The sequence below is a fragment of the Ovis canadensis genome, chromosome 7 (assembly GCF_042477335.2).
Source record: "Ovis canadensis isolate MfBH-ARS-UI-01 breed Bighorn chromosome 7, ARS-UI_OviCan_v2, whole genome shotgun sequence".
NCBI lineage: Eukaryota > Metazoa > Chordata > Mammalia > Artiodactyla > Bovidae > Ovis > Ovis canadensis.
Window position 1 is genome coordinate 37,980,228 of NC_091251.1, and position 60,948 is coordinate 38,041,175.

A 60,948-nucleotide genomic window follows, 5' to 3' on the forward strand; every position below is an offset into this window, starting at 1 on the left:
CTTTTGAATATGCTGTCTAGGTTTGTCATAACTTTCTTTCCAAGGACTAAGTGTCTTTTAATTTCATGACTGCAATCACCATCTGCAGTGATTTTGGAGCCGAGAAAAATAAAGTCAGCCACTGTTTCCACTGTTTCCCCATCTATTTCCCATGAAGTGATGGGACCAGATGCCATGATCTTCATTTTCTGAGTGTTGAGCTTTAAGCCAACTTTTTCACTCTCATCTTTCACTTTCATCAAGAAGCTCTTTAGTTCCTCTTCACTTTCTGCCATAAGAGTGGTGTTATCTTCATATCTGAGGTTATTGATATTTCTCCCGGAAATCTTGATTCCAGCTTGTGCTTCCTCCAGCCCAGCATTTCTCATGAGGTACTCTGCATGTAAGTTAAATAAGCAGGGTCACAATATACAGCCTTGATGTACTCCTTTTCCTATTTGGAACCAGTCTGTTGCCCCTGTCTAGTTCTAACTATTGCTTCCTGACCTGCATACAGGTTTCTCAAGAGGCAGGTCAGGTGGTCTGGCATTCCCATCTCTTTCAGAATTTTCCACAGTTTATTGTGACCCACACTGTCAAAGGCTTTGGCATAGTCAATAAAGCAGAAATAGACGTTTTTCTGGAATTCTCTTGCCTTTTCCATGATCCAACAGATGTTGGAAATTTGATCTCTGGTTCCTCTGCCTTTTCTAAAACCAGCTTGAACATCAGGGAGTTCATGGTTCACATATTGCTGAAGCCTGGCATGGAGAATTTTGAGCATTACTTTACTAGCACGTGAGATGAGTGCAATTGTGCAGTAGTTTGAGCATTCTTTGGCATTGCCTTTCTTTGGGATTGGAATGAAAACTGACTTTTTACAGTCCTGTGGCCACTGCTGAGTTTTCCAAATTTGCTGGCATATTGTGTGCAGCACTTTCACAGCATCATCTTTCAGGATTTGAAATAGTTCAACAGGAATTCCATCACCTCCACTAGTTTTGCTCATAGTGATGCTTTCTAAGGCCCACTTGACTTCACATGTCTGGCTCTAGGTGAGTGATCACACCATCTTGATTATCTGGGTCGTGAATATCTTTTTTGTACAGTTCTTCTGTGTATTCTTGCCACCTCTTCTTAATATCTTCTGCTTCCATTAGGTCCCTACTATGTCTGTCCTTTATTGAGCCCATCTTTGAATAAGTGTTCCCTTGGTGTCTCTAATTTTCTTGAAGAGATCTCTAGTTTTTCCCATTCTCTTGTTTTCCTCTATTTCTTTGCATTGATCTCTGAGGAAGGCTTTCTTATCTCTCCTTGCTTTTCTTTGGAACTCTGGATTGAAGGAAAATTTGAATATTCCAGGAAACTAATTATGAGTATTCAAAATAGTATGAAAAGTATGAAGAAAACTGTTTAGCAAGAACAGAGAAGAGCAAGTTTCCAAATACTAAACATAGCCAAAAATATAAATTCAAATAGGGGTATTAATACATTTATAAGTAGATTCAATTGGACTGCAGTAGGTCATTAATTATCTCACAGTGAAATATATTTTAGTATAAGCAGCTGTACAGTACTAGAAAACTATAATTTACAAACACCAAATTTTAACATGAATAAAAGTTAAAAATGTATAATGTTTGCATTTTATTGAATATAATTCACATAGTATACATTTACCCTTTTTAAGTACACATGTAAGTGATTATTATTACACTCATATATTTGTGTACCTATCACCACAATCTGATTTAAGTCATTATCATCAGCAGTGCTCACTGGCATTCACCTCCCAACTCAAGGGGACTACTGATATAATTTCTGTCTTTATGGATTTTTGATTTTAAATATTTCACATAAATGAAATTATATAACGTGGTCTTTTGTGTTAGGTCTCTTTTACTTAGTTTTTGAGGTTTGTCTAGGATAAGCGTGCATAGGTTTTAAAAAGTATAAAATCCATCAATACTGAAATTATGTTTGTTTTCTTAAAATGTCTATATGAAAGGGAAAGAAAAGATTTACTTGTTACCTTAAGTAATGTGTATTGTATACACATGAGCAAGAGTGGAAATGTTCATATCTGATAACTTAATAAAATAAGCCTTGTTTTATTACTTTTCTAACAGGGATTTATGTAAATTATTCTCAGACTTTAATCTTGGATTTACATGAATAACTGACTCAATATATGCCTTCTCGGTGCTCATTCTGTGCCAAACCAGGAGCTTATACATATGCTATCTGATCTAATACTCACTACACATTCTTGGGAGTGGTCTTGCCTTTAGGACTCAGGGAAATCATTTACTAAATAAGATTTGGAGAAAAAATGATTAGAAAGTTCTATCCTAGTGCTAATGTATATTTTTCTACCTTCAATTTTCTCCAAAGTGGATAATAAATTGAGTGAAAGCAATAAAATCTAATTGGCAATTAATTATTCAAGAGGAATAAAAGTTTCTTTACCAATACATTTTGTTGTCTAAGCTATAAAATAATTTCTTTCCTTTCATTTAAATTGCCTTTGAATTCATAATAGAAGAACAGGTCTATTAAGTGCAGAAATAAATATTTTGAGAAGACTTGGTCAGGAAAAAGAATAAGAGACACAAGCGCTGGGAAAGTCATCAACTTAAATGAATGCCATCTTTCCCTCTGAAATAAAGTAAAAGGCCAAAATAAGTCTTTTTAATCAATTTCTGCTTAATTGAATTAATTTCATATTCAGATTTTTCTTTTGTTAATTGTATCATGGGTTGTAAAATTCCATGTACCATAGGAACTATGTGAAAAGTATAGTCCCTTTCTCATTAACAGGAGCATTTACAATAGAAACTTATCTTTATGTTTAGTTTTAAAAAATAAGAAAATATAATTCTGGAAGTAAAAACAAATAAATCCATGTGACAAAGGCAATGGTCCCCAAATTATAGTTGGTTTTCATGTTAATAGTTGTCAAGCTTTGTCGTTTCTCCATAGTGCATGTAATTATTGCATTTACTGTCACAAAAGTGTCAACAGTAATATTTCTGCTGATTTACATGTTATTCGTGTAGCACAGCTCTTCATAGAAGGCTAAGTGTGGTTCTGTCCTCTGTGTACTCCCAGGTCCACTGTCAACATTTTAGTATACACTCTGTACACTTCTGAAGGCTAACCTACAGGAACAACATTCTTTTCATTTTATTTTCTCTAATTTGTAGGCACTAATCATTTCTTGAAAATATCCGAGATAAGAAAGAACTTCTGGAACTTTTTTTGAGTTGAGTAAATGGATCTGAAAAATGGATCTGAAGTGACTGAGTTTATTTTACAAGGATTTTCTGCAGGATGGGGACTTCAGATTGTCTTCTTTGTGACATTCCCCTTGATCTGTGGGGCTACTGTGCTGGGAAACGCTCTCATTATGGTCACAGTGACATGCAGTTCCACCCTTCATTCTCCCATGTACTTCCTCCTTGGAAACCTGTCCTTTTTGGACATGTGTCTCTCCACGGTCACCACACCCAAGATGATCAGAGACTTGCTCACTGAACACAAGACCATCTCTGTATGGGGATGCATGGCCCAGATGTTCTTTATGCACTTGTTTGGAGGTGCTGAGATGACTCTGCTGGTAGCCATGGCTTTTGACAGATATGTGGCCGTATGTAAACCCCTGCACTACAGGAAAATCATGAACCACAGGTTGTTGAACGGGTTTGTTATACTCTCATGGACAATTGGTTTTACACACACCATGAGTCAGATGGTATTAATGATACACCTGCCTTTCTGTGGCCCCCGCATCATAGACAGTATGTTCTGTGACCTTCCCCTTGTGATTAAGCTTGTGTGTGTGGAGACACAGGCCCTGGAACTGTGTGTCACTGCTAACAGCGGGCTGTTGTCCCTCACGTGTTTCCTCCTCCTGCTTGTCTCCTACACGGTCATCCTGGCCACTGTGCAACGAAGGTCATCTGGAGGCCTCTCCAAAGCTCTGTCCACACTGTCTGCCCACATCACTGTGGTCAGTCTGTTCTTTGGGCCGTGTATCTTCATCTATGCCTGGCCTTTCAAGAGTTTTGCCAGAAATAAAGTGCTTGCTGTATTTTACACTGTTATCACACCCTTATTGAACCCTATTATTTACACCTTGGGAAGTAAGAAAATGCAAGAGGCCATGAAAAAAATAAGGTTCCAAAATGTTAGCTCCACATAGAACTTTTAGACTTTAGAATTGTATAAGTAATCCAGCTTTCAAATATAAGGCTAACATAATTTGAATATATTATATGTAATACATGGTTTTAGTCTTTTATTTTAGAATCATAACTGGGTGCAGAAAAAATTAATGATAAATTGCTTTAAATTCACCGTTAATGCTGTTATAACACATAATGATAGTTATCTACAGCAAAACAGACATATAATGTCATTAAATACTTTATGATAAAGTCAATATTTATTTATTAGTGAAGAGATAATTATAAAAATATGTAGTGGTACTATCGGAGATTATTTTAATATAGATTGCTAATGATTATCACTAATTTATACTACCATAAATGTGCTACCCTGAATAAATCATTATTTAAAGAATGCCAACAGCAAAGGCAAAAATTTAATTCCAACCTCTTGAACCAATGAGAGAAATAAATTTGATAGTATAGTTAATATAAGATGACAGAAGGAATATAAGATACTAGAAAGGAAAAAGAAATAATGGAAGGACAATTTCAATAGAACTACAAAGAGCAGCCTTGAAACCACATGCTCATAAGTGTGAAGAGTTGACTTTCAAACGTAAATGAAAAAAAAAGAAGTACACTGTTTGATTTTATGTTATATATCATAATTTAAGAATATTTGACATAAGAATTATATTCAACTCTATTTCTACATAGTAAACAAAAATATCTCAGCCCTACAATATAGCACATCTGATATTAAAGGAATCCTAATTGCAAGGTAAAGTATACATTCAGTGGTAGATGGAATTGTATGTCATTTGATAAAATATTATGTAAGACTTTTGTGTCTATCAGTAAAACTCGCTCAAGCTTTTCAGTCCCTCGGCTGACAAAACATTTAGAATTGTCAAAATCATTTAAAATATTTTTAAAATTAATGATTTTAAAAAGAAATTTTAAGAAATCACACCTGAACTTTAGTTTGAACTTTCAATGGCATTCCAGAAAAATACACCACCATGGAACCATTGCCTACTTTGAGAACATCTATAGAATACCACTGCCTAGAGCCTGCTAGTAAAACTGAATTTGGGAGAGCACTGTGGACTAGACTTTGAGCCTGAACAGGGATGGCTCAGACTTCACCTGAATGAGAGCTCAGAGTCTGGGAAAAAAAAAAAAGAGAAAAAATCAGAAGAAAGCTTGCCCAGCAGAAGCAGGCAGCAAGAAAAAAAAAAAAAAGTCTCTCAAACTTGATTTTTAGTGGAGATGAAAATAAGTGCTTCCCTAACAAGGGTTTGGCTTGTCATCAAATTCTTTGTATGTCCTGAAACATCAAGGTGATAATTTTCTTTTAACTTGCAGCTTCAAAGTGATAGGCTTGAGTATTTGGTAGAAGAAAACACACGTTCACTGAAAATACTGTGGTTTGAAACACCTGTTAAAATACAAAATTCAACTGAGTAAATTTGCAGATCTAATTGGCTTATTAAACAATTCATGTCAGGTAGAAAAGCTCATCTGCCAGAAAGATACTATGAGTGAGATGAACATGAAGCTGGATGTGGAGAAAAGGGAACCCTCTTACACTGTTCGTGGGAATGCAAACTAGTACAGCCACTATGGAGAACAGTGTGGAGATTCCTTAAAAAACTGAAAATAGAACTGCCTTATGACCCAGCAATCCCACTGCTGGGCATACACATCAAGGAAACCAGAATTGAAAGAGACACGTGTACCCCAATGTTCATCGCAACACTGTTTATAATAGCCAGGACATGGAAACAACCTAGATGTCCATCAGCAGATGAATGTTTAAGAAAGCTGTGGTACATCTACACAATGGAGTATTACTCAGCCATTAAAAAGAATACATTTGAATCAGTTCTAATGAGGTGGATGAAACTGGAGCCAATTATACAGAGTGAAGTAAGCCAGAAAGAAAAACACCAATACAGTATACTAACGCATATATATGGAATTTAGAAAGATGGTAATGATAACCCTGTATGCAAGATAGCAAAAGAGACACAGATGTGTAGAAGAGTCTTCTGGACTCTGTGGGAGAGGGAGAGGGTGGGATGATTTGGGAGAATGACATTGAAACATGTATAATATCATGCAAGAAACGAATCACCAGTCCAGGTTTGTTGCATGATACTGGATGCTTGGGGCTGGTGCACTGAGATGACCCAGAGGGATGGTACGGGGAGGGAGGAGGGAGGGGGGTTCAGGATGGGGAACACGTGTATACCTGTGTCAGATTCATGTTGATGCATGGCAAAACCAATACAATATTGTAAAGTAATTAACCTCCAATTAAAATAAATAAATTTATATATTTTTTTAAAAAGAATACTACTTGGTGATTAAAAACCTTAGCTCTCATTTCTCCCTGGGGAGGGAAAGAATCAATACATGCACCTAACACCTCAACTTCTCAGAGGCTTCTCAAAGAAATAGAATCTATCTTATCAATCACTACTGAAAACTGAAATCCCTGAGGAATCTGTAATTATACAGAAAAAACAATAAAACCCAAAAATCACAACAAAAGGCACTGCATTTCCAGGGATATTTCCTCTCTCTTGACACTCTCTCCTCTCTCTTTGTCCTCTCCTCCTTTTCTTGTATCTGCATACATGACTTTGTGGCACAGGCATCTCTGTGGGCATGGTTTTGTCTCTACATCTTTTCTTCTTTTTTTTTTCCATTATGTCTTTCCATTTTTTCCCCTCTTTTCTCCTGTAGTTTCCAATTACATTTCAATCTGTCTTTCTGGAAATTTATATTGTTATATTAATTTTATCCAAGCAAAATGACATATATTCAAAGTTATTTATTTGCAGCACAGATTATAATAGGAAAAAATAAATAACATTATTTTCATCTCTTTACCTCTTTCTCCAACTTTTTATCTCCTACTGCGTCTCTGGCTGAATTGGATATAAATTTGAATGAAAGTACACTTGATCATATATTGTTTTCCTTTTGAAAAAGATGTTTGTTATTTTAATTTTAATGTGATAGATTTATTTCACTTCTTAAACAAAAAGTCAAATTAATTTCTTACAATTAAGTATTTTTTCTTCCATATAACATTAATTTAGAAACTAAAAATTCTTCATTTTGCTACAGCTGAACACACATTCAAAAAAGTGAATAACTATAGATACAAAAATCACAGTATAATAATTCTCTTATTTGAGACAGCATATCCCTAGAGAGACTATTCTACAAGACATCATGAAGTTCTCTTATTTAAGGAGAATTATTCTTGAAAAACATTTTGAGCATAATATATTCTCTATCAAACTCTTCTATACAAAGAAATAAAGGTAGTAACATATTTACCATTGATTTATTTTCACTATTTAACTTCTTATTAAACAACCATGCATTTTCATCACTTGTATGAATTGTATAATAAGATCTAAAATAATCTCCCTAGACTTTCTACTTTCATTATACTTAATAAACATATGTGCCATTCCATTATCACTGTCACTGATAAACTGTCAAATTCTATATCTTAACAAGACCTGTGTGGCCCTAGCTGGTACATTTTTTGAACAATTAATCCTTAAAGTATTCTCATCTTTTCCTCTAGTTCTAGATGACATTCTAATATTCCCACTGAAAGTACTCTGTAGGCTTAAAGTAGCTATAATACCCCCATACACCCCTTATTGCATTATAAGTTGTAGAACAGATTTAGAATTCATCATGTTTCACCATGAGAATATATATTTAAGGAAAAATTCTGGAATGATCAGTTAATCCCCTTTTTATCAGGAGGAAGATAATGGCCATTTGTTTGAGAGTCACACTGAACACCTGGTGAGGTGAAATTTTTGCTCAGTCTTCATATTTGAAAGAAATTGAAAGGAAGAAGAAAATAGAAAACAAGTCACATTGTAACTGTCCGAGACATTTGCTGCCTGAAAATGCATGCTAATAGGATAATGTTGCAGCAACAGAGAAAAGGTGAGATCTACATTTGTCTAATTACTGGATGTTTTAGTTCAGCCTAAGTAGATGTGAATTGGCTACTGATCATCTCATTTGACCCCAAAAGGATGGGATATATTATTTCTCCTTTTTAGATTGAAAAAACACTAAATAACTCGTCCAAGGTTATACAGTTACCAAACTATAGAAATAGTCACTTATATTAAATAAAATATCTTCAAATAATATTCCTGATACTATATAAAATCTTGGAGTATTAAAGGAAAATACAAATTTATATGATCTAATTTAACTATTTCACTTAATTTATAAGATATTGTATGGGTGAAGATTTGTGCAATTGAATAAAATTTTACATAATCCTCATATCAATAACCTCAGATATGCGGATGATACCATCCTTATGGCAGAAAGTGAAGAGGAACTAAAAAGCCTCTTGATGAAAGTGAAAGTGGAGAGTGAAAAATTTGGCTTAAAGTTCAACGTTCAGAAAACGAAAATCATGGCATCTGGTCCCGTCACTTCATGGGAAATAGATGGGGAAACAGTGGAAACAGTGTCAGACTTTATTTGGGGGGGCTCCAAAATCACTGCAGATGGTGATTGCAGCCATGAAGTTAAAAGATGCTTACTCCTTGGAAGAAAAGTTATGACCAACCTAGATAGCATATTCAAAAGCAGAGACATTACTTTGCTGACTAAGGTCCGTCTAGTCAAGGTTATGGTTTTTCCAGTGGTCATGTATGGATGTGAGAGCTGGACTGTGAAGAAGGCTGAGCACCGAAGAATTGATGCTTTTGAACTGTGGTGTTGGAGAAGACTCTTGAGAGTCCCTTGGACTGCAAGGAGATCCAACCGGTCCATTCTGAAGGAGATCAGCCCTGGGATTTCTTTGGAAGGAATGATGCTGAAGTTGAAACTCCAGTACTTTGGCCACCTCATGAGAAGAGTTGACTCATTGAAAAAGACTCTGATGCTGGGAGGGATTGGGGGCAGGAGAAGGGGACGACTGAGGATGAGATGGCTGGGTGGCATCACTGACTTGATGGACATGAGTCTGAGTGAACTTTGGGAGTTGGTGATGGACAGGGAGGCCTGGTGTGCTGCGATTCATGGGGTCTCAAAGAGTCAGACATGACTGAGCGACTGAACTGAACTGAACTGAACAACTCTACTATCAATTAAATATTCTTATTCTTCTGCCTGATCCACATTTTTTAAATCTTGTAGTAATAGTAACAATATATTGTAATAAAATATAGAAATCAATACATTATCAGAAACCACATTGTCATATTTGAACTTTCATCTTTGTAAGGGTGGTATCAAGGAGATTAGTTTTAGAGCACAAAGTCATTTCATATATATCAGAATGAGTTAAAAGCAGACAAAATATGTGAGAGAATGTGCGACTGAGTGACTAATATGTGAGACTGAGTAAATTTCAGAGGATAGTATTCAGGAGAAAAGGCGTAGTGCCGAAGACCAAGTTAAGAATTTTCAGTCTGTAGAAAATCCACTCTAAGTGAACATTTAGGAAGCACCTACCATGCTCCCTCTACCATGGAATGAGAAAAACAATCTACTACCTCAGAATTAATGGAAAGACAGGCATGGAACACGATGAAATAGAATACATATAGAGAAGGAGGTGAGAAAGATTTAACACTGAAAGAATTTGGGCAAAAAGAAGGAAAAGAAAGAGAATGATAAGAAAGGAAGCAAGGAGGATGTGAAAGCAAGAGATATAATAAGGAAGAGAAATTGCAAGAAAAAATAAAAGAATAAAATTGAAAATAAAGGAAGCTAAATAAAATATAAATATAAAAAGAATAATTGAGAAAATGAATGTATTAAGGTAGGATTAACAGGAAGAAAATGGGAAATTATAAAAAACAAGAACAGGAAATAAATGGGGAAAGATTAAAGAGTGAGACGCCAGGATGGTAATCAGGTCCCCAGAGGGGAGCTGATCTAATAGCAGCTGGAAACTAGGCACGCTCGATATTGCTTGTGGAGGGGTGTTGCGGGTCTGCACTTGCAGAAAGAAGGAAAAGAAATAGACATCTCTACCCATGCATCTTCAGTTCCAGGTGTGTTTTTGTACCAGTTGAAATAACAAGGAATATTAGCGATGAGAGCATTCAGATCTACATCTTAGCCTACACTGACAGCTACTTCTTTGCTTTATAGGATTAGGACAAAAGCTTGTCCATCTAAGATCCATTGTTTGGGGCCTTTTTTTTTTTTTTCAGAATTCATTCTTTTCTTTTTTTTTTTTTTTTCACAGAGAAATAATCATCCAAGGCACGTCTGTCCTTTATCTCTATGAAGAGCAGAATTTGAGAATCACTGGAATAGAAGGTATGTACATGGGAATGGGAGAAGAGTAGTGAATTTAAAGTATTAAGTGGTATAGATTTTCATTTGTTAATAACAAATAGGGAGTAGAGGTGGATGATAGAAAATAAAAGCAAAGGTAGAGTGGAAGAGCCTGTAACTCATAGTGATCCCTCTGTCCTGGAACCCAAAGAAATAACCTTGAGCACCTGAAATGCACAAAACTTAAGAACAGATAGAGGTAGCTGTTGACTTACTTTCCTAAGAGTAGGTTTCTACAGGCAGAATGAGGAATGAATGTGGAGACAAATCAGTGTTTAAGTGGATAAAAGAAAGAAAGAAGCTCCTAAACTAATTTGAAAGTCACCAAAGACTTTTTTTTTTCCTATTTCAATTTTCTTAGACTCACAATGTGTGAATATGTATTTTTATGCACAAACATGTGCCCATGAGTTATGGTATGGTTGGTTTAGTTCCTAAGTCGTGTCCGACTCTTGCGACCCACAGACTGTAGCCTGCCAGGGCTCCTCTGTCCATAGGATTCTCCAGGCAAGAATATGGGAGTGGGTTGCCATTTCCTTCTCTGGGGATCTTCCTGACCCAGGAATCGAACCCAGGTCTCCTGCATTAGCAGGCAGATTCTTTATCGATTGAGCTATGAGGAAAGCCCACCCATGAGTTATAAACAACTTCTTTGTCACATTTGTCTGCTCCTTACAGATGTTGCTAATCACACGGAACACATGTTCTGATGTTTCCTAATAAGTATGCCTAAGATACTGGTGGATTGTGTGAATTTCCCTTGAGTTCCCTATACAGACTTGTTAAGGGTGGTCTTCCTTTACTCTTTCCTTTTCTCTCTTCCTCTTTCCAGGGAGGCTAGTAATAATTATGTCAAATTTCAATTAGAATTTTTTTCCTCTTTACTCTTGTCTGCTACATTAAATAATAGTTAAAGAAATTTGGAGAAGGAAATGGCAACCCACTCCAGTATTCTTGCCGGGAAAATCCCATGCACAGAGGAGCCTGGCAGGCTACAGTCCACGAGGTCACAAAGAGTCAGACACAACTAGAGCGATTGAGCACAGTGCAAATAATATTTATTGAGATATAAAAAACATATTATAAAATTGACCATTTAGACCATATTATTCAGTGCTAAGTGTATTTAATGAGCTATGCAAGCATAAACATGATATAATTTTAAAACATTCTGTCACTCCCCAAGAAATCTCATACTCATTAACAGTCACTCCTATCCCATTCCTATTCCTTGGCAACCACTCTTTTACTTTCTATATCTACAGATTTGCCTTGTCTGGACATTTTGCATAAATTGAATTATAAAATATGTGGTCCTTTGTGACTGGCTCCTTTTATATAGCATAATGGTTTTGAGTTATATCCATGTTGTAACATATATCAGTAATCCATTCCTTTTCATTGCTAAATTGCATTCCACTGTATGCATAGCATTTTTGAAAATCAACATTGTGTATAATTAAAAATCAAGGGAAATATTGCTATATGTCACATTATAATATTTTGTTATAGTCAACAACCTTCTTTTACATCATTCATCTCAACAAATATGCCCAAATATCACATATATGAATGTTTATTTATAGGATACTTCTACAATTATGCTAATGTAACACTTAGAAAGCAATCACAAATACTTTTAAAAATTCAAAGCGTGATTTAAAATAATAAAAGGAGAAGTTCCATTGTTTTTATGCACCCTAATGGATTATCTTGTTTATCCACTGAGATGAGCATACTCCATTTTGGAGACCACTATATAGACTAAACCTTAATTCTGGATGTCATGAACAGAATTCTTCTTTAGATCAGATTATAGCCCACAAGGCCGAAGTATTTACATAAGCAGATAGCAATTATTTAAGCGCCTAAATAAAATCATACAAGTTGATGGAGTACTAATTAGTAACTTTATCACATAGAAAGTCCCAGAGACAGAGGAGCCTGGTGGGCTACAGTCCATGGGGTTGCAAAGAATCAGACACAGCTGAACACACAGACACAATCTGTTTAAACAGAGGAACACATACCTTTTCGCCCCTATCACTTACTAATTAGAATTAAAAAGAAAAGTCATTGCAAATTTAAGAATCTTAACTGAAATTACTCTATTTTTCTCATCTGCTGAATGATATATTAGACTACATGTTCTATATGGTCATTTCCAGATCTAGCTTTGATTTTATTAGTTGAGATAGTCAAAATATTTTATATATTCTAATAAGTTTTATATTACAAGAAAATATTTGTGGGAATAGCATTTGGCTATCATCCTGGATCTGAGGGAAAAGTAGACTGTAGATATATCTGGTGAGCAAGTAAGACTGGACTAGTATCAATTAGGATTTCAGGACAGGGTGTGGAACACATGCAGGCTTGGGGACCAATCAGAGGTGTAAATAGGGGAATGTGTGCTTAGTTGCTCAGTCATGTCTGACTCTTTGTGACCCGGTAGATTGTAGCTCCTCTGTCCATGGAATTATCCAGGCAAGAAAGCTGGAGTGGGTTGCCATTACCTCCTCCAGGGGATCTTTTTGATCCAGGGATTGAATTTGCATCTCCAGTATTTCCTGCATTGGCAGATGAATTCGTTACCACTGAGTCACCTGAGTCACAGTTAGATGTAATGTAGTGTACTCGCTGAGATCCAGGTGACTAAATAGAGTAAGGTTGCACAAGGGCACCAAAGCAAAACACTGTGATGGAACTAAGGCGGCACAAATTCTGAAAACAAGGCTGCTGCTGCTAAGTCGCTTCAGTCGTGTCTGACACTGTGAGACCCCTTAGACGGCAGCCCACCAGGCTTCCCGTCCCTGGGATTCTCCAGGCAAGAACACTGGAGTGGGTTGCCATTTCCTTCTCCAATGCATGAAGGTAAAAAGAGAAAGTGAAGCACATAGCTGCAAATCAGGAACTGGGAATTCTACAGGAACTGGAGGAAAGAAGCATCTGCAAAATATCTTTGCTCTGTGGAGATGAAGAAGGGACCAAAACTCAGCAACTAATCTAAGCATTAGAGACAGTGCACCACCGACAACAACAAGAGCCACAACAACCTGACAACCTTAATAATGACTAGTTTTGCTTTAATCAGGAATTTTCTAGTATACTTCAAGCAAAATAGCTTAGGAACACAATTATATAGAAACACATGCTTAAATAGGAATGCAAGTGGTGTGGCCATAAGATCAGTGTCTTGGAGAAGCAGGAAAATGAAAGGTAGGAAGTTTAACTGAAAACACAGGAGAGCTATGATTTGTAAAGTGCCTTCAGCTGGCAAAGTGCTAGATGTGGAAAATATTATTTTTATTTGGAGAAGAGCTAGGGGATAGATGAAAAGGTGGTTATAACAGATGGTATTCTCCTCTTTGTTGTTCCACAGACTGAGGAATGATGGAGAGGGAGAACAGCACTGAGGTGACAGAATTCATCCTACTTGGTCTGACCCAGTCTCAAGATGTTCAGCTCCTGGTCTTCACACTAGTCTTAATTTTCTACCTCATCATCCTCCCTGGAAATTTCCTCATCATCCTCACCATCAGGTCAGACCCCGGCCTCACAGCCCCCCTCTACTTCTTCCTGGGCAACCTGGCCTTCCTGGATGCATCCTACTCCTTCATTGTGGCTCCCAGGATGCTGGTGGACTTCCTCTCTGACAAGAAGGTGATCTCCTATAGAGGCTGCATCACTCAGCTCTTCTTCTTGCACTTTCTGGGGGCAGGGGAGATGTTCCTTCTTGTCGTGATGGCCTTTGACCGCTACATTGCCATCTGTCGTCCTTTACACTATTCGACTGTCATGAACCCTAGAGCCTGCTATGCCTTGCTGTTGGCTCTGTGGCTTGGGGGATTTACTCATTCCATTGTTCAAGTGGCTCTCATTATCCACTTGCCCTTCTGTGGTCCAAACCGACTGGACAACTTCTTCTGCGACGTGCCACAGGTCATCAAGCTGGCCTGCACGGACACCTTTGTGGTGGAGCTCCTGATGGTGTCCAACAGTGGCCTGCTCACCCTGCTGTGCTTTCTGGGCCTCCTGGCCTCCTATGCAGTCATCCTCTGCCGTGTAAAGGGGCACTCCTCTGAGGGGAAGAGCAAGGCGCTGTCCACATGCACCACACACATTATCATCGTGTTTCTCATGTTTGGACCTGCCATCTTCATCTACACCCGCCCCTTCAGAGCCTTCCCAGCTGACAAAGTGGTTTCTCTCTTTCACACCGTAATCTTTCCTTTGATGAACCCTGTGATTTATACCCTTCGCAATCAGGAAGTAAAGGCTTCCATGAGGAAGTTGTTGAGTCATCACATGGTTTGCTGAATGCAATGGAAAGACTGGAAAACCAAGGAGGGGAGTAAGTTCATTTGAAATTAAATAAGTTATTTATTCATTAATGCACAGAATCAATCAATCATTTAGCAAATAATGTATTTATTAGACACTTTCAGGTTTCAGGCTTTATTGTAAGTATATGAACAGGACAGGTAAGATTCCAGATCTGCTGGGACTATATTTGAGTGGATAAAGATAGGTTATACTATTAAACTGGAAAAAAAAAAAAACCCACAATGTCTGAATACTCTGAAGCTAATTAAAAATAATGTCATGTTAGAGTTTGACTGAGAGATGATAGTTACTTTATTTTTGGTTGTTAAGCAAGATATTGAGTGTTATTTAGCTGATATCCAGATGATTTGAAAGAAACAACCATGCAATAACCATGGGGATTAAATATTTTAGGCAGAGAGGATGACTAATACAAGGACACAAAGATCTTATAAGTCTGATACATTTGAAAATTATAAAGAAAAATAGACCAGCTGTAGCATAGTTAGTGTGAAAGTGGCAGAAATTGAAGCTAGAGAGATTGGTACAAGAAAATCACATATTTTAAGTGATAAAAAGATCTTCAATCTATTCAAATTTCAAAGAGAGGCCAAAAAATGTATTAAGTAAAAAAGTGACTGTTTCCTATTTGATTTAAAGCAGGATTCTCGAGATTCTATAGAGGGTTTTGTGTAGTAAAATATCATTAAGTACAAAGTGTCATGCTGTTACATGATTTTAATGGACACTTAAAGATGTAGTTTTTGTTCCTAATTTGGTGGAGTGAAGTAACGAAAGCTGTTATATCCTATGGAAAATGGTCATAAAACAGTTTAACTTCATATTTCAAAGTTTTGGAAAGTTTTGTGGTTATTCATAATGGTTTTTTTTTAATCTTAGAAAGGAATTTGAGTTCATGCAAAATCTTTTCACTTAATGCAATAATGATAGGTATTTGGTGTATAAGTCATTATTTGGTTACAGATAGTTAACTTTTCTGGTTATATTTTAAATAAGGTAATATAAGGCATTAGGTGCTTACAAATCATGGAAAGTGCTGTAAAGGTATATTTTGGTATGGTACTCAGCGATAATCCCAAAACATTGCCAACAAACTGCTGTATAAAACAAGATACTGTGCTCATAACAATCATAAAGCTGGGGGATATAGAAGCAGATTGTCAACTATGTTGATACATGTTAAAATAAGTACACACTAAAAACTGACTGTATAAAAAATAGTAGCTATCTCATGGGACATATATACACGACATATGTATATACATGTATAAATGCAGTACAATAGTGAAAAATGAAAGATCACTTATATTTAATGATATTATTATTGATATGGTTAGATTAAAATTTGTTTTCCTGCCAGATGTTTTTTTTTTGTTGTTGTTGTTTTTGCTCTATTTTTTTCTGCTTTCTTTTGGTTTAATTGAAAAAAGCAAAGAAATGAGGGCTTCCCTGGTAGCTCAGATGGTAAAGAATCTGCCTGCAATGTGGGAGAATGCATTCAACCCCTGGGTGGGGAAGATAGATCCTTTGGAGAAAGGAATTGTAACCCACTCCAGTATTATGACTGGAGAATTCCATGGACAGAGAGGCTGAGGCCTGGAGGGCTACTGTCCTTGGGTTGCAAAGAGTCAGACTGAGTTACTAACACACACACACACACACACACACACACACACACACACACAAGGAAATGAATTCTCTCCTATATCTTACAGAAAGAAATGCAACTCTGCCAACCCTATGAATTTAACCCAGTGAAACTGCATCAGATTTCTGACCTAAAAATTGTAAGATAATAAATTATGGCTATTTTAAGTTGCTAAGTCCGTGGTAATTTTTTATAGCAGCAGAAGTAAAGCAACACATCACAGTTTAATTAAACAATAACATATTAGTATATTTTCTTTTTCTGTCCTTTTACTTTTAATCTATGTATCTTTATTTTAATGATGGCTTCTTGTCTGTAACATATATTTTATCCAATATGACAATCTCTGTGTTTAATTGAGTTATTAAGCCATTTGTTGAACTGTGAAGAAAGCTGAGCCCCAAAGACTTGATGCTTTTGCACTGTGGTGTTGGAGAAGACTCTTGAGAGTCCCTTGGACTGCAGGGATATCCAACCAGTCCATTCTGGAGATCAGTCCTGGGTGTTCTTTGGAAGGAATGATGTTAAAGCTGAAACTCCCGTACTTTGGCCACCTCATGTAAAGTGTTGACTCATTGGAAAAGACTGATGCTGGGAGGGATTGGGGGCAGGAGGAGAAGGGGACGACCGAGGATCAGATGGCTGGATGGCATCACCGACTTGATGGATGTGAGTTTGAGTGAACTCCAGGAGCTGGTGATGGACAGGGAGGCCTTGCGTGCTGCAACTCATGGGGTCGCAAAGAGTCGGACACGACTGAGCCACTGAACTGAACTGAACTGAACTGAAGCCATTTATATATATTATGATTATAGGTGCAGTTTGGTTAAAACTGACAAAACATTCTATTTTATATTTGTTTCACCCATTTTTTTCTGATTTTGTTTTTTCTGTTTTGGGGGAAATATTTAAGTATTTTCTATTATTAACATATTTATTCATACTAATAATGTTGACTTAGTTATCTTTTTCCTGTGGTTTTTAGGGTTATAAATATATACTGTACATCTTATAATTGTCTAATTTGGAAATTATATATTTCTGTGTGTCATATGAGAAAGCTACAGCAGCATACTTCCATTTACCTCCTCACTGCTTTTATAATTGTGTTGTATATTCAATGTCTACTATTTTCTTACTGAGCTAATACATTCAACAACACATTATTATTACTTTTTCTTTGCAAAATTATTTACTTTTTAAAGAGACATATAATAAAAATTATCTTTTATTCTCTCCATGTTATAGTTCTATTGGTAATTTCAAGTGCACTAATCTTTTTTCTGAAATGTCATCTCTGTCATTAATACCATTCAATGCATTTTCATCTCACAAACAGAATAGTTCAATCCCATGTTTCAATTTGGACTTTTTTAATATCCTCAATGGCTCAACCATTTATACTGTAGTACTACTGCTTCTCTTGATGACCAAGGTAAATTACTCTTTATAAGGCTGTGGCACCTTTCCTTGCCTTTGAGTCTTTGGGAAAGGAAAATGTAGTTACTGAGTGGCAGCAATAAGTTGAAGTTAAGAGAAATCTTAATGCATCTTCTGGTGAAAGCATGTCCCAGAGCTTCCAGAACTACAGAGTCTAAAGTTGTGGGGGGAAAAAATACAAATTCTACAGATTCTTCCTATAGGGGAACTTAGGACAAAATAACATAATAATCACTGGTAGAGTGTATGTTAGAGAATGCTATCCCAAGACAGCAGGATGCAATATAAAAATGGATGGTTCAAATGTGATAGCAAAAAAAAAAAAGTGATAGCGAATGATTACTCTAATGCTCTACCAGCCAGCACAGTACCTTCTCTGTTATGCAGTAAATGATAAGGCCAGTAGATATCTGCTCATTAGTCAACTCTTGAATCTCTTGCTGAAAACTAAGCTTAACTAACTAACATATCATAATAAAACTCGTCTTATTTTGAACATTTCATATGTCCTCAAGAGTAATGATGGTCAAAGGCTTGTATCATCTCAGTCATTGTGCCACTTGAGTAATCAAATTAATTCTGCTTAAAATATTTATTAACATTATTTGACTATAAATATTCACAGTGTTTCAGATTAGCTTTAAGACAAACACTTTTCCAAATTAGACCTGAGAAAACAGGGTTTAATTCAGTTCATTTGCTCAGTCATTTCCGACTCTCTGCCATCCCATGAACCTCAGCAAGCCAGGCCTCTCTGTCCATCAACAACTCACGGAGTTTACCCAAACTCATGTCCATTCAGTTGGTGATGCAATCCAACCATCTCATCCTCTGTCACCCCTTTTCCTCCTGCCCTCAGTCTTTCCCAGCATCAGGGTCTTTTCAAATGAGTCAGTTCTTTGCATCAGGTGGCCAAAGTATTGCTTTCAGCTTCAACATCAGTCTTTCCAATGAACACCCAGGACTGATCTCCTTTAGGATAGACTGGTTGGATCTCTTTGCAGTCCAAGGGGCTCTCAAGAGTCTTCTCCAACATCACAGTTCAAAAGCATCAATTCTTTGGCGCTTAACTTTCTTCATAGTACAACTCTCACATCCATATACGACTACTGGAAAAACCATAGGCTTGACTAGATGGACCTTTGTTGACAAAGTAATGTCTCTGCTTTTGAATATGCTATCTAGGTTGGTCATAACTTTCCTTCCAAGGAGTAAGCGTCTTTTAATTTCATGGCTGCAGTCACCATCTGAAGTGATTTTGGAGCCCCCCAAAATAAAGTCTGACACTGTTTCCACTGTTTTCTAATCTATTTGCCATGAAATAATGGGACTGGATGCTATGATCTTAGTTATCTGAATGTTGAGTTTTAAGCCAACTGTTTCACTCTCCTCTTTCACTTTCATCAAGAAGCTCTTTAGTTTTTCCTCACTTTCTATGATAAGGGCGGTGTTATCTGCATATGAGGTTATTGATATTTCCCTGGCAATCTTGATTCCAGTTTGTGCTTCTTCCAGCCCAGTGTTTCTCATGATGTACTCTGCATATAAGTTAAATGAGCAGGGTGACAATATACAGCCTTGACGTACTCCTTTTCCTATTTGGAAACCAGTCTGTTTTTCCATGTCCAGTTCTAACTATTGCTTCCTGACCTGCATACAGGTTTCTCAAGAGGCAGGTCAGGTGATCTAGTACTCCCATCTCTTTCAGAATTTTCCACAGTTTATTGTGATCCACACAGTCAAAGGCTTTGGCATAGTCAATAAAGCAAAAACAGATGTTTTTCTGGAATTCTCTTTCTTTTTCCATGATCCAGCGGATGTTGGCAATTTGATCTCTGGTTCCTCTGCCTTTTCTAAAACCAGCTTGAACATCTGGAAGTTCATGGTTCACATATTGCTGAAGCCTGGCTTGGAGAATTTTGAGCATTACTTTACTAGCATGTGAGATGACTGCAATTGTGTGGTAGTTTGAGCATTCTTTGGCATTGCCTTTCTTTGCGATTAGAATGAAAACTGACCTTTCCCAGTCCTGTGGACACTGCTGAGTTTTCCAAATTTGCTGGCATATTGAGTGCAGCACTTTCACAGCATCATCTTCCAGAATTTGAAATAACTCAAGTGGAATTCCATCACCTCCACTAGTTTTGTTCATAGTGATGCTTCCTAAGGCCCACTTGACTTCACATTCCAGGATGTCTGGCTCTAGGTGAGTGATCACACCATCATGATTATCTGGGTCATGAAGATCTTTTTTGTACGGTTCTTCTGTGTATTCTTGCCACCTCTTCTTAATATCTTCTGCTTCTGTTAGGTCCATACCATTTCTGTCCTTTATCGAGCCCATCTTTGCATGAAATGTTCCCTTGGTATCTCTAATTTTCTCGAAGAGATCTCTAGTCTTTCCCATTCTATTGTTTTCCTCTATTTCTTTGCATTGATCACTGAAGAATGCTTTCTTATCTCTCCTTGCTATTCTTTGGAACTCTGCATTCAAATGGGTATATCTTTCCTTTTCCCCTTTACTTTTTGCTTCTCTTCTTTTCACAGCAATTTGTAAGACCTCCTCAGACAGTCATTTTGCTTTTTTGCTTTCTTTTTCTTGGGGATGGTCTTGATCTCTGTCTCCTGTACAGTGTCAAGAACCTCCATCTAAAGTTCATCAAGCACTCTGTCCCTTAAATATATTTCTCTCTTCCACTGTATAATCATAAGGGATTTGATTTAGGTCATACCTGAATGGTCTAGTGGTTTTCCCCACTTTCTTCAATTTAAGTCTGAATTCGGCAATAAGGAGTTCATGATCTGAGCCACAGTCAGCTTCTGCTCTTGTTTTTGCTGACTGTATAGAGCTTCTCCATCTTTGGCTGCAAAGAATATAATCTGTCTGATTTTGGTGTTGGCCATCTGGTGATGTCCACGTGTAGAGTCTTCTCTTGTGTTGTTGGAAGAGGGTGTTTGCTATGACTAGTGTGTTCTCTTGGCAAAACTCTATTAGCCTTTGCCCTGCTTATTCTGTACTTCAAGGCCAAATTTGCCTGTTACTCCAGGTGTTTCTTGACTTCCTACTTTTGTATTCCAGTAATGGAATGGACATCTTTTGGGGGTGTTAATTCTAGAAGGTCTTGTAATCTTCATAGAACCATTCAACTCCAGCTTATTCAGCATTACTGTTCGGGTCATAGACTTGGATTATATAGGGTTAGCAAGAGGCAAAGAGCATAACTTTTTGATGAGTCAGCCCTTATAGGGAATTTCAACCAAGTAGCCACATGATAATATTGTTTTATTTCATGCTATTTACCAATTCTAATTACAAGGGAGGCTGTACAATGTCTGTAAATGAATTGAGGTATCTGTTATAAATGAAGAACAGGAGAAGGCCACACAGCAGATAATAGCAGTCTCTGCTACATGGTCTACAGTCATGGCTAAACTAGATACTGGTGAGGAGAATAGTCGAGTTGGGATTGACCTTGGTTAGTGAGATGCAGCTTTTTATAGAGTTTGAGGCTTCATGGAGTACATAGGCAACTAATCCCAAGAAAATGAGGTGTCATTATCAAGAAAAAAGAAAGTCATGGTTGGGAAGCTAACAAGTTTTGCCCATAGCAGTTATTGTCACTGTTACTCAGTATTGCTAGAAAATTTTAGTTAACAAGATAAGTAATAGAAAAAATATTAATATTTGGAGATCATTTTATCATTAACCTGATACAAAGAAGAGAAAGTAGTAGAAAAACTATTAGAAATAAGATGTCAGCAATGATACCATTTACCACCTATGTATGTAAAATAAAAACAGTCACAGTAAGATCAATCATGTTAGGGCAAAACCCAATATTAAGTGTAGCACTTAAGTACAAAATATGCACAATTAGATTTAACAGAAATGTGTTACCAAAAAATGTGTTGAAATAACAAATATGACAAAATTTTGCTGTGTCATGATAATAAATATTTAAAGGGATGTAAGAATTTCCTAGAATACTCAATTTTGTAATTCTCTTAATTTTTTCTACATTTTATGTTTAATATTGTGATATCAAAATGACTAGTAAAACTTGTTTTAATTTTAGAAAATAAATCAACTTAATTTAGAATAAAAAGATATAAAAACATACAAGAACTCTTTGAATGAATAAAGCAATGAGAAAGGACATGCTCTTTCTAACAAACACTAAAATATACCATCAAACATAATGAGTAAAAATAAAGTGCATAGGACTTCCTCAAAAGTTAACAGCCAAGACAAGGAATAAAATGAGCAGACCCAAAAAAGAACCTGATCCATCTACAAATTTGTATATGCATAACAAATTGTTAGTGGAGTACTATTTTGTTGGAATGATGGAAAACTTCCTTATATCATTTCTCAATAAATTTCAACAGATTTGAGTTTAAATGTGACATTCTCAACCTTAATAATTTTCAACAGTTAAAGTCACCTAGAATATACATATTTGCCTAAATATAACATTTCTTAATGCTTATTTTAGACATTAAAGTACAAACAACAACAACAACAAAAAAAACTATACAAAAATTCCACAATTCACAACTAGTGACAGCTTCCAAAACCCCCTTGATTATCTATTGCAGCCTTTAAAATATTGTCAATTTGAGAATTGAAAAATGGTGTCTCAATTTATGTAACGGCAAAAGTCTCTTTTAACAATCCCAGTTACTTTTTACTGCCAGTCTCTGAGGACTCTGAAACAATCAAGGGAGTTTTCTCCTTTATACCTCCTATTAAGGGATACATTTATATATTGAGCAGTTTGAAGTCCAGAGCAGAAAATAGAATCACTGGATAATAACCGAGCATTCAGGATTTCATAGTGACGTTACTTCTAAAGTACAAGTGCAACTGGTAGGTTACGTAATCCTGATGTGTTACTCTACTTATACAACACACCTATCACGCTAGTTCATTTATGATATAAATGTGTCAGTAAATGACAAAGTTAAATGCCAAGATAATAACAGGTGAGGGTTGAAGAGTGAAACTGCACTGGAACAAATCTTATCTTTATATAAGTGGAAAAAATATAAAAATCACTCTAACCATATTTACTGGGAATTAAGGCAGCGATCAGAGAAGGCAATGCCAACCCACTCCAGTACTCTTGCCTGGAGAATCCCAGGGAGGGCGGAGCCTGGTGGGCTGCCATCTATGGGGTCTCACAGAGTCGGACACGACTGAAGTGACTTAGCAGCAGCAGCAGCAAGGCAGCAATCAGAGAAGGCAATGGCAACCCACTTCAATACTCTTGCCTGGAAAATCCCATGGATGGAGGAGCCTGGTGGGCTGCAGTCCATGGGGTCGCTAAGAGTCGGGCACGACTTTCACTTTTCACTTTCATGCATTGGAGAAGGAAATGGCAACCCACTCCAGTATTCTTTCTTGCCTAGAGAATCCCAGGGACAGAGGAGCCTAGTGGGCTGCCGTCTATGGGGTTGCACAGAGTCTGACATGACTGAAGCAACTTAGCAGCAGCAGCAAGGCAGCAATCCAGGCCAAAGAAATTATTCTTAGAGAGTAATATTCTTAGAAATATTCTTAGAATATTATTCTCAGAGAACAACTTCTTAGAGAACAATTATTCTTTTTTATGTTTTCAAGATATTTTAATTGTTTGGCTACCCTGATCAGATTAAATGATTTTATTGTTTGAGCTACTACATAATATAGAGGAATTTGAATACTTGTTTTTAGGGATGCAGTTATTTTTTAAGGGAGATAGGTAACAAAACTGCAAGAATAAAATGCCTGATTCATGGCTTGGACAGTCATAGAGTTTCAACACATACAAAATATTGATGCTTTCATTACACCTGTTTAGAATTATGGAGAGGAACTTATGACAAACTATCCAGTGACAGCAGTCTGAACATGACCATGTGTTTAAACAAACGTAGTTTTTCCAGTGGTCACGAATGGGTATGAGAGCTGGACTATAAAGAAAGCTGAGCACCAAAGAATTGATTCTTTTGATCTGTGGTGTTGGAGAAGACTCTTGAGAGTCCATTGGACTGCAAGGAGATCCAACCAGTCCATCCTAAAGGAGATCAGTCCTGGGTGTTCATTGGGAGGACTGATGGTGAAGCTGAAACTCCAATACTTTGGCCACCTGATGAGAAGAGCTGACTCATTGGAAAAGACCCTGATGTTGGGAAAGATTGAGGGCAGGGGGAGAAGGGGTCGACAGAGGATGAGATGATTGGATCGCATCACTGACTCAATGGACATGAGTTTGGGTAAACTCCGGGAGTTGGTGATGGACAGGGACGCCTGGCATGCTGAGGTTCATGGAGTCACAAAGAGTCTCACGCGACTGAGTGACTGAACTGAACTGAACTGAACTGAGTTTGTAAAAAACGAAAAAGAGAGAGAGAAGAATCATCCTGTCTAGGATGTGATGTTTGCCAAGTCAATGAGCACCTTCAAATCTACTTATTTGCATACTTCAGAAAAACACAGAAGATCCAGCGGCTGTAGCTTAGATAAAATCATTGTCTTGCATTAAGAGTACAAAGCACAAAGAAGGAATGATGATTCACATATCAAAGATTTCCATTTTCTATCTGACTACCACGTGAAAGAATGAAGTTTCTATGCTACTCTAAGTAATGGTGTCAAACATAATGGTTAGAGTATGGCCACTTATCAAATGTGTGTCTTACTGATATTAATCTTACATACCTAAGTGTATGTAATGTTCATTATGGTCAACTGGATATACTATGTCTCTGAAAACTGTACTGTGTGATTAACAGGTTAAAGGTACACAAATAATCAAATATATTCTATTTTATTCTCTTTTTGGCATTAGGTCTGACTCTAGGCTCTGAAAAAGGCAATAAAAGCACTAGAGATGATCATTGAGCCTGTAATTAAACTTGAACAATAGAGCTAAAATCAGATCAACAGGGGAGGCAATGAAATAAGTGAATTTATGTAGATGAAATATTGACTTTTCCTTTTATTGTATTTTTTTTTTAAATAATTGAGCTTAGCAGAGTCCACCTCAATCAGCACTACAATATCTATGACTTCTGTCTATCCTTGACAAAGTAAAAGGTTAAAGGAACCTTAAGGAAAATCAATGAGAGGAAACAGTTTCAAAGGTGAGAAGTAACTATCCAAAGTTGCTACTCTGTTCAAACAGTTCATCATAATTTTAGTTTGTTTGTTTAGATGCACAATTGTAAACAATTCAGTCACCCTGCTCCTTACATCTCTTTGAGTGAAAAGTTGAACAGGACTACCCTGGTTACATCACTAGCTCATGACCTTAGTAACAGTATTTTTGGTATTTCTACATACTCATTGTATTTATGAAAATATGTGGGTCAAAGAGCAAATATCAGATAAAAATGGTCATGGATTTTGCAACACTTGCCTGCTAATGCAGGAGATGCAATTGATATCCCTGGATCAGAAAGATCCTCTGGAGGAAGGCAAAGCAACCCACTCCAGTGTTCTTGCTTGGCAGGCTACCGTCCACAGGGTCACACAGAGTTGAACACAGCTGAAGTGACAGCATGCAGCATGCAGGGTAAGAATGCACAGATGGAATAAACTTATTTACATAGCCACATAAAGGGAAGATTTATATGTGAATGAGTATCTGCACTTTTGAGAGTTAATCTGGTGTTTCAGGTGTAAATGAATAGGGTTTGATCTAAGTAAACCATGGAGCTGTCTCAATACTTAACTTTTTATCAACAACACATGCCTTTAATCAATATACTTCAGAAAGCATAATGTACATAATGTGATTTTTGGCAATAATTTTTTATTTATTTTCTAGAGTTATTTACTATCCTCATAATGTTTATAGGATGAGTAGACCAGTAGTGATGAATTCTCTTTCATTTCTGATTTTGCTAAATTGCATCTTCTCTTTTTTCTTAGCCTATTTAGAGTATCATTGCTTTAATTCATTTTTTTTTAAACAACCAGGTCTTGGTTTCACTTGTTTCCTTTGTTATCTTTCTCTGAATTCCACATTTAATTTTTGCTATAATTTTTGTTATTGATTTCCTTCATGTTGCTTTAGGCTTGAATTGGTCTTCATAATATCTTTTTTAGTAAGGTAAACTTGTTACTGCATACTGAGGATATCATAATATACTTCTTGAGATTCACAAAAGGTAAAAATCTACCTCCAGGAGATTTTGAAAACTCTCCTTTGTCACTCTAATAGTTTAAGTGTTTCTACACAGTGTGATCTGGACTGAACATGAAAGGAGACACATTTTCTGTGTCTAACTGAACTTGATTTGCACTAACCATGAGAAAATTTGATTTAATTTGGTCCATAGTCATCACATTTTTATGGTCTCATGGTCCTGTGAAGTATCTCCAACTGCAAAATACCTACAAAGCAGTCCTACTGCCAAACTGTTATTTCCCTGAATAAAAGGCAAAATGCTTGAGTAAATATGAAGTTCCCTGACCTGTTAGTCCCTATCATGCCCTGTTTGTCTTCCCTTTTCAGAAAGCTTCTGCAGAAGGATGAATGGATCTCCTGAATAACAGATCAAGTGTTTCTGAGTTCATTTTGGTGGGACTTTCTGCTTCTCAAGAAACTCAAGTATTCTTTTTTGCAATCCTCTTTCTTGTCTATGTCGCCATCATAGTAGGAAACCTCCTCATTGTCATCTCTGTGATAGTTGATAACCATCTTCACTCCCCCATGTATTTCTTTCTGGCAAATTTATCATTTTTTGATTTATGTCTTTCTTCTGCTGCAACTCCCAAAGTGATTTCAGACTTCCTTAGAAAACACAAGACCATCTCCTGGTGGGGCTGCATGACCCAGATGTTCTTTATGCACTTCTTTGGGGGTGGAGAGATGGCTCTTCTGATAGCTATGGCCATCGACAGGTATGTCGCCATATGCAAACCCTTGCACTACAAGACCATCATGAGTCACAGGGTGCTCATTGGGTTTCTACTGCTCTCATGGGTGATTGGGCTCATCCATACTACAAGCCAGATGGTTTTCACAGTGGGTTTGCCTTTCTGTGGTCCCAATGTATTGGACAGCTTTTTTTGTGACCTCCCCCTGGTCATCAAGCTTGCCTGCACTGAAACTTACATCCTAGAGCTCCTGGTGGTCATGAACAGTGGGCTCTTGTCCCTGATCTGCTTCGTTCTCTTGCTGATATCCTATGTTGTCATGCTTGTCACCATCTGGCAGCATTCCTCCAGTACATCCTCTAAGGCTCTGTCCACACTCTCTGCTCACATCACTGTAGTCACTCTCTTCTTTGGCCCTGCCATCTTCATCTATGCTTTCCCATTTAACAGTTACTCTGTAGATAAATTTCTTTCTGTGTTTTACTCTATCATCACTCCTCTCCTTAATCCACTTATTTACACTCTGAGGAATCAGGAAATGAAGGCAGCCATTAAGAGACTGAGCAACCAGCATATTGGTGCTGGGCTCGCCCACTAAATATTGTCTGTTACAAACAATCATTTTATGTTCTCTGCTATTTGTGTGTGTGTGTGTGTGTCTGTGTGTAAGCTGCTTCAGTCATGTCCAACTTTTTGCTACCCCATAGACTGTAGCTCAACAGGCTCCACTGTCCATGGGATTTTCCAGGCAAGAATACTGGAGAGGATTACCATTTCCTCCTCCAGAGCTATTTGGGGTAGTGAGTCTTAGGTACATATAAAAATATTATAAGTAAGTATTTAAATAATATAAATTTTCTTAAGTATGAAAATCCATGAATAAAATTATTCTTATAAAAAATTTTAGTGAATCAATCTGTAAAAATATGAAATTTTAATGAAAGCACATTATACGATGTTTAGTGTAACTTTTAGTTTTCATGTTGTATGTAGTAATTTACCAAGTATTAATCTACCAATATATGTCAACCATATAGAAGCTCCACAGAGGAGTTATGATTTGAATGACAATTTGGAAAATAATTTTTCACTGTATAGCTTCAATAAGCTAATCATCTTTAGTAGAAAGTATCATGTAGTTAGAAAATAATATTTCAAAACTTTCTTTGGCAACCCAAATAGTTTTCTCAACACTATATTATCTGAAATATTAAAGATAAAAATCATAAACTGCTCACTGTATCTTGCTATACCAGACAGCTTGAATACTAATATTCTTTTAACTAAATTCAGATATTTATGACTGAATTTTTAAAATATTTTAAACATTAAAAGTTTTTAACCTCTGAAAGATTTACACAAAGGACATAGCAAAATCTGAAAATTTTAGAGTGATGACCACTCAACTCCACTAATTAATCATTAATTAATTGCCATTCATCTATAAAGAGCTTTCAATATGGTGGAAAGAGCTTTCTGCTCCTTCTCCTTTCTCTCTGCCTCTTTGTCTCTCTTCTTGCACTTTCTGCTATTTCTCCCTACCTTCTTTCCTTCACAGCTTTCATGCCTCCCCCCTCTCTTCCTCTCTCAAAGAGCCTTTATATGGTAAAGAAGATTTTTGCCTATGATACAACTGCTCTGTGGTCTATGAATTTCCTTATAAAAATAAAATTAAAAATTAAATTTCAGTGTGCTGACATTTACTTTTTATACAGACATAATAACATTGCATATGACTATATTTTTGTTAAGGAAAAAGATTACTTTATAGAAACAAATGTTACAAAATATGTAACATTTCATTTAATAAAAATGTTGCATTATTCATATAATCAAGATGATAAAACTTTGTTGTAAGCTATAAAAGATGATAGATTTAAAGGTACATAAATTCTTTAGGGATGAAAATGCTCAATTTTGTAAAGCTGTTCATTTCTCCTATGTTTATCATGAGTTTCTAATATTTCATTGATTGATCCCATTGGGACTTGTTTTAACTTCAGAAAATAATTCTATTTCATTAAAAAATACAGAATATCTAAGAAAATTCTGAATGACTAAGGCATCAACATGTCTTTCCTGATATTAAAATGCACTGTAAAATACAATGAGTAAAATGAAAACTTGTGGTAACGATATGAGAGAGAATAGGTAGATCAGTGGATCATGATAGACCTGCATAAATATAGTCAACTTATTTTACAAGTGAGCAGATATAATACAAGATAGACTTTCAACAAATGGACATTCACATACAAAAAAAAATCTAAACAGAAACTTTACACTCGTCACAATAATTAACTCAAAATAGATCACAGAATTCAACATAAAATATAAAATTATAAAATTCATAGAAGATAACATAGGAGGAAATCTAGATGACTTTGGGTTAAGCAATGACTTCTCAGATATATCACTAAAGGCACAGTCTCTGACAGAATTGGTAAGCTGGATTGATTAAAATAAAAAAAAAAATGCTACTCTCTGAATGACAATGTCAAGAGAACGAAACCACTAGTCACAGATGAAGAACAGATTTGTGAAATACGTATCCGAAAGGGACCACTATCCAAAATATAAAAAGAACTCTTAAAACTCAAAATAAGAAAATAAACAATCCTATTCTGAAAATGGGCAAAGACCTTAACTAACACCTCACCAAAGAAGTCATACATCATGTATCATTAGGATCATGCAAATTAAACAGTAATAAAGCACTACTACACAGTTATGAGAATGGTCAAATTCCCGAATACCGATGACACCAAGTGCTGGCAAGGATGTGGAAACACAAGAATTCTCATTCAATGCTGGTGGGAATGCTAATGGTACAGCCACCTCAGAAGACAATTGGTGGTTTCTTACAAAACTAAGCATATTTTTACAGTATGCTTCAGCAGTTATGTTCCTTTGTATTTACCCAAATGCACTGAAAACTATCCAGAAAAAAATTCACACAGATGTTCAGAGCAGTTTTCTTTATAAGCACCCAAACTTGAAACCAACCAAGATGTTCTTCAGTAGGCTTATGGTTAAATAAACTATGGTACATCTAGACAATGGAATTTTATTCAGTGTTAAATGAGCTATGAAGCCATGAAAAAGCTTGGAGAAAAATGCATATTGATAAATGAAAAGCCAATCTAAAAAGTTTACATATTGTGTAAGTCTAATCATGTGATATTCTGGAAAAGGAAAAACTACAGAGACAGGGAAAAGGTCTCTAGCTGTCAGTGAACGGGGGGAAAAAGAAAGACTAGATGGAACGGAGGGGATTTTATGGCAATGAAACTAACCCATATGATTCTATAATAATGTCTATATATCATTATAGATTTGTCCCAATCCATCCAATGTGCAATCAAGAGTTAACTATAGTGTGAAGTATGGATTTTGAGTGACAGCTATATGTCAGCGTAGGTTCATCATTTGTAACAAATGCACCATAGTGCAAGATGTTGATAATAGGGGAGGTTATGCATGTGTGAAGGAAAATACCATGTGTATGGAAAATACCATTTTCTCAATATTGCTGTGAACCTAAACCTGTTCTAAAAAATAAAGTTTATTTTTAAAAAAGGAGAAAAATAGGTAAGCTTGAAGCAGACTTGTCTACACATATCTTTAAATGGAAAAAGAAATATAAAATTCAGTGGAATTAACTTATCTAATTACAATGATATAAATAATTATCTCACATCCTTTATCAATAAATTCCAAGAGATTAAAGTTAAAACATGGGAAAAGTTCACTTTTAATAAGATTTAGAATTAAAATTATCTAGACTGAATATTCATATTTTGCCTGAATAGAACAATCATAAATGTTTGCTGTAGAAAAGAAACTACAGCCAAGACAAAACATCATCTAAAAAAATACAATTCACAGCTAGTGATATCTTTCAATACTCTCTTGATTATTTATTGACATTTTTAAAGTAATGTCAATTTGAGAGGTGAGAAAATATTTCTCATGTTCTGCAGTGGCAAAAGTGTCTTTGAACAATCCCAATTACTTCTTATGGCCAGTCTCTGAGGACTCTGAAACAACCAAATGAGGTTTCTCCTTTATGTCACCCATCAAGGGATACTTTTATATACTGTTGTCTTTTGAAGTTCAGAGAGGAAAATCTTTGGATGATGAAGATAAGCATTCAGGATTTCATAATGACTTTACCTCTGAAGTCCAACAGGTAGGTTACATAATCCTGACATGTTTTCCTGCCTATATACCACACCTATCACAAATTTCATTTACAACGTAAGTGTGTCCGTCCATACTGATGAATTCAATGTCAAAATAATAAATGAAAGAAGGGAGGGAAAGGAGACCTTAAACTGGAAAAAATTTGATTTTTATAAAAATGGAAAAAAGATACAAAAGTCACTCTAATGATGTTTACAGGGAATTAAGATAATAATACAGCAATCCGGGCTAAATAATTTATGTGTACAGAAAAAGGATCTGGGCAAGCTTAAATTGTTTGGTTATACTTATCAGACTGGTTATACTTATCAGACTTTGAATTATTGCATAGTGTAGAGAAAATTGCATATTTGTTTCTAGGGATGCAGTTATTAAATGAGAGTTAAGAAAACTGCAAGGATAAAATGCCTGATTCATGGCTTGAAAAAAATCATAGAAAGTCACCACTTCCAAAATACTGATGCTATCATTACGCTTGTCAGAAATTTTAGAGAGGAATATACAACTATCTTCTAACAGTCTGAAACTAGCCATATATTTAAACAAATATTAATTGGTTAAAAAAAAAGCTGAGAGAAATCACCTTGTCTGAGATCTTGCCTTTGCCCAGCTCATTGTACCTATAAATCTATTTATTTATTTGCAAACTTTAGAAAAACAAAGCCATCCAAGACTGCAGCTTGGATAAGATAAAATCATTGTCTTGTGGTAAGAGTACAAAGCACAAAGAAGAATATAGATTTTTATTTTCCATTCCATTATTATGTGAAAACAAGAAGTTTTATGCTACTCAGAGTGATGAAGTCAAGCATAATGGTTAGAGTACAGGCCACTTATGATCAAACGTGTGTCTTAATGTAAGTAAACTTACATACATAAATGTATATAATTAAATGTTCATTATGGTTAACTACATATACTGTACTTCTAACATTTAAACAGTGTGATGGAAAGGCTAAGGGTACATGGATTATCAAATATGTCCTATTTTGTGTTCTCATTTTGGCCTTAGGTTTGTCTCTAGGCTCTGAAGAAGGCCAGAAAAGCACTGAAGATAATCAACAAGCCTGGAATAAGATTTGAAAAATGCATCTAAAGTCAGATAAGCAGGGGAGGCATTGAAATAAGTAACTTTATGTGGGCTGAGCACTGATCTCTTCCCCTTCCGTGTAAGTGTGTATTTGAAATTTTTTAATTTAGTTTAGCTGAGTTCACCTCAGTCAGTAACATAATATTATGAGTCTATCTATCCTTGACAAGGTTAAATGTCATTTAAATGAAACTTAAGGTAGATTACTGTGAGGAACATAGGTCCAAAGAGGATAAGAAATTAACCTGAAAATACTACTCTGCTCAAACAATACATCATTAACTTTTTTGAGTTTAGAATCACAATGATAAACTATTCCCCTTACTCCTTACAACTCTTTAAGACAGACAAGTTGAACAAGAGTACCATGGAATCTTCACTAGTTTATAGTCTTAATGATGGTTATTTTGGTATTTGTAGACTCATTATATGTGAAAATATATGAATTGAAAGGAAATATCAGTTAAAATGGTCATTTGATTCAATTTTGCAACAATTGGCTGAGAATGCACAAATAAGATGCACTTACTTGTCTGACCACATAGACTGAAGAGTTAGGCAAATAAGTGAGATGAACATCTGATATTTTGAGAGTCAATCTAAGTCATTCAAATCTAAAGTCTCAATAATTTTGTTAACTATTATATAGCTGTCTCATAATTCAACTTTCTATCATAATATAGTCACAGTCATACTCATCATTAGTCCTCTTGAGGCTTCCCAGGTAGCTCAGAGCTTAAAGCATCTGCCTGCAATGCAGGAGACCTGGGATTGATCCCTGGGTCGGAAAGATCCCCTGGAGAAGGAAATGGCAACCCACTCCAGTATTCTTGCCTGGAGAATCCCATGGACAGAGGAGCCTGGTGGGCTACAGTCCACGGGGTCACAAAGAGTCGAACACGACTGAGCGACTTCACTTTCCATGCAGTTTCAGCAGTATCTCTCTAACATGGCACACATTTTACTACATAGTGTGTGCGAGCTCTTTCACTCTGTCGTGTCTGACTCTGTGTGATCCCATAGACTATAGCCTGTCAGACTCCTCTGTCGGTGGAATTTTCTAGGCAAGAATGCTGGAGTGGCTTTCCCTTTCCTGCTTCAGGGGATCTTTCCAACCCATGGATCAAACCTGCATCTCCTGAATTGGCAGGCAGAGTCTTTACCACTGTGCCACCATGGAAGCACCAATGTAGGATGTAAGAAAATATGTCAGTAAATATATTATATGAAACCCACAAAAGAAAAAATCTATTCCCCTAATGCTTTTGAAAACTCTAATAAATTAAGTGGTTATACAGAGTGTGATCTGGAGCTGAACACTAAAGAAGACAAGTTTGCTCAATGTCTAGCTGATCTTGACTTGCACTAACCAAGAGAAAAATGTAATCTAGTTGGTTTCATAACCACCACACTTTTATGGTCTTGTGGTTCTGTAAGATATCTCCAATTGTAACATATCTACAAAGCAGTCATGTTATAAAAAGGGTTACTTTCCTGAATAAGAAATAGGATGATTAAGACTAGATTCCCTGACCTGCTAGTCCCTATCAGGGACTGTTTGCTTTCCTTTTCAGAAAGCTTCTGCAGAAGGATGAATGGATCTCCTGAATAACAGATCAAGTGTTTCTGAGTTCATTTTGGTGGGACTTACTTCTTCTCAAGAAACTCAAGTATCCTTTTTTGCAATCTTCTTTCTTGTCTATGTTGCCATCATAGTAGGAAACCTCCTCATTGTCATCTCTGTGATAGTTGATAACCATCTTCACTCCCCCATGTATTTCTTTCTGGCAAATTTATCATCTTTTGATTTATGTCTTTCTTCTGCTGCAACTCCCAAAGTGATTTCAGACTTCCTTAGAAAACACAAGACCATCTCCTGGTGGGGCTGCATGACCCAGATGTTCTTTATGCACTTCTTTGGGGGTGGAGAGATGGCTCTTCTGATAGCTATGGCCATCGACAGGTATGTCGCCATATGCAAACCCTTGCACTACAAGACCATCATGAGTCACAGGGTGCTCATTGGGTTTCTACTGCTCTCATGGGTGATTGGGCTCATCCATACTACAAGCCAGATGGTTTTTACGGTGGGTTTGCCTTTCTGTGGTCCCAATGTATTGGACAGCTTTTTTTGTGACCTCCCCCTGGTCATCAAGCTTGCCTGCACTGAAACTTACATCCTAGAGCTCCTGGTGATCGTGAACAGTGGGCTCTTGTCCCTGATCTGCTTCATTCTCTTGCTCATATCCTACGTTGTCATGCTGGTCACCATCTGGCAGCACTCCTCCAGTGCATCCTCTAAGGCTCTATCCACACTCTCTGCTCACATCACTGTAGTCACTCTCTCCTTTGGCCCTGCCATCTTCATCTATGCTTTCCCATTTAACAGTTACTCTGTAGATAAATTTCTTTCTGTGTTTTACTCTATCATCACTCCTCTCCTTAATCCACTTATTTACACTCTGAGGAATCAGGAAATGAAGGCAGCCATTAAGAGACTGAGCAACCAGCATATTGGTTCCTGGCTCAACCCCTAAATATTGTCTGTTGTATACAACTGTTTTTTGTTCTCTGCAATTTGGGGGTTGTTATTGTTTAGTTGCTCAGTGTGGTCCGACTCTTTGCAATCCCATGAATGGTAGCCCTAGAGGCTCCACTGTCCATAGAGTGGGTTACCAAATCCTCCTCCAGGAGATCTTCTTTATCCAGGGTTAAATCAAACCCATGTTTCCTAGACTGGCAGGTAGATTCTTATGGCTGAGACACCAGGGAAGACCATTTAAATATTTCTTCAAATAATTGAAATCAAATGTTAAATAATATTAAATTTCCACCTTACAAAATGTGAGGAATATTAAGGTATCTTTTTATTTTATTGGAAAATATTCTTAGCACAAATGTAATACATAAATAAGCTTGCAGTCATTACCTCCTTTACCTCCTTGTCTTGGAATTCAAGGGAACCCTTATGAATGTTTAAAAAACATAATACACATACATGGTTATCACACAACACTGCTCTCTGCCTTGCAGATAATAATGAAGTCATCCATATTAGGCATGGTGATGTTAGAAGATCATGTTAAGGAGAAATCTTCACAGAAACACATTAAGAAAGCTAAAGAATAGATATTTGAGTGGGAAAAAGAGCCTTCCAGGCAGACGGGCCAGTTTATATGGATATTGTAAAGTGAGAAAGTCATTTTAGGTACCAAAGACAGACATTTATGAAGGAGGTTGATGAATAAAAGGAAGAAAGACCTATGCAGAGATTATATAGAAAGGTAGAGACCAGAGTATTGAGGCCTTGTGAATCCTAGTTTTTAGCAATATAAAGCAATTAAAGAGTTTTGAGAATGGGAGGTTTGAGAATAGATTTAACATACTTCTAAAGTGTCATGAAGGTTTGTCTTCTTAAGTGGAGAATAAGTTGTAATAGAAATGAATGCAGAGAAAATAGTCGGCTATTTCAGGTTACAAGTCTGAATTAATTAATGATTCAGTGAGTTTATGGAAACATTGCAGAGTCCTTCTAAAGACTTACTGGAAACCTAAATTATGCAAACATCTTTGGCACCACCTCTTTTCATGTATTTTATTAACATATTGCCAAACAAGGAACCTGGAATAAGGCATATTTTCTGTCCTTATTTTCATCTTATTTGTTTGTTCCCCTGTGTTAGATTGTATCTGCCTGTAGGGAAAGAGCAAATTAGCCAAGATGGCATGGTCAGGCGCTCTCACCCTACAGCCTCGTGCTCTTGCCCCACATTTTGCAAATAATGATTATGCAACAGCTCTGATCACTTGGAGCACTGCGCATTCACATCACCAGGTCCTGCTTGCCTGTGGGCTACTTCATGTGATAAAGATGTCTGAACTCCACCTAGAGAGCAGTGGCATTACTGCTACATCACAGCTGTGTCCGTTGGGTAAGCCACAACAGGAGAGAAGGTAGCGTGTCCGCTTATACCACTGCCGCATCAGCCAGGAGAGAATACAGTTATGGCCGCTTGCCAGCCAAGAAAGAGGTTGTGCTGTGGTTTTCTTCCAGCTTCCCCACTTGCACCTTGTCTATCATGCGCTCAAGGAACAGAGCACACAGTATGAATAGCTAGACAATTGGCATCACGAACAGCATAAGAAGCAAGACACTGCCCAGTTTTAGTTTGACCTTAGACATTGTGCACCTAATATTTCAGTTTATTCTGAAAAATTATATGTGCACCATCCTTAACCACTGGTATGGGTAATCTCATCTGGATATCAATACTGTGCTCATATTATCCTTCTAATTTCTATTTTTAAGAATGCTCTGCTCTCTTGCAAACATCCCTTCAAAGGTCATGCTATGTTGAGGTATATATCACCTTAGCTGAAATATTTTTTTAATGGCAATTCTAATTGCTAGCAGTTGCCTGGAGAACTATATTGAAAAAAATTCTGAGGTTCAGTTAGAAAGAATAAGAAATTTATTAACAATATCTACTATGGGCTTTGGAAATGAATCGTATTTATCACATATTTACAACCCTCACTTTCTTAAAACCTTTTCAAGAGGATTGTAATTGAGGAGGCATGGCAGAGTTACATATAAGAATAAAGACAGAAAAATTCCTCAAATAGGTGAAACCCTGTGCAGTCATGTACTGCTACTCAGATAGCCCTCAGAAATTTACCTGGTTAATTATGTTTTATCATAAAAGTTTTACTGTAGTAACCTCCATAATATTCTTTTAATACTGTTGATCTATCATGAAGTTAAACATAATTGTAAAAGATTACATGAAATTCCAAATCTGCTGCTACTGCTAAGTCACTTCAGTCGTGTCCGACTCTGTGAGACCCCATAGACGGCAGCCTACCAGGCTCCCTCGTCTTTGGGATTCTCCAGGCAAGAACACTGGAGTGGGTTGCCATTTCCTTCTCCAATGCATGAAAGTGAAAAGTGAAATTGAAGTCGCTCAGTCGTGTCCGACTCTGTGCGACCCCATGGACTGCAGCCCACCAGGCTCCTCCATCCATGGAATTTTCCAGGCAAGAGTACTGGAGTGGGGTGCCATTGCCTTCTCTGCTAAGCTCCACTAACTAATCACTTCTTGAGTACCATAAATCATTTATTGATTACCCTGGTGAAGGCCAGGGTTTCCCTAATGGCTCAGACAGTAGGGTGCCTGCCTACAATGCGGGAGACCTGGGTTCAGTTCCTGGATCTGGAAGATCCTCTGGAGAAGGAAATGGCAACCCAATCCAGTACCCATGGATGGAGGACACTAGTAGGGTACAGCCCATGGCGTCACAGAGTCGGACACGACTGAGCATCCTCACTTCACTTCACTGGTGAAAGCCTCCTCTGCTGTTCTAGCTTAAGAGTGTGTGTGTTTCTTTCTCTCTCTTATTCCCTTACAGAGTAAAAGGAAAGTTTTCTCTGTGCTAAGAACTAGTCTATAGTCTATGAATTTCCTTATATGCCTTGCTCTGTGTGGATCTGTTTATTTTAATTCCAATTGAATAAATGCATTTAATTATCAAATTATAAATATTCAGACTGGTAAAGTCAAATGAATAGAATTATAGTTTTCTCAAGTCCATCATCTATGGTAGCTCTAATTTGCTTACCCTCCACCAACCAAAACACTTAAGTTAATGCTTTTTCCTGGAAAACACTTATTAGGGAGACTCCACACAACTCACATACTTGGTGAATTCATAATCAACTTAAATAATGAGAGACTAAGTCCTTGCTCTGAACTCTAGAGACAACTAACTAGCACCTTTACTCTAATAATTTCCTCTGGGCGTTAATCACCAGTATACACCTTATGTATGTGTTTTGTGTCTTTTTTTTCCTGACCTGCAAGTGATTGTCATGTATATCCACAGAGGCAAAAAGATAAATATCTATTCAGAATCTCACTCTGTCTACGTATCTTTGAAGAGACCATTCCTCAGCTAGAACTGGTAGGTTTAAATAGCAATGCTAATAACATACAGAAACTATATACTTTAATAAAGGAGGAGACTTTGTATACAAAACCTAGAAATTAATGAAAATCAGATTATTCTGATCATGAAGGCAATGGTAAAATACAACTTGGGTCAGATAGCATCTGGACAAATTTACCCAGTTTTAATAAGAAGAAAGCCAGTCTGTGAAGGATAAATACCACTGATATCCTGATCTAAGGGGTCAGTTTTATAATTTGAGTTTGTATTTTGAGAACATAAATTTGAGTCTGTTTCTTGTTTAACCACTATTGGATAAAAAGACAAAATAATTTAGACTATGGTAAAGTAACAAAAAATTAGTTTCATCCTTGGCTACATTTAACATCTTTGACAAATCTGAAATGCAGTCTAATAAAAATTGCATATCAAGAAAATGGAAAACATTGACTTATTTTATTTTATTTTCATTTAATTCTTCATGTTTTTACTTTCCTACATTGGATATTTACTTCAGCTGAGAAAACACTTATGGAATTCTAAATTAAATGTGATTAATTAATACCAATATTTAAAAGATTTCCCCTCAAGTCTATATTTATTTTTCTGAAGTAACAAACCTTCTATTCAAAATGATTGTCTAATTATACTGCTAATATATTTGTTTTGGTGATTTTGTAACCTAAGGACTATTTCCAATTTTTCTAAACTTACCACTCTTTCTACCTATATTTATAACAAATACAAACTTTAATGTGTTAAACTTGATCAATATATGGGAAAAGAGTTATTTGGGCACATATAATTTTGGCAGTTTTTCTACCAACTGTACAATCTTATTTTTTAATTAGGGAAATAGTTATAATGGTTATTTTGGCAGAAAATCTGAATGTCAAACACTTTTTGTGATAAGTGAATATTACCCCTGGGTTATCTAATCCATACATAGCTTAACACTATGAGGGCAAATAATCATTAAAAAAATTCAAGATCAATAGAAACTTCACAGACTTTTTTTTCTTAACAAAAGAGCTTCCAGTTACATATCTCCACATACAGTAAGTGCTTTTATGAAAATGTGTAGAAAGGCTTTATTACTGAATATAGACAAAGAATATTAAACAGTTTTCTTTCTTCGAGTTTGCACCACAGTTGAACTAATAATTTTTTATTCATTCAGTCACATAAACAGCACAGAAAGAGCTAGGCTCCCCAATCACAGGCAACTATCCCAGTCTCAGAAATTTCTGCTAGAGAAAAACCAAGCCTTGACTGATTGAGCGTTATTCAATTATTTTTTCATTCCTTTTCAGTTCAATATTATTGGTATAAATACATACCACTCAAAAATTTAAATTTTTTCATGTGAATTTTAAACTGTGCCTCAAGTTAACAATAACTGTATTATTTTTCTGATTCTAACTTATTTTTACCTGTGTCTGAGTAGGAGTATTTTTTAAATATTTCACATTTGATTATATGTAAAAATTGTCAAAATGAATTATTTTGTCTCTTATAACATATTTGAATTATGTTTATGTGCATTTAGATGGATATATTTTATAAATACACCTTCAAAATTTTTAAAAAGCATAAATTAATATAGTTTTTGCTTTTAATTTTCCAATTTTACATAATAAACTATAAAAATTACTTCTAAAGGTTTTCTTCTGTTAGTATTTTGAGATCGAGGACAGCATAATTTTGATAATTTCATAACTATTATGTAAACTCAATTATTGCATTAAATATAATACCAATGATGATGACAAAAACTCTTTTAAAGAAGACAGCCTAGGTAATTTTATCACTTATATTTAATGAAGAAAAACATGTCCATTAACACTAAGTCTACTTTACCAAATCTTTCATAGTAAAAATCTTTCTGTGGTCCTTATTGGTTTGAGTATCCTCACAATCACGAGAAAATGAGATAATGTTAAAGATAAAATTTTGGGAATGCACATAGGTATTTAGCACCTATGTGTAGAATAAAACAACAAAAATATAGCTCCAAATCCTTCAGGCTGGGCTTTAACAATATGTGAACCAAGAACCTCTAGATGTACAACCTGGATTTAGGAAAGGCAGATGAACCAGAGATCAAATTGCCAACATCCATTCAATCACAGAAAAAGAAAGGGAATTCCAGAAAAACATCTACTTCTTCTTCATTGACTATGCTAAAGCCTTTGGCTGTGTGGATCACAACAAACTGTGGAAAATTCTTAAAGAGATGGGAATACCAGACCATCTTAACTGTCTCCTGTGAAACCTGTGTGCAGATCAAGAAACAGCAATTAAAACTGGACAGGGAACAATGGACTGGTTCAAAATTGGAAAAGGAGTACATCAAGGCTTCGTATTATCACCCTGCTTATTTAACTTATATGTAGAGTACATCATGCAATATGCCAGGCTGGATGAAGCATATGCTGGTAGAATGCTCAAGATAGCTGGGAGAATTATTAATAACCTCAGATACCAATGACACCATCCTAGTGGCAGAAATTGCAGAGGAACTAAAGAACCTCTTGATGAAGGTGAAAGAGGAGAGTGAACAAGCTGAATTAAAATTCAACATTCAAAAAATGAAGATTATGGCATCTGGTCCCATCACTTCATGGTGATGGGGAATACTTGGGGAAAAAATGGAAACAGTGACAGACTATTTTCTTGGGCTCCAAAATCAACACAGGTGGTGACTGCAGCCATGAAATTAAAAAATGCTTATTCCTTGGAAGAAAAGCTATGACAAACCTAGACAGTGTTTTAAAAAGCAGAGACATCACTTTGCCAACAACGGTCTATATAGTCAAAGCTTTGATTTTTCCAGTAGTCATGTATGGATGTGAGAGTTGGACCATAAAGAAGGCTAAGCACCAAAGAATTGCTGCTTTCAGACTGTGGTGCTGGAGAAGACTGTTGCAAGTCCCTTGGATAGCAAGGAGATCAAACCAGTCAATCCTAAAGGAAATCAACTCTGAATGTTCAGTGGAAGGACGGATGCTGGAGCTGAAGTTCCAGTACTTTGGCCACTTGATGTGAAGAGCTGACTCACTGGAAAAGACACTGATGCTGGGAAAGATTGAGGGCAGGAGGAGAAGGGGACGACAGAGGATGAGATGGTTGGATGGCATCATCGATTCAATGGACATGAGTTTGAGCAAGCTCTGGAAGAATTTGCAGTCCATGGAGTTGAGAAGAGTAGGACACAACTGAGTAACTGAACAACAAAACCAACCTGTTGCCCTTTAGAGTCTTATAACAATTTGAGAGGTTGAAGAGTAGATATTATTTTATTTCTATAGAAAATTGAATCAACGTTGAAAAGAGTTAAAGAGTATATTTCCCTAGTACATGTTAGGGCAGGACTAGAATTTGATTCTTGACTCTTGGTTCAGTGTTGTTGTTGTTGTTGTTTTCAAGTTTTGATAACTGGACTAAACAATAACTTCTGAATATTTCATGAACTATAAAGAAAAAAAGGGAAATTCAGAGTAAATTCTCCACATTCTGTCCTTGAACTCTAGAACTAGAACTTGGTATAAGCATATGTGTGTATATCTGTGATTCTGTATCTGTGTCTGTGCAGTTGGTATGTGCCATTAATAGTTTTTTAAAGGCAAAAAAGAAATAGGAAGATGGGGCCAAAAGATCTAAATCGAAGAGAAAAGTAGATGAAAGTAAGCCAATAGTGCCCACTCATTGTGGAAAAACAGAGTACAAGTATCAGGGATATTTGAGCCAGGAATTATCAATCAGTCTGGACACAAGTTTGAAAAGTCAGAGGAAAGCAATCATCAGAAAAAAGTAAGCAATTAGGAGCCAAGGGAAAAAATAAGCACTACTTGTGAAAGATTTGATGATTGTTTAGAGACCGTTTACACAGAGAATGCAAAGAGACAAGAAAGAAAACTCCAGCCAGGAATCCAGCAAGAAGAGAGTCAGGGAAATAGACAAAAAGTGGAGGCTAAGAGTTTTATTCCCGAACCAAAGTATGAGATACAGAACACTACTGAAAAAAAAAAGAAAGAAAGAAAGAAAATAGAAGGAAGGAAAGGAGAAAGGGAAGGCAGGAGGGACAGAGGGAGAAGGAAAGAACAAGGAAGAAAGAAACATTAACAAAGAAATATTTATGTTCTTGTGCAGAAACGTCCTGGGAAGCTTATTTTATTATTATTTGGGGGAGGTAGGACACATGACAGACTGTAGCCAGTTTAAACCTTCAGGAATAAGTTAAAGCATTGGGTATATATATTTGAGATAAAAGGGAAGGGTGAGAATATAGTATAGGTGAGAGAAGAAAGTACTGTAACAATTTGCCAAGTGGGTATATAATTCAACTCATATGAACATATCTGAATATTTCAAATTAGGAAGGTGTAAAGGGTAAAAGATTGAATACTAGCTGCCAAAAAGTTACATGACTATATTCTAATCCACTTGAATTAACTTATGACCAAAGACCATTTGATTATTATGTGATCCATTAAACTCAGGGTTCATAAGTCATGAACTCATGGTAAAAACAACAAATAAATGTGAAGAGAAAATCTATACCCACAAACTATATTTACAAAATTTTACAATAAATTTCCCTTTTGTGCCTTTCTGTTTGGAAATAAATGCAGTAATGTGAAAGTGTCTACAAGTAATATGCTTATGTTAGTCAATTAAAATGTATTTTTCAGAAATATCTACCTTTTATTTTTCTGTAGGAATCAAATACTACTTTCTGTATGCCCATACCTTCAAAACTGTCACAGATTAAATAATCACTTTTTCTGGATTACCTTCATTTTAAAGACTTTCTGAAAACACATAAATAAACTTGATGAAAATGATGAATAGCTCAATGATATCTGAGTTTGTTTTGTTAGGACTCACCAACACTTGGAAACTTGAGCTTTTCTTTTTTTTCATATTTTTATTGGCCTATGCAGCGATTATGGCAGGAAACCTTCTCATTGTGGTCACCATAGCCTTGGACTCTCATCTGCACTCCACACCAATGTACTTCCTCCTTGGAAACCTCTCCTTTCTTGACATGTCTGTTTCTACAATCACAACCCCTAAGATGGTTGCAGATTTTGTCAGGGAGAATAAAACTATTTCTCTATGGGGCTGTATGGCTCAGATGTTCTTCCTTCACTTTTTAGGGGGTAGTGAGATGACGCTTCTCATAGTTATGGCGGTTGATAGGTACTTTGCAATATGTAAACCTCTTCACTACACAACCATCATGAACCACCGGGTACTCAGAGGCTCTGTGCTGCTATCATGGGCTGTTGGCTTTGTGCATACAATGAGCCAGATGGTGTTTACCATCACCTTGCCCTTCTGTGGTCCCAATATAGTAGACAATATTTTCTGTGACCTTCCGCTGGTCATAAAGCTTGCCTGCACTGAGACCTATGTTCTGGAGTTGCTGGTAATTGCTGACAGTGGACTATTGTCTTTCATCTCCTTCATACTCTTGCTCATTTCCTACACTGTCATTCTGGTAACCATTCGACATCAATCCTCTGGTGGTCTCTCCAAAGCTCTGTCCACACTCTCTGCTCATATTACAGTGGTCACTCTGTTCTTTGGGCCATGTATCTTCATTTATGCTTGGCCATTTAGTAATTTTTCAGTGGATAAATTTCTTTCTGTGTTTTATTCAGTTATCACACCTTTACTGAACCCCATTATTTATACTCTGAGGAATCAGGAGATGAAAGCAGCCATGAATAGACTGAGGACCCAACATGTGAGCTCCAGAAAGACCTTCTAGGCAACTACCATGATGTCAAAGATTTCTAGACCAAAACCCATTTATAGTACATCTTGGAATAAGTTGGTATTAATTTGTCTTTTTGTAGTTTTTTTTCAATATTCATAATGTATATTAAACCTACCAATGCTCCATCATCATATCTCTATGATATATTTTGTTTTATTGAAAGAATAATTTTTAATTGGGCTGGAAGAAGCACAAGCTGGAATCAAGACTGCGGGAGAAATATCAATAAGCTCAGATATTCAGATGACACCACCCTTATGGCAGAAAGTGAAGAGGAACTAAAAAGCCTCTTGTGAGGCTCCTCTTAAAAGTGAAAGAGGAAAGTGAAAAAGTTGGCTTAAAGCTCAACATTCAGAAAACGAAGATCATGGTATCTAGTCGCATCACTTCATGGGAAATAGATGGGGAAACAGTGGAAACAGTGTCAGACTTTATTTTGGGGGGCTCCCAAACCACTGCAGATGGTGATTGCAGCCATGAAATTAAAAGATGCTTACTCCTTGGATGGGAAGTTATGACCAACCTAAACGTCCATCTAGTCAAGGCTATGGTTTTTCCAGTGGTCATGTATGGATGTAAGAGTTGGACTGTGAAGAAAGCTGAGCACAGAAGAATTGATGCTTTTGAACTGTGCTGTTGGAAAAGACTCCTGAGAGTCCCTTGGACTGCAAAGAGATCCAACCAGTCCATTCTGAAGGCGATCAGTCCGGGGTGTTCTTTTGAAGGACTGATGCTAAAGCTGAAACTCCAGTACTTTGGCCACCTCATGTGAAGAGTTGACTCATTGGAAAAGACTCTGATGCCCTGATTGAGGGCAGGAGGAGAAGGGGATGACAGAGGATGAGATGGCTGGATGGCATCACTGACTCGATGATCGTGAGTTTGAGTGAACTCCGGGAGTTGGTGATATACAGGGAGGCCTGGCGTGTTGTGATTCATGGGGTCACAAAGAGTCAGACACAATTGAGCGACTGAACTGAACTGACTGAATTTGTCTTTTTGTAGTTTTTTCAATATTCATAATGTATATTAAACCTACCAAATGCTCCATCATCGCATCTCTATGATATATTTTGTCTTATTGAGAGAATAATTTTTAATTGAATTCAGTTCAGCTGGGATTAAATTTCTTAGATAAAGAAATAAGCAGAAAAAAAAAACTGACTCACTAACTGCAGTGTGAAACCCAGAAATATTCAAGACTAAATTTCATTAAATAAAGAGAACTCAAGTATGAATTGGTCCACTTTTAAATTCAAAATGAGAGATCTTTCAGCTAAATTCTCCAGTTGACCAAATGTGCAAACAAAAGTATTAACTCACAAGCACATACACACATAAACTTACAATTTTGCATATCCTAATATGTATAAGATTATTGCTTTTTTGACAAGGAAAATTTTCTATAAGTAGATAGATACAAGCAATAGTCATCTGCTGGCAAGAAGCACATATTTAATTCTTAAGGAAAATAGAAATTTCACCCTAACATAAAAGTTACATACAGTTCATTTCCCCTTATTCCATCATTCATGTTTGTATTCACAGGTGTTCTCATATATCTATCAAGAGTCAAGTAAGAACATTAGTACTATTTCAATCCACATGGAAAAGGAAAAAATAAAGAAGTCTCTCTATATTTAGTTATTTACTTCACAATAAAACAAAGTATTCAAGCTACTTGCATTGCATGAAGTGTGCCAATTTGCAAGTTTGATAAACAGCTCATGGGTGTTAGAACACAAACACATTCTATGATCTCTTTGGCATCAAATTCAAATGCTCTGCTTTTCCCCAAACATTCAGTGTTCCTATTATGGGCATCTATCCAATACTTTTTCTTCATTGCCTCTAAAAAATTTGTTGTTGTTCAGTCATTTAAGTCGTATCTGACTATCTTCAGGCCAAAGGATGGCAGCACCCCAAGCTCCTCTGTCCTCCACTGTCTCCCAGAGTTTGCTCAAATTCATGTCGATTGAGTTGGTGATGCTATCTAACCATCTCATTCTCTGGTGCCCTCTTTTCCTTTAGCCTTCCTTTCCCACCATCAAAGTCTTTTCTAATAAGTCAGCTCTTTACATCAGGTGGCCAAAGTATTACAGCTTCAGCCTCAGCATCAGGGTTGATTTCTTTTAAGACTGATTGGTTTGATCTTCTTTCAGTCCATACTAATTATATGCTAAAGTGTGCTTTAAAAATGAATCTCTAGCCATATGTGCTTGATATATTTCATGCTAAATTTTTATTAAAAAAATACTTTGAGGAGGGTTGGAAAGGTCCCTGGAGATCACTGGACATATCTGTATCTTTCCTATAAAGTATTTTGATTGTAGAATTTAATCTAGACACTGATATGGCATGTGGTTTGATCGAATTTTTAACATTTTGCCTTATTTATTTCAGATTCCTCTTTACTACAAAAGTGGATTATTAGAAATAATAAAGACCTCTAAGCAATCCTCTATATCCAATTATTTTATCATAGCAAATATAATCATTATCATCAGCTCCATGAGTATCATTACCTTGTATATTAAAAAAATATTTTCCTCATTTTTCATACATTGTGAAAAAATACATTTTGTATAGTTTTAACTTGATACAGATGGTACCTATATATTATTGCCATTATTCTAAAATTTGTTTTTTCACTCATTGTTATGTTGTAAAGATTCATCTACTTAAATATATTCTGTTCTAGTTCATTCTTTTTAAAACTGTGGTTAAAATATAACATCTTAATTTTCACTTGTACAATGATGCTAAATATATGCACCTTGTGAAATAGACCTCAAGAAATTTTTCATCTTTCAAAAATGAAACTACATAGCCATTATACAAGTGCTCTTTTCACCTCACCTCACCCTGGCAACCACCAGTCTCCATTCTGTTTCTAAGGATTTGAGTACTTGAGTCAATCATGAAGTATTTTTATGTTCTTGAGATGGACTTTAGATTAGTGATCACATCATCATGATTATTTGGGTCGTGAAGATCTTTTTTGAACAGTTCTTCCCTGTATTCTTGCCACCTCTTCTTAATATCTTCTGCTTCTGTTAGGTCCAGACTATTTCTGTCCTTTATCGAGCCCATCTTTGCATGAAATGTTCCCTTGGTATCTCTAATTTTCTTGAAGAGATCTCTAGTCTTTCCCATTCTGTTCTTTTCCTCTATTTCTTTGCATTGATCACTGAAGAAGGCTTTCTTATCTCTTCTTGCTATTCTTTGGAACTCTGCATTCAAATGCTTATATATTTCCTTTTCTCCTTTGCTTTTCGCCTCTCTTCTTTTCACAGCTATTTGTAAGGCCTCCCCAGAGAGCCATTTTTCTTTTTTGCATTTCTTTTCTGTGGGACAAGCTAGACATCTTGGGATGTAAAGTCAAGTGGGCCTTAGAAAGCATCACTACGAACAAAGCTAGTGGAGGTGATGGAATTCAAGTGGAGCTATTTCAAATCCTGAAAGATGATGCTATGAAAGTGCTGCACTCAATATGCCAGCAAGTTTGGAAAACTCAGCAGTGGCCACAGGACTGGAAAAGGTCAGTTTTCATTCCAATTCCAAAGAAGGGCAATGCCAAAGAATGCTCAAACTACTGCACAATTGCACTCATCTCACATGCGAGTAAAGTACTCCAGTACTCCAGTACTCTTGCCTGGAAAATACCATGGACGGAGGATCCTGGTAGGCTACAATTCATGGGGTCGCAGACTCGGACACGACTGAATGACCACTTATTCTTCTAAATTTGTTGATGTATAGTTGACTTACAATATTATTAATATATTAATTTCAAGTGTATATTACATTTTAAATGGCTCAGTAAAATTAATGCGTTTCAGGTTACTTCTATTTATTTTTTATGTATTTATTTACTAAATAAATTTCAGGTGTATAGAATTATAATTTGACATCTGTAAACCCTACAAAGTAATCAACATCTAGTCTAAGTATACTTATCATTCATCATCAGTCAGTTGACACTCTTAACCCATTTCAGCTACTCTTCAACCCCTTTCCCCTTTGGCAGTCACTAATCTGGTCTCTGTACCTATGAGTTTGTGTTTGGTTTGTTGTCCCAGATTTCACATATTACTGAAATTATGCGGTATTTGTCATCTTCATCTGATTTATTTCATTTGACATAAAACCTTCAAGGTCCATCCATGTTGTCACAAATGACAGAATTCATTCTCTTTTAGAGCTGGGTAATATTCCATTTTGTATATACACTACATCTCCTTCATCCATTCATCCACTTATGGGCACTAGTTTCTATATCTTGGATATTGTAAATAAGGGGACAGTGAATATAGGGGTGCATATACCTTTTCAAGTTAGTTCTTTGGTTTTCTTTGAATATTCAAAATGGAATTGTTGTTTCATATGTTAGCTCTATTCTTAATTTTTAGAGGAGTTTCCATATTTCTTTCCATAGTAGCTGCACTAATTTACGGCCTGACCAATAATGTACAAGGACTCCTTTTTTGTCACATCCACTCCAACATTTGTTATTACTTTCTTTTCAACAATAGTCATTCTAACATGTGTGAAGTAATATCTCATTATGGCTTTGATTTGCATTTCCCCAAGAGTTAGTGGTATTGAACAATTTTTCATGTATTTGTTGTCTTCTTTGGAAAAATGTCTATTCAGACCCTCTACCCATTTTTAAATCAGTGTGCTTGTTAAGTTGTATGACTTTATATATTTTATAACCACCTGTCAGATATGTGATTTACAAACATCTTCTCCCACTTGTTAGGTTCTCTTTTAATTTTGTTTATAGCTTTCCTTGCTGTGCAGAAGCATTCTAGCTATTGTAGTTTAATTTGTTTGTTTTTGCTTTTGCAGTTCTTGCATCAGAAGTCACATGAACAAAAACATCAGTAAAACTGATGTCAATGTGGTTATGGCCTATGCTTTCTTCTAGGTATTTTATGGTTTCAGGTCTTACATGCATGTCTTTTTTTTTTCCTGAACCACCACCCCCCCTCCCTCCCCATATCATCTCTCTGGGTCATCCCAGTGCACCAGCCCCAAGCATTCTGTATCCTGCCTTGAACCTAGACTGGCAATTCCTTTCTTACATGATATTATACATGTTTCAATGCCATTCTCCCAAATCATCCCACCCTCTCCCTCTCCCTCAGAGTCCAAAAGTCTGTTCTATACATCTGTGTCTCTTTTGCTGTCTCGCATACAGGGTTATCATTACCATCTTTCTAAATTCCATATATATGCATTAGTATACTGTATTGGTGTTTTTCTTTCTAGCTTACTTCACTCTGTATAATAGGCTCCAGTTTCATCCACCTCATTAGAACTGATTCAAATGTATTCTTTTTAATGGCTGAATAATACTCCATTGTGTAGATGTACCACAGCTTTCTTAAACATTCATCTGCTGATGGACATCTAGGTTTCTTCTATGTCCTGGCTATTATAAACAGTACTGCGATGAACATTGGGGTACACGTGTCTCTTTCAATTTCGGTTTTCTCGGTGTGCATGCCCAGCAGTGGGATTTCTGGGTCATAAGGCAGTTCTATTTCCATTTTTTTTAAGGAATCTCCACATTGTTCTCCATAGTGGCTGTACTGGTTTGCATTCCCACCAACAGTGTAAAAGGGTTCCCTTTTCTCCACACCCTCTACAGCATTTATTGCTTGTAGACTTTTGGATCGTAGCCATTCTGACTGGTGTGAAATGGTACCTCATTGTGGTCTTGATTTGCATTTCTCTGATAATGAGTGATGTTGAGCATCTTTTCATGTGTTTGTTAGGCATCCGTATGTCTTCTTTGGAGAAATGTCTATTTAGTTCTTTGGCCCATTTTTTGATTGGGTCGTTTATTTTTCTGTAATTGAGCTGCATCAGGATTGGGAACTCATGTACACCCATGGCTAATTCATGTCAATGTATGGCAAAACCAATACAGTACTGTAAAGCAACATAAAGTAAAAATAAATTTTTTTTAATTTAAAAAATTTTAAAAAAATAAATAAATAAAAGTGAAAAAAAATAAGTTGCTTGTATATTTTTGAAATTAATTCTTTGTCAGTTGCTTCATTTGCTATTATTTTCTCCCATTCCGAAGGCTCTCTTTTCACCTTGCTTATAGTTTCCTTTGTTGTGCAGATGATTTAACTTTAATTAGATCCCATTTGTTTATTTTTGCTTTTATTTCCAGTATTCTGGGAGGTGGGTCATAGAGGATCCTGCCCTGTTTTATGTCAGAGAGTGTTTTGCCTATGTTCTCCTCTAGGAGTTTTAGAGTTTCTGGTCTTACATTTAGATCTTTAATCCATTTTGAGTTTATTTTTGTGTATGGTGTTAGAAAGTGTTCTAGTTTCATTCTTTTACAAGTGGTTGACCGGTTTTCCCAGCTCCACTTGTTAAAGAGATTGTCTTTAATCCATTGTATATTCTTCCTCCTTTGTCGAAGATAAGGTGTCCATAAAGTAAGTAAGTAAGTAAAGTAGCTCAGTCATGTCTGACTCTTTGCAACTCTGTGGACTGTAGCCCGCCAGGCTCCTCTGTCCATGGAATTCTCCAGGCAAGAATACTGGAGTGGGTTGCCATTTCCTTCTCCAGGGGATCTTCCCAACCCAGGAATCGAACCCCGGTCTGCATTGCAGGCAGACGCTTTATCCTCTGAGCCACCAGGGAAGCCCCAAGGTGTCCATAGGTGTGTGGATTTATCCCTGGGTTTTCTATTTTCTTCCATTGATCTATATTTCTGTGTTTGTGCCAGTACCTTACTGTCTTGATGACTGTGGCTTTGTAGTAGAGCCTGAAATCAGGCAGGTTGATTTCTCCAGTTCCATCTTTCTTTCTCAAGATTGCTTTGGCTATTCGAGGTTTTTTGTATTTCCATACAAATTGTGAAATTATTTGTTCTAGCTCTGTGAAAAATACCGTTGGTAGCTTGTAGGGATTGCATTGAATCTATAGATTGCTTTGGGTAGTATACTCATTTTCACTATATTGATTCTTCCAATCCATGAACATGGTATATTTCTCCATCTATTAGTGTCCTCTTTCAATTCTTTCACCAATTTTTTATAGTTTTCTATATATAGGTCTTTAGTTTCTTTAGGTAGAGATATTCCTAAGTATTTTATTCTTTTCGTTGCAATGGTGAATGGAATTGTTTCCATTAAAGACACTCATGCCTTTAATCCATTTTGTGTTAATTTCTGTGAATGGTGAAAGATAATGCTCTAGTTTTATTTTATCACTTATGGTTGTCCAATTTTCCCAACACCATTTATTGAAGTCTATTTTTCTTCAGTGTATGACCTTTTCTCTTGTCACAAATTGTTTATATTCATGTGGGTTTATTTCTGGACTCTCACCTCTGTTTTATTAATCTTGTGTGTCTGTTTTTGTGCCAATACTAAAATATTTTGATTACTATAGCTTGATAGTTAAAATCAGACAATATGATACCTCCAGCTTTATTATTCTTTCTCAGGGTTGTTTTGGCTATTGAGGATTGTTTTTGATTTATACAAATTTTACAGTTATTTGTTATAGTTCTGTGAAATATACCTTTAGAATTTTGATAAGGATTGCACTGAATCTGTAGATTCCTTTGGGTAGAAGAACATTTTAGCAATATTAATTCTTTCACTCCATGAACACACAACATCTTTTTAATTTGTATCTCCTAATTGCTTTTATTGTTGTCTGACAGTTTTCACTATACAGAACTTTAACCTCTGTAATTATATTTATTCTTAGGTTTTTAAATTATTTTTGATGAAATTTTTAATGGGTTTGTTTTCTTAATTTACCTTCCTGACACTTTTATATTAGTGTGTACAACTGCAACAGACTTCTGTAAATTAATTTAGTACTCTCTGAGTTTACTGAATTAATTTACTAGTTTTTACAGTTTTTTTAGTGAAGTCTTTAGAGCTCTTTATATATAGTACCATGTGATCTTCAAATAGTGACATTTTTACATATTCTCTTCAGATTTTGGTTGGTTGGTTTAGTCACTAAGTCATGTCCGACTCTTGTGACTCCATGGACTGTAGCCTGCCAGGCTCCTCTGTCCATGGGATTCTCCAGGTAAGAATACTGGAGTGAGTTGCCATTTCTTTCTCCAGGGGATCTTCCCAACCCAGGAATTGAACTCGGGTCTCCTGCATTACAGGCAAATTCTTTACCACCCGAGCTACAAAGGAAGACCCATGGGATCTTCCCAACCCAGGGATCAAACCCAGGTTTCCCATATTGCAGGCAGATTCTTTATCAGTGAGCCACAAGGGAAGCCCAAGAAGACTGGAGTGGGTAGCCTATCCCTTCTTCAACAGATCTTCCTGACCCAGGAATCAAATCTGGGTCTCCTGCATTGCAGACAGATTCTTTACCAACTGAGTTATCAGGGAAGCCCTCTTCAGATTTTGATGACTTTCCTTTTTATTGCCTAACTGCTAATGGGTAGAACTTCCAATACTATGTTAAACAATAGTGGGAGACTGGTCATCCCTGTTCTGTTCCTGATCTTAGAAGAAAATATTTCAAATTTTGTTCAGAGTTTTTATTGTTAATGGATGCTGGATTTTGTCAAATGCAGTTCTGCTTCTGTTCAGATAATCATCTGATTTTTATCCCTCTTTTTGTTAATGCAATAAGTCACAGTGATAAATTTGTGAATACTGAAATATCTTTACATTTTTGGAATAAATGTCACTAGATTGTGATATATGATTATATTAATTAATTGTTGGATTCAGTTGCTAATATTTTCTTCAGGAATTTTACATCTATGTACATCAGTGTTATTGGCCTATAATTTGTGTGTGTGTGATGTCCTTGTCTGGGTTGGTATCAGAGTAATGCTGGTTTCATTAAAGTATTTGGAGAATTTTCCCTCTCTAAATTTTTAGAGAGTTTGAAAAAGGTAGGTATCAAATCTTCTTTGAATGTTTTCTAAATAGACAAGTAATCTTGCCATTCACATGAGGATTTTCTATTGGTGGTCATATATCACACACTGGTCAGGATACGGTTTCCTAAAACTGGAATTAAATCTTAATTGCATCTGATTACTTATATCTAGTTATAGATTGAGACTGCAGAATACATCTTAGTACTTACAGGTTAAATAAAAGTAATTTAAAAACCACTATTCTTAGCTCCTTTATGTGTGATTTTTTCTTCACTCCCAGTTCTGATTTCCAGAATATGTAAAAGTTACTGCTCTTAGCAAAAATGTCCCTAAGAGATGTACAATGTAAATTATTTTCATGATTCTTGTTCTGTCTAGAACAGGTAATAGGAAAAATTCACTCAAGGGATTCCTTCCAGTGGTGAATATATGTCAGGCTGAGGGAAATTTCTCCCGCAGATACTGTTTCCACTCTACAGTGGACGTTATCTCAAGCATATATCAGAAGAGAAGAGTAAAATGTAATCTGGTCTCAGAAAAATATAGTCTTAGTAAGTTATCTCATATTCTCTAGAACTTTCTGCCTTAAAATAATTTAAAAAATATTTCTATGTATCTGTTTCATGCATGCCCACTATGCTTAGAGTTGAGTATGACTTGTTTAGCTTCTGACCTTTAAAGATATAATCAGTTATCCTACTGGAATTTCCAGGCTCACTTTAACAACAGTGTGCATACGATCATAATGCCTTGCCTCAGAGGTGCTCTCAAGCTTGCTTCGAGAGATCACAGTTCTTTGAATATTATAACAACTACTTGATTATGAGCAACTTCCAGCTATCCTAGCTAAATGGTCCTTCCCATTTAAAAGATAAGAGTTTTATATCAGAGAGTGTACTACATACTAAGGTAACTTTCAGCATAAAGATAGAAGAAAAAATAATTATACATCCAGTGAGAAGTGATGCAGTACTAAGTTACTGTAGGGTTAATAGGATTTAACAGGATTAAGACTCATAACCTTAGGGAGAAAAGAGGGCAGCTTTAGGTAGAGAAAGGAACTTGGACAATTTCCCTGTGTACTTTCCCTAGTGTATATTTCAGACTATCTATTAAATTCTCTGTGTCGAAGCTTCTCTTTGTAAAATTAAAAGTGTTGATAATCACAGTTTTAGAATTGCTATTATAAAAAATTAATAGAAGGATCTTGCATCTAGATGGGGATGAAAAATGCTTGGCTGTATTTTAATACTCTGAAAAGGGTAACTCAATTTGTCTCCTAATTTTTTTTTTTCATTTTCACTAATCCCAAAGTTATAACTACCTCTTATTGTGAAGACTGACCCTAAGTTATAGGATTCTAAAGGTACTTTTAAAAAATGTACTTGAAGGCTTTCTTAAAGTACAAAACACTTCCTAGATGGAAGCAGATGTAAAAGGTGGAAAACTTGTTAAGCTTATGGAAAGGAAGAAGCAATTCTTGCTTCTTGATATTTCCTTTGCATCCATATCCTATAAAGTTGCTTAATGTAATTTAAAGAAAATGTAATCAGTTATTTTAAATAAAATTTACTTTATATATTTTGGTTATAGAAGGTGGTTGGCAGTCAACTAAGATTGTTTCTTAAAACCTTTGGAAACTGAAGAGCTTTAATCACTTAATAAGGAGGGGAAATAACTAGTATTTATTAAACATATGCTGAATACCAGATAACTTTAAGTAATTTCTGTGTTTTCTCATTTGAAGACAAGTCTATTAGATTGGGGGCTTCCCTGGTGGCTCAGAGGGTAAAGTGTCTGCCTTCAATGCAAGAGACTTGGGTTTGATCCCTGGGTCAGGAAGATCCCCTGGAGAAGGAAATGGCAACCCAATCTAGTACTCTTGCCTGGAAAATCCCATGGACAGAGAAGCCTGGTAGACCACAGTTCATGGGATCGCAAAGAGTAGGACATGACTGAGTGACTTCACTTTCTATTAGATTGAGTGTTCTCTTTTCACAGATGAGGAAATGGAAATAGAAATAAATTTAGCTCAAGATCACAAGGTCAACAAGTAATAAAGCTGGAGTTTAGACCAGATCTGACTAATCTAAAAGGCCATGGTTATTCTACTAATCATCTCAAACGTTAGATTGATATTAATTGATATAATCAGTCTACTAATATTATGAAATATTAACAAGTCCAAAACTGATTTTAAAAACACTGTCATTTCTTTTTGGTAAATGGTTCCTCAGCAATGTACATATTAATCTTTTAAGAAATTCCTCTCTCAAACCCAGTTGAAATTCTGCTTTTGCTACTAGCTATCTTCTATATCCCTTATCCCAAGAGGTATTAAAAATATATATATAGAAAACTAATCCTGATCTATTATCTTGACAGGTTTATCTTGACAAAAATTAAGTTTCCAAGTAAAGGTCAAATGGTTCAAATTTCTCAGGGGACATAGGTCTATTGTGTGTAACATAGGATACTTTCTTTAGAAATTAAACATATCTCTATTATGGAGGATATATTTATCTTTAAGCCATGAGACTATTATTACATGTTCTCCCTTTCACAGCACATGTATGAGTCATCTAATTTTTTGAAGAAATTATTTTTTCTTTCCATCCTTTATACTTCTGAGTTCACATTATAAGGGAAGGGGAAACCTGTGCTCATGATGAGGTAATAGTTTTCATTGTTCACCTGTTCTCCTTAGCACCACCCTTGAGATTTCAAATGATAAAAGAAAATGCAGCACCTAAAAAGTAAAACAAAGCCAAGGGAAATAAATAGAGAGGGAAGAGAGACACAGACCATTGTGGCTCAGCTGGTAAATAATCCACCTGCAATGTGGGAGACCTGTTTTCAATCCCCAGATTGGGAAGATCCCCTGGAGAAGGGAAAGGCTACCCTTTCCAGTATTTTGGCCTGGAGAATTCCATGGACTGTATAGCCTTTGGGGTCACAAAGAATCAGACAAGACTGAGTGACTTTCACTTTCACTTTCGGAGATACAGTTATATTTCCACCATTCAGCTCGAGAGGAATTCTTAATGTACTTAAGGATTAATATAAGCTATATCTTTATTCTATTTAGAGGTCAGTAATTGATGATCTCTGAAGTTTTAACTTTATGTTCAGTCAGTACTAACAAAGACATACTTTGCTTACACATGTCTGTAGCTTATTGTAATCTTAGAAAATATTTTTTATACATTTACGGTAATATTTCAAAACCTAGGGGTTTCCTACCATCTACTGATATAATTGAAAGTAAATATCTTCTATTCATAAGCTTGAGTTATAAGGAATGTTCATTCAGATGTCATCAAAACAGAACCTGCATCTGAGTTAAACTCCCTTTCTCACATAAGTCTCCAGACATTTTTTTCTAATAGATTTAGTTAACTAAATGAATTCTATTGACTTGTGATCTTAAATAATGATAAATTATGTGCTTGATTTTGCATGTGGATTATCATGCCTTGTATTTATTATATGGCTTTTTTCCTAAAGATTGTTCCAATATATAATGTAGAAAATAAGGTAAAATTTTAATTAAATGATGTCTTATAGAAGACACTCAAAGGGGGCTTAAAGAAATCAGTGTGCATAATAGAGAGAAACTGTAATTTTGTGCCATGGCTTTTGTTCTGGACTTCAGGATCTATTCACCATCATCTTCCTAAGTAGACTACTCAAATCATAGTTATTACAGTGTAACAGTTGTTGGTCCTGCACTCAGATTCTTTTCACTGGGAAAGTAGACTGAAACTAGTTTCTCAGTGACACTACAATCTTTTCTCAGCATTTCATTTTGCTATCCACCTTTCTCACTTGTTCTTTGTGGGAATATCCTCTTAATTAATCATTTATAAGGAATCTATCTTGGAAAGCAGATTTTAGGCATTTACTTCTCTTTTGGTCATCATACTATGAGTATTTTCCCAATATTTGTCTTCCCAATTAAATTTTCACTTTCAGATATAGATGTTAATTTTCAATGAATTTAAACTTCATTGAGATAGAATTCCAACCAAATTCTAAAGATTAAGTATCCTTTCCCATCCCACTAACTGAAAAATCTGTCTTTTCTCCTGGTTATTTTAGAGCACACACTGAATTAAATGGATGCAGGAAATCTGTCTGTAGTGTCAGAATTTGTGCTTCTGGGACTTTGTCACTCATGGACTATGCAGGTCTTACTCTTACTGATGTTTTTTATGCTTTACCTGATCATTGTATTTGGAAACATTGCCATCATAATCTTAATCATCGCTGACCCCCATCTGCATTCTCCCATGTACTTCTTATTGGCCAACCTTTCTTTTGTTGATATGTGGCTTTGCTCAGTGACCACTCCTAAGATGATTACAGACTTTGTCAGAGAGAACAAAACTATTTCCTTTAGAGGCTGCATGTGTCAGGTCCTGTTTGTGCATTTTTTTGGAGGGGGTGAGATGGTGCTATTGGTGGTAATGGCCTATGACCGCTATGTGGCCATCTGCAAGCCACTCCACTATTCAACCATAATGAACCTGCAAAAGTGCATTGGGCTTGTAGTGACTTCCTGGACTATTGGCTTCGTGCATGCCATGAGTCAAATGGCTGTGATTGTGCAATTGCCTTTCTGTGGCCCCAGGGAAATTGACAGCTTTTTCTGTGATATACCACTGGTAATCAAGCTTGCCTGCATAGACTCTTATAACTTGGGAATATTAATGAATGCTGACAGTGGCGTTCCAGCCATGACCTGCTTTATAGTTTTGTTAATATCCTACACATATATTCTTCTTACTGTTCGCCAAAGCTCTAAATCTGGTACATCTAGGGCACTCTCTACCTGCACTGCCCACATCACAGTGGTGGTGCTTTTCTTTGGGCCCTGCATCTTCATCTATGTGTGGCCACTCAGCATCACCTGGGTGGACAAATTTCTTGCTGTGTTTTACTCTGTTATTACACCTCTTCTAAATCCAGCCATTTATACCCTGAGAAATAAAGAGATAAAAACTGCGATAAAGAGATTCAGAAGCTACTGCATATACCCCACGGGAAATATTTAATGCCCAGAAACCTCACTGGAAACACTTCAAATTGACAATATACTGACCTTATAAAAGAGGTTGAAAATTCTAGGCATTCAATTTATATCTTATATTTTATGCATGAGAAACACTGGGCTGGAAGAAGCACAAGCTGTAATTAAGATTGCCGGGAGAAATATCAATAACTTCAGATATGCAGATGACACCACCCTTATGGCAGAAAGTGAAGAGGAACTAAAAAGCCTCTTGATGAAAGTGAAAGTGGAGAGTGAAAAAGTTGGCTTAAAGCTCAACATTCAGAAAATGAAGATCATGGCATCTGGTCCCATCACTTCATGGGAAATGGCTGGGGAAACAGTGGAAACAGTGTCAGACTTTATTTTGGGGGCTCCAAAATCACTACAGATGGTGATTGTAGCCATGAAATTAAAAGATGCTTACTCCTTAGAAGAAAAGTTATGACCAACCTAGATAGCATATTCAAAAGCAGAGACATTACTTTGTCAACAAAGGTCTATCTAGTCAAGACTATGGTTTTTCTTGTGGTCATGTATGGTTGTGAGAGTTGGACTGTGAAGAAAGCTGAGCACCGAAGAATTGATGCTTTTGAACTGTGGTGTTGGAGAAGCCTCTTGAGAGTCCCTTGGACTGCAAGGAGATCCAACCAGTCCATTCTAAAGGAGATCAGTCCTGGGTGTTCATTGGAAGGAATGATGCTAAAGCTGAAACTCCAGTACTTTGGCCATCTCACGGGAAGAGTTGACTTATTGGAAAAGACTCTGATGCTAGGAGGGATTAGGGGCAGGAGGAGAAGGGGATTACAGAGGATGAGACAGCTGAATGGCATCACCGACTCGATGGACGTGAGTTTGGGTGAACTCCGGGAGTTGGTGATGGACAGGGAGGACTGGCATGCTGCAATTCATGAGGTCGCAAAGAGTCAGACATGACTGAGCGACTGAACTGAACGGAACTGAACTGAACTGAACTGAAGTACATGTTATGATCCGTGAATTTCATGACCCCACAAATCCACTTCTATAACCATTGTTGCTAATTGCTTTGCAATAAAATAAACCTGATCAAATGCAGTGTTTAGCAATAAATGATTTCTGACCATGGTTATTTTGTACTAAATTCCATTTAGCAAGCACTGGAGGTGGCTGGAAAAATAGGTTAGCATGCATAGAATTTATTAGTCTACTACTAAAGTTTCTTCTATAATGGATACCCTTTGGTAAGAATACATGAGACACAGATTTTTCATAATCTGTGTCCATTCTGAGAGATCAATTACCACCAATTTTCCCCCAGGAATTCTTTGCCACCAGTCTTCCAATTCCATTTACTTTAAATTCTGACCATGTAACCAAACCATTAATAACTTTTCATGAATCAGTATATATGCATGCTTCTAGGCAAACAAAGTGGACAACCAAATACACTGCTTGCATTTCTTTCAAATGGGAGAATTTCTTATTAGTGTTTTTCAGGACCATAATCAGAATACTGACAATGTGCATGCTAAGTTGCTTCAGTCATGTTCAACGTTTTGCAGTCCCATGGAGTGTAACCCACCACGCTCCTCTGTCCATGGGATTCTCCAGGCAAGAATACTGGCATGGGTTACCATGCCCTCCTCCAGGGGCTCTTCCAAACCCAGGGATTGAACCCGAATCTCATATCTCCTGAATTGGCAGGTGGGTTCTTTGTCACTAGCACCACCTGGGAAGCCCAAATACTAACCACAACTAAGTTATATTCAACCACAATATTTCAATAAATTGGGACTTTAAAGCTGTAGACTTTTTCTCCTAGTTGCTACCAACACATCATGCAAAACCATCTGTATGTTCAGGCCCAAATTTTAAATTTTCATTCTACTCATTATAAGGAATTCCTGTGTTAACTATAGGTGTATGTTGGGGGCAAAGGAAGGCAACTGGACAGCAGTAGTTGTTGAATGAATTGAGTCATAAATTAATGTAACTTCTGTATGCCTGTGGCCCTGCCTAAACCTAATCTCTTATGTATGATTTCCACTTGAAAATAAAATACTCTTTTTGCATCTCAATTTAAAGCCTTGTATAGTAAGATAGCATCCACTTCATGACGGTGTTGAGGAAGATCATCACAAAGACGTAATCACCATTTGGACTGATAAGCTGGACCCGGTCAGTTGGAGGCTTTTATCCCCTTCTCTGTCCTCCCAATATGTGTATTCCACTTGTTTGGCTCAGACAGTAAAGTATCTGCCTGCAATGCAGGACAACTCATTTCAATCCCTGGATCGGGAAAATCACTGGAGAAAGGGAATGCCTTCCCACTCCAGTATTCTTGACTGGAGAATTTCATGGACAGAGGAGCCTGGCAGGTTATAGTCCATAGGATCACAAAGAGTCAGGCACAACTGAGCAACTATCACTTCAAGTTCCTAGTGAAATATAGTCCAGACCCAAAAGGTTCCCTATAAATCAAGAAACAATCAAGGTACATGAAGCAACTCAAGCAACTTGGAATGAAATACTAACTTCCCTTTGGAAAGGCTGGCACCTGTAGTGGTTCAGCAAATGTTTGTTGAATTGAAAACAGAAATGAAGAGTCAGAGGAAAGAGGGAGTGGGAGATTTGTTGTAATGTCGCAGAGGTGCTCTGACTTACCCATATAAGGAAAACAGCTGATAATTTTATATTATACTGGCCCATATAATCTGATCTCTCAAAAAAAAAGGAGCTCAGAAAACAATATTTTCTCTATAATTGAGCCCTTTTAAGAAATGTTTCCCTCTTTGATCTCTGTGGTTAGTACTCCTCAGAACCACTGCAGGACTAACAACAGTTTTTTGGTGACCCCTTGCAACTGGGAAAGGTTAATTCTGAATTTGTGCTGTATCTGCTTCTGTAACTTTAACTCTCATCTTGCCACTTTTGTAAGCATGAATAATGGACTGCCTTGAGGAGATAACCTGAGCTGCTTGCCTGTAACAGACCATAAGGAAGTGAAACCAACACATTCCGCTGCCTGAGGCTTGGCATTCTGGGGGATGTTTGCAAGGATTGAATAGTATTTACTTTGTCTCCTCATCTCCCCACCCCATCTCTGATCCATAAAAGAACCTGGCAACCAGGCCCTGATAAAATGATTATTTTGAGGTGCTAGCAC

General features: G+C 36.5%; 6 protein-coding genes across 6 annotated transcripts; all 6 read left to right on the forward strand.

Moving 5' to 3' along the window:
• Positions 1-3,253: 3,253 nt before the first annotated feature.
• Positions 3,254-4,183, forward strand: LOC138444120 (olfactory receptor 4L1-like). The gene has a single exon (XM_069597449.1). It carries the CDS (start codon positions 3,254-3,256, stop codon positions 4,181-4,183), a length of 930 nt encoding a protein of 309 aa, XP_069453550.1.
• A 9,715-nt stretch (positions 4,184-13,898) lies between these two features.
• LOC138444121 (olfactory receptor 4N5) lies at positions 13,899-14,828 on the forward strand. Its single transcript, XM_069597450.1, has one exon. The coding sequence runs from the start codon at positions 13,899-13,901 to the stop codon at positions 14,826-14,828; it is 930 nt and encodes a 309-aa protein (XP_069453551.1).
• An 11,640-nt stretch (positions 14,829-26,468) lies between these two features.
• On the forward strand, positions 26,469-27,410 carry LOC138444122 (olfactory receptor 4K13-like). The gene has a single exon (XM_069597452.1). The coding sequence runs from the start codon at positions 26,469-26,471 to the stop codon at positions 27,408-27,410; it is 942 nt and encodes a 313-aa protein (XP_069453553.1).
• Positions 27,411-33,703: 6,293 nt separating this feature from the next.
• Positions 33,704-34,645, forward strand: LOC138444123 (olfactory receptor 4K13-like). The gene has a single exon (XM_069597453.1). The coding sequence runs from the start codon at positions 33,704-33,706 to the stop codon at positions 34,643-34,645; it is 942 nt and encodes a 313-aa protein (XP_069453554.1).
• Positions 34,646-42,891: 8,246 nt separating this feature from the next.
• On the forward strand, positions 42,892-43,833 carry LOC138444124 (olfactory receptor 4L1-like). The gene has a single exon (XM_069597454.1). It carries the CDS (start codon positions 42,892-42,894, stop codon positions 43,831-43,833), a length of 942 nt encoding a protein of 313 aa, XP_069453555.1.
• Positions 43,834-56,862: 13,029 nt separating this feature from the next.
• On the forward strand, positions 56,863-57,804 carry LOC138444125 (olfactory receptor 4K14-like). Its single transcript, XM_069597455.1, has one exon. The coding sequence runs from the start codon at positions 56,866-56,868 to the stop codon at positions 57,802-57,804; it is 939 nt and encodes a 312-aa protein (XP_069453556.1). The 5' UTR covers positions 56,863-56,865.
• The last annotated feature ends 3,144 nt before the right edge of the window (positions 57,805-60,948 follow it).

Coding starts and splice junctions, on each gene's coding strand:
- LOC138444120 (XM_069597449.1), top strand. CDS start 3,254: ATGGATCTGAAAAATGGATCTGAAGTGACTGAGTTTATTTTACAAGGA.
- LOC138444121 (XM_069597450.1), top strand. CDS start 13,899: ATGATGGAGAGGGAGAACAGCACTGAGGTGACAGAATTCATCCTACTT.
- LOC138444122 (XM_069597452.1), top strand. CDS start 26,469: ATGGATCTCCTGAATAACAGATCAAGTGTTTCTGAGTTCATTTTGGTG.
- LOC138444123 (XM_069597453.1), top strand. CDS start 33,704: ATGGATCTCCTGAATAACAGATCAAGTGTTTCTGAGTTCATTTTGGTG.
- LOC138444124 (XM_069597454.1), top strand. CDS start 42,892: ATGAAAATGATGAATAGCTCAATGATATCTGAGTTTGTTTTGTTAGGA.
- LOC138444125 (XM_069597455.1), top strand. CDS start 56,866: ATGGATGCAGGAAATCTGTCTGTAGTGTCAGAATTTGTGCTTCTGGGA.